The sequence below is a fragment of the Meles meles genome, chromosome 11 (genome assembly GCF_922984935.1).
Source record: "Meles meles chromosome 11, mMelMel3.1 paternal haplotype, whole genome shotgun sequence".
Lineage (NCBI taxonomy): Eukaryota > Metazoa > Chordata > Mammalia > Carnivora > Mustelidae > Meles > Meles meles.
The window spans coordinates 28,052,172-28,124,260 of NC_060076.1; the positions used below are offsets into that span (position 1 = coordinate 28,052,172).

Below are 72,089 nucleotides of genomic sequence, written 5' to 3' on the forward strand. Positions count from 1 at the left end.
ATGAGGGTCAATGCTTCTCCTTTGGTTAAGCTGGAGGGAAACTGAAACTCATCTCTAATTGAGTTGCAAAGGCCCAGGAAGAGCAATGATAGCTCAAAATAAACATTAAGTGCTAATTCAAATATTTGTAGGTAACAGACTGAAATTGAAAGCACACTTGGTTAATTAGCAGGATTTTAAATCCTGACTTTTATCACACCTAATAAATGAGATTTGATGAATTGAAAGTCTGCAATGACAGCTCCTAAAATCATACTTTGAAACAATAGTCAATGTTAACACCAGGGAAGTTAAATTGAGGCTTAGAGTTATTTTTTCCCACATAGCTTTTCTGACAGATTTCTTCCACTAAATTGGCCTCGGTAAAAATGTATTTGCTCATAATTATGGCTTCTTGATTTTATTTGTTCTTTTATTAAATATTTATTAAACACCTTTTATGTACCAGATCATCTAGGTTCTGACCATATGGAACCTCCTAAAAAGTTCTGCTCCAGACCTTTGGGGAATCAGGAGGTGGGGAAGTGTCTATACCAATATTGAAAAAAAAATCCTTAATGATAACATAAACGGAGTTATAGAGAAGAGGAGGGACTGGTGGAGGCTAGAGGAGCAGAAACTGTAAAATACACTGAAAAATTGTTTAATATGTATAACCTTTATCAATGAGAAAAATAATTAACCTGAAAGTTTCATCTGATCATTTCAGGAACCATGTGAAATAGATATTAATCTGCTTTTACAAATGAAGAATCTGAGCGTAAAGGAAGATTAAAGATTTAGGATTTTACTGGCAAGTGGTGGGACCCGCATGAGGTGCCAGGTTTTCTAACACTAGAAATCTGGGTCTCCCACGTAACTAGCCTACATCCCCTACCTAATCCTAGGTAATCAGGTACCCAGGAATGATATTTAGAACACTTTAGGATCCTCATCTTTGTAACTGTGAATGATGGTCCTGCTGAGGGTTGTGTCACTTGATTAATTGCTTGGATGTGTTTGGGTGATGTAATAATTTAGACAGGTCTCCCTCACCCCCTTGCTGCTTTGTCTAACCCTCTGAAAGCTGGCTACTTGTTAAAAAATGACCGCCTTCCAGTCTTTACTTAAAGATGGCTGTGTGTTTGGGCTCCACTGCTAGAATTTTAAAGTACGTTCATTACTTCACTTAGTGACTATTTATAGGGCATAAACCTACTATGTACAAAATGTTATATGGAACTGTGGAAAAGAACAACATTTTTATTAATTTAGTTGCCTAGGACTACCCCAAGTCAACTAAATCAGAATCCCTGGTAGTTGGCCCAGGCTTCAGTAGTCATTAAAACTGCAGAGGCAATTTCTAGGTGCACCTGTAAGTGGTGACTGCTCCCTAGCAGAAAATGGTTACAGCCATAACAATAGCTCATTATTTGTGATTACTTATCCTAGGCCAGGCAACATGCTAAGCTCTTTAATTGGATCATCTCATTTTATCTTCCCTACAACCCAAGAAAGAGAGTGCTCTTGTTACCCATTATCTCCATTTTTTTTCCCATATGAGAGAAATGAGACTTTTTCAGAGGCTTAATAGTGTGTCCAAGGTCAGTGGTGAACCCCAAATTTCTGACTCCAGATTCCACATTCTGACCACTAGAACATATATTGCCTTCCTACAGTAAAGCTAAGCAACTTCTGAGGGCTATTTTCTAAAAGTTAAATTTACAAGATAATTGGGGTTGATCTATATAGTATTTGAGGAGATGATTCTTTGTGCAGTGAAGAAGAGTGACTAAAGATGAAAAAATTAGCTCCAAATAAATGAACATCCCCTGTATTGTCTCCTTTGAAACTAGAAAAGTGTTTTGATATAGACCTATTGATTAAAAAATATGCCTAAGCATCCCTGAGGACAGCCTGGCCCATAGCTATTGGAAGGGAGGGCCCCTGTAGCAGATCCCAAGGCAAATATATAGGAAAGCATCTGGTGCCAGCAGAGGGGGCAGCATCATGTAGAGGCTGGAGTGGATACACTCCGTAGGGTTGCAGAAGATCAGAAAAGTATGACCTTAGTTGCAGAGTCATGCAGATCTCCAGGTTTCATATGCTGAAGAATTATCAGTGCATAAATGTAGTCTGCTTACTTAATGTTTGCCTCACCTGAAGCACTATCCATTATTGTATATACATATCATAGAGCCTGAGCAGGGTTCAAATCTTGGCTCTGAAATGGAGTAATAATACTAATCTTACAGGGTTATTTATGAGAATTATAAGATATACTGTATGATATTGTGATTTATAATGAAAAATGTATGTTTTTGGTCTTCATCCTCATTTCTGCCATAGAGCTTATAAAACACTTGAAATTTTCTAACTGCTGAGAACAATAAAGGTGTGTTTTGTTATGTTAGTGTGGTGACTGTTTAGAACTCACCTAAGGATGGGGGCTGGTTGCCAGGGTAACTGGGCTTGTGATTTGAGGGTGAAACTTTCTATCTTAGCTCCCTGACTTCCTGGGAGGGGAGAAAGGCTGGAGATTGAGTTCAGTTATCAATGGCCAATGATTTAATCAATCATGCCTAAGTAATGAAGCCTCCATGAAAACCCAGGAGGGGGATGGCTGAGCTTTTAAGTTGATGAACATGTGGAGATTTGGGGAGAATTGTGTACTTAGGGCATGAATCAACATACCCTTTATTCATACTTTGTTCAATGCATCTCTTCCATCTGGTGTTGCTGAATTATATCCTTTTGTAATAAACAAGTAATCTAGTAAGTAAAATGTTTGCTGAGTTCCATGAACCACTCTAACAAATCCTTCAAAGGCAAGGAGGGCGTCATGGGAACCTCTGATATGTAGTCAGTCTGTGGGAAATACAGGTAACAAGCTGGATTGGAACTGGCTTCTGAAGTTAGGGGAGAGGGGAAGTCTAACAGGGCTAAGCCCTTCACCCATGGGGTCTGATGCTATCTCCAGGTAGGTAGTATCAGAATTGAGTTGAATTGTAGGATGCTCAGTTGGTGTCCAAGAATAACTTTTTCATGTAGAGGAAACCACCCCCAAGGTGGAATTGGATGCAGAACACTTTTTATATCTGCGTATTTTGTAATATATAAGAATATAACAACATATTCTTAGATATTAGAATTAGGCCTAGGATATCATAAATCTCAATATGCCTTGGTTGCTATTATTTCTATTATTCCATTAAATAAGAAATCAACATAACTAATAACAGAATAATTTCCTATATTTTAGTTAAACCCAGAATTTCTGAGGAGGAAACGTATCACCTGACCATTTTATTTGAAAAATATCAGAAAATTCAGGGAAAATTGTGTAAGTGTAGATACTACAACTAGATATAATTAGTGTGAGGGAGCAGAGCTTAGTGCTTAGAGGATAAGTGTTGGAATCACATGGCCTGCCAATGATTAGCTTTGTGACCTTGAACAATTACTTGATGTCTCTGAACTTCAATTCCACTATCTTCAGATTAGAAATGATAATAGCATTAAATAATTTAAGATTAAATGTGTTAATATTTGTAAAACTCTTAGAACATTGTCTTACCTATAGTAAGTGGGATATAAGAGTGTACTGAATAAAATAAATATGATCTAGATACAAGGTTTTCAATATGCTTCAAGGAAAGCATTAATTCTGATTAATTCTGCATGAGAGATTCAGGGAACTTTTCTTTATTGAACTGGTGTTTTAGGTGCTCTTGTACACTAATACTAGAAGGCTTTTTCCTTATACTCTAATATTTGGTGAGATGGGATGGATGTCTTTGGATGATTCCTGTTGTCTATACCAGATATAAGTCTAAAGAACCTTCCATTTAAATGGTAAGAATCTTGTCTCTATGATAAAGAAAGACTAGTCCAGGGTTAAATACATGATGGAGATCAATATAAGCCAACTAGAAGTCATCTGCCATAATTACTGGAGAGGAGAGTGTCGACCTTCCACTGTCGACCCTGCCTATGACCCTGTCAGGATAGGAAGACTTAGCATTCTTACTCCTTCAATTTTCTGGAAGGAAAGGAGATACCACAAAGATTCAGAATCTCATGGCTCTAGCACAATGGCCCAATGTATATCCTTGAACCTAACTCGTTCTTGGGGATTCAGTGACAATGAGGTATAGAGGGGAACCCGAGAGGTCTTCAGAGGTCAACTTCCCTTTACTTTTGAAACTTTCTTTTATTAATTTTATGACTTCTTTTTTTAAGCTAATAAATTCAGTGGTTTGCTGAAGACATTGTTGAACCACTTAGGAAACGTATAGTGGATTATCAGAAAACATCTCACACCTTAATGCAGCCTCATTACTGATTTTTAACAAATATGTAGTGACCTCATTTGAATGTCTGGGTACCTCTTTTAGGCAACGAGAATGTCATGATGAGGGCAAAACCAATGTGGGTTCTGGTGTCAGGGCGCAGCTGAGTAAATTAGACTTTATACTGGGCTAGGTCAAATCATCAGCGAAGACATGGGAAAAAAAATAATGCTGTAGAAGACCAAAACTGTCTCAGTCTAAAAAGAGATTTCACCACAGAATAAATAATAACGAATTAATGAAAACAAGATTAGCAAGATCATTTACCAAGTGAGAGAGGAAATTCAAATTTTAATACAAATATATAATTTAAGGGAACAAATATAACTTTGTATCAGACATGCTTGACAAAATTGTTTGAACTCTTACATTTGGAAGATGTGTAGTCAGGCATTCATCCTTCTCAGAAAGTCTTATATTGTTGTACTAATTACTGATAAATATAGAAAAAGGTCTCTTAATCAACATTGACAAGAAACAAAGCATGCACAATTTCATCTTTCAAAAAGCCATTTTCCATCTGACTAGCATCTTCATTTATATTCCTGTGGTTACAAGATGGATATATTCTTGTTCCTTCATTTTTTTGTCTTGCTGAGAAGGAAAATTTCAACAGAGCATTTGCATTTTTCAAATACATTATGTCCATAAATATAATTTAACCCACATTTTTATAACTAAAATATGTCAACATAATTAAAACTTCCTAATTTGATTTCCACAGAGCTTATCATCTAGCGGGGACCAGTTAAATTGGCAGACCATCCCTTTAGGCCATCATGAAAATCTTTTTTTTTTTTTAATTTTATTTATTTATTTGACAGAGAGAGATCACAAGTAGGCAGAGAGGCAGGCAGAGAGAGTGAGAGGGAAGCAGGCTCCCCGCGGAGCAGAGAGCCCGATGCGGGGCTCGATCCCAGGACCCTGAGATCATGACCTGAGCCGAAGGCAGCGGCTTAAACCACTGAGCCACCCAGGCGCCCCATGAAAATCTTTTTTGATATTGTCGTCAAAACCCTTAAAATGGGTCAGTACAGAAATTAATTGAGTGACCCCAAGGGCATACTATACATTAGGATAAATTATCCAGGTTCCTATTTTTCCTTCTACCTAGTCATCAGACAAGCTTATGCTAGAATGTGTCCATTAACAGCAGAGCCCAAATAACACAAGACCAGCAATTTTAAGTGCCCCAAATTTTCGGTGAAACCTGTACATTTTAACAGTTTTAACCATTCATGTTATCATATAAACCTCTTTTTACTACAGGGAAATTTAATAGCTGAAATGAAATCTTCTCCCCTTTTTGCAGATAAAGTCCTGGATTATGTCTAAAATAACTTTCCTGCATTTTTTTCTTATTTCACTGAGTTTCAGTCAAAAGAGAGCTCACTTACGTGTCTTTGTAGAGAAGTGGAGGTTACCTCTTCGTGAATAGTGCCCCAGTAAAGGGCTACATCATTCCATTGGACATAATAGAACTTTTTAGCACGGCCATATGGACTTCTAACTAGAAGACTCTCCCATGTTCTTGTAAAGTTCCAGAGGGACCATAAGGCACATAAGATCACAGCACCAGCCCCACACTTTATCTACAAATATTCAGGATCCATGTGACACTGGTAATTCTAAAATCTAACCATATCCCCATAAATAAAAGCATTTTCCAAGTCCCTAAAATACAAAATATGTTACAAGATAAATTCTACAAAATATAGATAACTTCATAGACCTTGGAATAACTGGTAAAAGAACTGAGGAGGAAAAATGAGTTTAAGAGAAAATTTTTTCTTGGTGTATTTAGTTTTTTCAGAATATCTATCAATTTCCTGAGTCTAATGCCTCTGAATTTAACTTTCATAGGTGAGAAACCTCTCACTCAGAGGTAATTGTGACACTCTTGTTTCTTGTAGTCTGAGGGGACAATAAAAAAAAATTAACAAAAAGCACTGCCCTACACACATAAATTAGGAGAAGTTTATTAAAATATCCTTATATTCTAAATATATATAAGGCAGTGGTCAAACATTTCCCTTTATTATTGCCACCTTTTCTCCTTTATGTCCTATTTCATCAGCTGATGTTAATTAGAACCAAGTTCTAGGAATCCCAGTTTTTTTTTAACTTTTTTTGAAGATTTTATTTATTTATTTGACAAAGATCATAAGTAGGCAGAGAGGCAGGCAGAGAGAGAGGAGGAAGCAGGTTCCCTGCTGAGCAGAGAGCCCAATGCGGGGCTGGATCCCAGAACCCTGGGATCATGACCTGAGTCAAAGGCAGAAGCTTTAATCCACTGAGCCACCCAGGTGCCCTGGAATCCCAGTTTTTCAGTGTGGTCTCTGACTGGGACTAGAATTTCCACACTGAGCTGAGAGTCCCAGACTTACAACAAGGACTAGTTATAGTTTATGGCCTTCTAGTTCCTATTCTCCCCAATTCTTCTCTCTCTAAAGTTTTCCATCTCCAAAAGAACTACCGCATTCCTTAGCCATTTGCTGACTTTTCTGTTCCATCCTAACAATAGCTGAAGCACCAGCCTCCAGCTCCTGAATTTCTTACACCTTGGATTCTTCCTACCAGGAAAAAAATGTCTTCCTGAGTTGACATTTGTCCCTGCTGGAGAATAGACTTATGAACTGAAGATGGAATTTGTTTTACTTTCCAAACCTATATTTTTGGGTCCATTGCAGGTATGTGCATATACTTCTCTCTCAAACATATTTTTCCTCGAATTCCCTTACCTCAAGAAAACTTCTCTCCTCCAGTTGCAGCAAAAGTACTCTTTGCATCGTTAACTTATTATCTATAGAATGAAATCTGACTATATTGACTCTAGAAATCCTGTTTTGTTTTTTCTTTTTACACTTTGGTGTATCTCAATAGCCTTTTGAAAAAGCCAGTTGAGATTTTAATACTTCAGTGTTCTTAATTTGATCCATTTCTCCTTGATTGTGTATAAAACTAATGGATGCTGAGTTTGAATGTGTCTCCCTTCCTTTCTTTTACTGTTTCCCACAGCTCATGTTTTAACTTCTAGATCAAAAACTTTTATAACTCTGAAAAACAACCTGAGGGTTTTGAAGGGTCAGGGGTGGGAGGTTGGGGCAACCTGAGGTTTTTGAAGGGTCAGGGGTGGGAGGTTGGGGGAACAGGTGGTGGGTAATGGGGAGGGCACGTTTTGCATGGAGCACTGGGTGTTGTGCAAAAAGAATGAATACTGTTACGCTGAAAAAATAAATAAAATGGAAAAAAAATGAAAAAAAAAACTTTTATAACTGGATTTTCTTATTCCTGAATTGCTGATAGTTTTCTTATAAAATGCAAACAACACTTTTCTGTTGTCAGCCTTCTTACCTGTTGATAGTTGTTACCCCTTATTAGCAATTCTGATACTAAAGTTGCTACATTGTTTCCTTCTTAGCAATTGGATTTTTGATGAATACATTTGATTTTTCTCACCTCAGTGCAAGGAGTTGGAACTCTGGGATCTAGGTTCTTCCTCACCCCGCACTATTATCAAGATCTAGTAATAAAACTTGTCCCTAAGAACTGGGCTGGGATAGAGGCAAAAAAGGACAAAAAGATCCTTATAGAAATATGTCATTTTGAAAGTCAAAAGCTTTGATACAGAAGTCCTGGCAATTTTGAAGTTCTTTTTCCATGATTTTGGAAATGAATATGAACACCTGAGCCACAATAATGAGAATCGTGTGAAGAGTGTGTGTTCGTGAAAACCCATTTTTCCCCTCTTGGGCTTATAATTGGACTAATTTTCCAGCTTCCTCTTCAGCCACTGAAGTCTGACTCTGGGAATAGAAGTGAAAGTGATGTGTGCCATATCCGGGCCTGGCTAGTAAGAGTGTCACTGTGATTCCCATTTGTGTTTGTCTCTCTTCACTGTCTGCCAAGGTCTTAGGGAGCAGTGGGACCACATGACTGGAGGACCTGGGTCCCTGAGAGACTCTGTGGAGGAAAACACTCATCCTCCTCCTTCATCCTATTGGATTTTGCATGAGTGAAAAAGTTTTAATTTATTACCACTGAGATTTTGAAATTGTTTAAGCAGATAGCCTGACCTAAATAATACAATAAAATACAGATTAACATATGAACTTTTTTTTTCTCTTTGTCAAGGATTTATTCAGGATTGGGAGAAATTTTTTGACTCACAACTCAAGTAACAGTTTCCTAAAATCAAAGCCACTCTAAGATAAAGCAAGTTTCCACAATAACCCCCCTCTTTTTTTTTTTAAGAGAGCAAGAGAGTGTGAGTTGAGGGGGTGGTGAATGGAAGAAGCAGAGGGAGAAGAGAGAATCTTAATCATGTTCCACTGTCAGTGGGGAGCCTGACATGGGGCTTGATCTCAGGACTCTGAGATTGGGAACTCAGCCCAAATCAAGAGTCGAACACTTAACTGAGCCACCTAGGTGCCCCTCCACAATTCTTTTTAGTATCTCTTTAAAAAACTACCTAGAGATAGCTCACAATTCTTTTTTCTTGGACTATTTGTCTTTACCCTTTTCCTAGTTTACTGCATATGATTTCTCTCATTTAATTTTTTAATTTTTTTCTGTATTGATGCTGTGTATGTAGGAGTGACTCAAGAAAGATTCAAGATATGAAATTAAGTTTTATAAAATGTTGAGAGCTCAAAAGCTGAAAATACAAATAAAACTCTCCAAGGAAACATCTCAAGAAGCTAATAGTTAAACTCAAAGTTCAAATTTACTTTTGTCTCTTGATAATGTTCAAATCAGCCACTGTCAAATTGGTGGTGGTGGTGGGGGGGGGTGTGGTGATGCCAAAAAAGCATGAATTGGAAAAAGATTACCTAAGTATTGCAATAGCAAAATGATCTTTTTCCTAAACAGGTCTTGTTCAAAAGATCCACTTTCGATCCAGGCCAAAGATGACCTAGTCCCAAGATTAAGAGTAAAAAAAAACACAATAAAACTTGGTTTTTATTTTACATCTCAACATTTTACCCTTTGTTTAATGGATATTCTTATCTGTTCCACCAAAATACGTCAAATGTAAATAGTGTCTTTCAGGATGCCACAGAGAAGTAGTAGGCATGTAAGTTTTTACTGCCTGCCTATTAGCAAAAGTTTATAGAAAGCAATATAGGAATGGATAATAAGACTATATGAAAGAAGACTTTATTTCCTGGGACTTTGTCCTTAAGCCTAAGTTATAGTGAGGGGGAGAGTGTACAGCACCCTGAAGAGCCCTTGGGCTGAAGTTTTCTCTTTTCCAGTAAGCTTTACTCTCTTTACAACATGTATCTCAATGAGGCTGAGCAGGTGGATGCAGGAGGAAACTATTCTCTTACACCCATATGCATAAAGAACTAAAGTGGGACCTGCTATGACTCAGCTCTGAGGTTCAATTATTTCCCTCCTAACTCCAAAATGCCCCCTCTAATACTGTAATCTATTTAAAGAGAGCTTAATACTGGTACCCTTAGAACTACCTCCTTAGGAGTACAATGAAGGAAAAACTAATAGCTTCCAAATTTATGTTTTGAATCAAATAGACATAATGAATAGTGATAGAAATCTTTTATCAAGTGTATTACCCAAGCTTTTGACAAGATAGGCAATTGTTAAGAAAGACAAAATGACTTAAATATTTTGATTTAACTTCCCCCCAAGATAAAAACCATTCTAAGTAATATTTTATTGTCTTTTTTTAGTTTCAATTTTTATGTAAATTCTGGTTCATTAGCATGCTGTGTAATCTTAGCTTTAGGTATAGAATTTAGTGATCTATCACTTACATACAACACCTGGTGCTCATCACAACTAAGGCCTACTTAATGCCCATCACCAGTTTAGTCCAGCCAACACCCCCAGCAACCTGTTTGTTCTCTATAGTTAAGAGTTTTACAGTTTGCCTCTTTTTTCCCCCATGTTCATCTGTTTTGCTTCTTAAATTCCACATATGAGTGAAATCATATATTTGTCTTTCTCTGACTTATGTTGCTTAGCATAATAGTCTCTAGCTCCATCTGCATTGTTGCAAATGGCAAGCTTTCATTCTTTTGATGGTTAAGTAATATTCCATTGTGTGTGTGTGTGTGTGTGTGTGTGTGTGTGTAGACGCACACACACACACATGTAGATACTATATCCTTATCCATTCATCAGTTGATGGACATTTGAACTCTTTACATAATTTGGCTATTGTAAATAGTGCTGCTATAAATATTGGGGTGTTTTATCTCTTTGAATTAGTATTTTGTATTCTTTCAGTAAATACCTAGTAGTGCAATTTCTGGATCATAAGGTAGTTTTATTTTTAACTTTTTGAGGAACCTGCATACTGTTTTCCACAGTGGCTGTACCAGTTTGCATTCCCACCAAAAGTACAATTTTCCGCATCCTCGCCAACATTTGTTGTTTCCTGTGTTAATTTTAGCCATTCTGATAGGTGTGGGGTGGTATCTTATTATAGTTTTGATTTGTATTTTCCATATGATGAGTGATATTAAACATCTGCTTATGTGTCTGTTAGCCATCTAGATGTCTTATTTGGAAAAGTTTCGGGCGCCTGGGTGGCTCAGTGGGTTAAAGCCTCTGCCTTTCACTCAGGTCATGATCCCAGGGTCCTGGGATCGAGCCCCACATCGGGCTCTCTGCTTGGCAGGGAGCCTGCTTCCTCCTCTCTCTCTCTCTGCCTGCCTCTCTCTCTACTTGTGATCTCTATCTGTCAAATAAATAAATAAAATCTTAAAAAAAAAGTGTCTATTCATATCTTCTGTCCATTTCTTAGCTGGGTTATTTTGGCAGGGGGATGTTGAGTTTGATAAGTTCTTTATATTTGTATATTTGTCAGTATTTGGATACTGACCCTTTATGAGATATGTCTTTGCAAATATCTTCTCTCATTCTGTAGATTGCCTTTTAGTTTTGTTGATTGTTTCCTTCACTGTGCAGAATCTTTTTATCCTGATGAAGTCCCAATAGTTCATTTTTGCCTTTGTTTCCCTTGCTTCTGGAGATGAATCTAGTAAGAAGTTGCTACAGCGGATGTTAAAGAGGTTGCTGCTCATGTTTTCCTCTATGAATTTGATAGTTTCCTGTCTCACTTTAGGAGTTTCATCCATTTTTAATTTATTCTCATGTATGATGTAAGAAAGTCTGGTTTCATTCTTTTGTATGTTGCTGTCCAGAGAGAGAGAGAGAGAGAGAGAGAGAGAGACTGCTATTGATTCCCTTTAGTGTATTTTTAATTGCCATTATTGAGTTCTTTATTCTGATGAGTTCTATTTTATATTTTCTGTGTCTTTTCTGAGGGTCTCACTGAGATTTTCCACTCTTTTCTCAAGTCCAGCGAGTTATCTTTGTGACCATTACTTTGAATTCTTTATCAGGCATATTGCTTATCTCTGTTTCATTTAGCTCTTTTGCTGTGGCTTTGTCTAGTTTTTTTCATTTGGGATAGACTGCTCTGTCTCCTTATTTTGTCTGTCTACATTTGTTTCTATGAGTTGGGAAAGTCAGCTCTATCTCCTGATCTCGAAAGTAGTGGCCTTGAAGAAGAGGTCCTGTGGTGCCCTGTTGCACAATGTCTCCTATCCACCAGGATCAGGTGCTCCAGGGGTGTTTCCTATGTGGGCTATGTGCACCCTACTATTGTGGCAATAGTACCTTCAGTCCACTTTGCCTTTTGGGGCAGGATTTAGTCCCTGTGGTTAAGGGACCTATCTGGGGCCACCACAGGCTTGTGGTTGGGTGGTGTCAGCAGTCAGACCAGATGCTTGCTCTTAGTTTGTCTGTTGGACTTAGCTGGACTGCAGTTGCACCAAACTTCAGGACGTCTCTCTCTGTGAACTATAACGTTTGGCTGCTGGAACCACAGGCACACTGATTTATGTGGTTATCTTCTCCTTCCCCAGTGTAAGAGTCACATTGGAATGTGCTGGTCCCTGCCGGGCTTGCTTGTAGAGTGTGTCTGGGCAAGAATGGCTTTGGAAGGACACTTGTCAAATGGGGCGAGTTGGAAGAAGAGGATCTGGAAGGGAACACAGGGGCAAGAGCAGGGTATGCAGCGCTAGCTAGATAGTGAATGGGTATAAGGAATAGGATTATTTCCTCGTGTTAATTTTTGAGGATCAAGCCTTCACACTAGTTAATCCTGACATTAAGAAAAGTAGTAGCAAAAGTTATAATTCTTATTTCACTGAGGTCAGATAAAGATACAGAGAATGTATCAAGGAGAATCCATTCTATTGTCAAATGAGGCTTCACAATTTTCTTCGGTAAATCTGCTAAAAATTTCTGTGGTAAATCTTTTTATTGTTGTTGTTTGTTATCTTTAAAGATTTATTTAGTTTGAGAGAGAGAGAGAGTCAGGGGGAGGGGCAGAGGGAGAGAGAGTCTTAAGCAGACTCCAGGCTGAGCATGGAGCCCAACATGGGGATCAAGCTCATGACCTGGAGATGACAACCAGAACTGAAACCAAGACTCAGACACTTAACTGACTGCAGCGCCCAGGTTCCCCAGTAAGTCTCTTTATTTCATATATATATATATATATTTTTTTTCCATATATATATGGAAGTTTATTATAAGGCATTGGCTCATGTGATTATGGAGATAGGCAAATCCCAAGATCTGCAAAGTGAGTCAACAAGCTGAAGACCCAGAAAAGCCAATGGTTTAGTTCTAGTCCAAATCTGAAGGTCTGAAAACCAAAGAGCAAATGGTATAATTTCTACCCAAAGATTAACAGACTCAAGACCCCGAAATAGTTAATTTTTCAATTTGAGTTTGAAGGTCAGAAAAAAGTTGATGTCCCAGCTTAAAGGCAGTCAGGCAAGAATGCTCTCTTCTCAGTCAGAGGAATGCCAGACTTTTTGTTTTGTTCAGGTCTTCAAGTGATGGGATGAGATTGATCCACATAAGGGAGAGCAATCTACTTTATTCAGTCTTCCAGTTTAAGCACTAATCTCTTCCAAAATACGCCACTGAAACACTTAGAATAATGTTTGACTAAATATATAGGTACTCTTTGGTCCAGTTTAGTTAACACATAAGTTAACCATCACAGCCATGGTATTTAATTTAATTATTTTCTGTGTACTTTAGGTATGCACTCATCCCTGTCTTCAGCAGAGTCAGCATTTTACAAATGTTATAATAAAAAATGAATGTAGGTTTTAAATATGGCATAGAAAACATTCTTTTACTATATTAGCTGGATCATAAAGCCCACAAATATTTTGAAATTAATACTGGCAATAAATACTTTTTTACCATAGAATGTTAGCAGATTTTTTGGCTAGTTTTATAATGCAAATAGATTTCAAGGCACAGACTGTTTTGAGAGTTGATGTATCTTAAATATGATAGAGACTCTATACTGGACTGATTAATCACCTGTGATTGGTGTGCTGTATCCCAGTATCACTTAGCTCGAGGAACACAGAAACAAAGAGTTGAGCATCTAACTACATGACACCAAAATTAAAAACAAGACACTTCATCCTATACCTGTGACTTTTACCTGATTAGATCTTGCCTTTTCTCTTTGAATTTTATTACTACACATTAAAAAGTCTTTCAATTAGTGGAGATGGTATATGTTGATTTGTTCCTTTTAATTATTCTGAATGTAGAATTACTAGAGGGTGATTAGGCCCATACTAAATTTAAATTCAAGGATTACATATGTTTTTAAAATGTTAAGGCAGAGACAAGTAGAACTTATCAGAGATATAGGAAAAACAGTTTTCCTCTTTCCCCTATTACCTGTCCAAACTCTCTCTGTGAAATTAATTCTGTCTTTGTCCCTTGATTAAGTCCCAGGTTGGCCCCATAGGTTTTCTTATCTCTCATTTAGTAAAAAGAACATCCTCCAGGATCAGTTCAATAATGGCATATCCAATCTGGGGAAATAATCAAGACTTTGAACTTCTAGATTATTAACTCACCACACACACACACACACACACACACACACACACACAAATGAATTTTAAATACATAAGTTCTAATTGTTAAGAAAATAAAACAAATGTGGTAAGACAGCCTCCTGAACACCACAGTCATGATCCTATTTCAGCCTAGAATTTTTGCCAAATTGAGATAGTCAGCCAGGGATTACATTTCCCAGCCTTCCTTGCTTCAAGGTAATGCCACGGGAATGAATTCCAATCAATGAAATGTGTGCAAGACTTACACCTCTACTTCCAGTATTAACCCATAAAAGCTGCCAAGCTGTTCTCCCCTATCTTTTTCTCTGTCTGCTGACTGAATGTCCACCCTCAGGGCAACATTAGAAGCCACATGTTGAATCTAATTGTTGAGTATTTGAATGTTCATTGTAATATTATAAAAACTTTTAAATTTTATTTTCTTTCACCTCTCCAACTGGGCCTAATTTGGGAAGATTATCTTCAGTGGGAAAGCAGTCATGCCCAGCTCCTTTTCAATTTCCTTAACTTATTCTTATATCCCTTATCTCCCATATATCTATCCCTCTGTCTCCCATATCTCCCATATATCCCTTATTCCCATGGTTTTTGACATGTCCAAGGTTCATGTGGAGAGGAAGAAGATGAACAAGAGATATAAGAGAACAAAATATTTCTCTCTTGACTAGTGTTGTTCTAAGCTAGTGTTATTCTTAATCTAAGCCATTAAATTATCTAAATACTAGGAGAGTAAGGACTTTTTCTTTTTTGAGGTGCTGTGTGTGGTCTTCAGTGAGCACATCAATATCTGATACCTCCTGTGTATAGTTTCCTCTTAGATGAAATCTCATCTCACCTCCAATTAGTTATGAGAAGCTCTTTCTAAGACAAATAAATGGCAGTGCTCTCTCTAATAATCTATATCTGGTGAACTCTGTCTGTCTGGTGAAATTGCCCTTGGATCTAATGTCAGTAGGAATACACCTACTTCTTAACTGAATCCTCTCTTTCTGATGGTATGGGTTACTTCTGGCAGCCTCTCTATTTCCCAGTTGGGAGGCATACACCAGTTCTCCAAATGGCAGGGGTCGTATCTAAGTCTCCATTAGTGCTCACCTGAAGCTGCTATCACTAGACTTCAGGTGAAGTGTGCACACCCACCAATTCTTTATCATAAAAGTAAGGACTCACAGCACTTAACTGGACGTTAACTCCAATCAAATTAACTCTAATCGAAATTTTTGTCCAAATACAACTTATCTTTGTGTCTTCAACTCCTTTTCCTTTTTAATGCCTTGGCACATGTGAGGGGGAAAATAAACCTATATATTCAACTTGTGTTAGATGTGCAGTGAAATGCTGCCTGCTGAGAGTGGAAACCAAAGCTATCAATGTAAGAAACAAACAGTGCAGTAATTTGGTAATTAATGCTGGGAAAAGTGGCGATACATGCATTTTTAAAAATCTCTTCATAAAGTGAAAATAATTTCCAGGTGATAAAATATGAAAAATTAAATTTTGAAACTTTTAGAAGGAAACATAGAAAATGTCTTCATGACACTAGAGTAGAGAGGGGTTTCTTAAATCACTGAAAAGGATAAATAAATACATTTAAACATACCACTATTAAAAACTTCTATGTATAGTAACCCACAGCACTGGGAGAAGGCATCTACAATGCATGTAATGAGTAAAGGATGGAATGGACACATACATGAATATGTATCTTAGAAATTCAATAAGAAATATAGGACAAAACACTGTTTAAAAAGAAGAAAACAATACTAAATTCGAGTAGAATGTAGAGAAAAGGGAGTTCTCACATATTATTGGTGAGAATATTAATGGAAACCATCTGTTTGGGAAATGAAGTTGGAGATATGCATATTCTATGACTCACCAACTCCCCATTTAGGCATATGTATGTATGTATATATATACATACACATAACTAAAATAGGCCTTATCTTAATTATCCACTGGAAGTAGAATAATAAATTATTATGAACTCACATGATGGAGTCCCACACAATAAAATGAATGAACTTAATATCAATTAATCAAGAAAGGATCATGTCCAAAAACTAAAAAAAAAATGTTTATGAAGAAAAATAATGCCAGACATTTCCTTCTGTTCAATTGATGCATGGCATTTGTCCTGGAGCTTCTCTGCCACATTACCCATATTCTCTCTCTTATTACAGGATTTAGATTTGTTTCAAAGAGTCTGTTTTCAGATTCAACCATACATGGACTGTCCTGAAAATACAGAGATCCTAAAAGTATTTGAATCTCTGAGAATCTCCATCTTTTAATATAATGACTTTAATTTGTTCACCAAAGGCATCTGTCCATTGAGTTTTCTGCTCACATCACAGATTTTCTTTCTAACTTTACTCTGCCGGGGCGCCTGGGTGGCTCAGTGGGTTAAGCCACTGCCTTTGGCTCAGGTCATGATCTCAGGGTCCTGCGATCGAGCCCCGCATCAGGCTCTCTGCTCAACAGGGAGCCTGCTTCCCTCTCTCTCTCTCTGCCTGCCTCTCTGTCTACTTGGGATCTCTCTGTCAAATAAATAAATAAATAATAATAAAAAAAAATCTAACTTTACTCTGCCAAATTATCTCTATTCCTTTCTTTAGGAATGGTGTCATTTCTCCCTCCTTAATTTGAGAGATAGCCTCTGCTTTTCCACCATTTTGTCCTACTGAACATATTTGTTTTTATCAGCAAGTCTCTTATGATTTCTTTATTCCTTAATTTGAGCAGTAACTATTTCCTGGACTCTTTCTTATAATTATCTTAAGCCTCTTCTTTGGGAATTATTTTGAATCCTGTGCCCTGAAGGCTGAAAACAGAATAAACAAGAAACATCAGTTCTGTTGACTGAGTAATTTTTGTTGCTTCTAATAGTTCCCACAGTGGATTATCCCTGTCCTGAAGAGAAACAAGATTCCGTCATCTTTCACAAACATAAATCAGACATGTTGTCTCTCAGCTGGTAAACTAATCTGCATTCAGATGAGAAAAAAATGGGAGTTATTTTATATCATACAATTATTCAGAAGACATGCTTGGAAAAATGCATAATAAGCTATTTCTGGAGATTTTAAACATGCCTTTATAGTCACTGGAAAAATTTGTTCAGATTTTGCATTTCTGAATGTATCACCAAAGAGTAGAAGTTTCTTGATTTCTAAGAACCCGTTTTGCAATTTGAGAAATTTTCTTCCAGATTGCTCTGATTTGAGCTAAAAACTTCCCCTGAGCCTCTAAGAGCAGTTAAACCAGGTGAGAGGAGGCATTATAAACTTGTCCGATGAACTTAATGAAACCAGACAATCCGACTTTAAAAGGAAAAAAAAATACTTTAAAATGCCCTTCTCTTAGAGGATGCTTTCCTCTTGATTTTTGAATGATATATTTTCCCAAATAAAATCTCAATATTCAAAAATATTGAAGAAGTCCAGAGGTCCAAATATTTGGCCTTCATAACTGCTAAACATCCAGAAATTGGGGAACATCTTGACAGCCATTTCAGGATATCCTCTATTACTATTACTATACTCCTAAATCAACATCTGTTCATTTATAAGGATTTTTGTGAAAAAATTTTGTTTTACTGTTGTTTTTTCAGTGAATCCCTTCAATGGATGAGTGACAGTGTTCATATTCATATATCCTTTTTGAGAACATAGGATACCACAATGGTTGTGTCAGTTTCTATCAGGAATCTGGGCAAATAAACATAATGGCATGGGGTGTTAGACAATCACTCTTTTTCTTAGACATCATAACTGTAGGCTGTATAATAGTAATCCTAAAAGCAGATATTCTAACCTGAATCTTTAAGAATACAGAGCTTCCTATGGCATTTGTGTTTTTAAAAAAGCTTTGATAGATAAAAATTATTTTGAATCTATCATGACTATTTAATATTAGCAAATACAATAATTAGCAAAGAATATATTGCCTTTTACTAGTAATTTCCATGGAGTAAAGCATGAGAATATATTATTTACTTACATATATTCTGTCTTGTTCTTTAATTAATTTATTGTGTTTTGAGATGAGAATGTTTAGAAACATCCCAATATGAGAAATGATGCCATATATTGAACAACCATTCTTGTTCAGGACTTGCTAATAGAAGTGACTTCTTGCAACCTACAGCTTCATTAGTTTTTCATTTCATCTCTCCTAGTTAACAGAGTCAACTATCTATTTTACCCCTTAGTTTAGAAACCATCAGTGAATCCTTACAAACTTCAGTATTAAATCTATCTCCCACACTGACATCTGAAGCACTTTGTATCAGTCAGCTTAAGTGGTGTTGTACAACAGAAACAAATGGCCCCCCAAATGTCAATGACTTACAGTAACAAAGATTTGTTTCTTTCTCATGATACATGTCTTTGCATGTTGACTGCAGTTCTCCAAATTACTTTTTGGAGAAATTACTGGAAGCCATCTGAAGGAGCAAATTCAATCTGGGAAGTCAATGAAGAAAAAAATGTATATAGTAGACCATACACAAATTGTTTTTTAGACTTTGGTCTTTGCTCTTTTGCTCTTATTTTATTGGTCAAAAGAAATGACATAGACAAGGATATCGATAGAGTGTGAAATCCTCCTGCAGGAAGGGACACTGAAGGGAGAAGCAAAAATCTGACCTGTCACACTCTTCACAAGCTTATTTTTATGTCTGTCAACTAAAAGTACTATTATCTTTCACAACTTGCCATTTCCTTGTTCTATTTGCACATAGACCTGAACACTTAAATCTGCCAGAATCCCTTGGTTTGAGTTTCTTCCTGGTAATTTCCTACTTATTTTTAGGAACTGTAAGATCTGTAAAGGTCCTGTTAGCTTCAAGAATCTATGTGGCATATTTAGAATTACTTTTACTGGGAAATTTCTTTTATGTGCATAACCCTTTTTCATTATAGTTTTCACTATAGTGTGGCTGTGAATGTCAGTCTGGTGCTCATGCAGTCTGTTTCACAGCTTCCAAAGTTGAAGTCTCCTAGTTTTGAAACAATACCATGTTTGTTTTATTATAAGGTGATGTAGGCCAATTAAACGGAAGACTGAGAGATACCTGACTTTGCTTCCATTTGAAGGCAAGTATATTTATTCGTTGAGTTCCCTAATGTGAGGAACAAACCCAACACTGGGCCTCTTCAAGTAGAAGATTTTCTCACATGTCATGTGGGCTCAGTAACAAAAAATCACTATATAATTTATTTTTTGTATATTAATATAGTATTTGTTACATTAATATAGCATGTTGCTTTGTATATTATTAGGTATATTACTCTTTTTCTTATGTAGTTACTGTTGGGTATTTATTTTGTCTTCCTTAAAGTAACAGCTGCCCCTTATGTCCAGTCTTTGGTTCAACAGTCTTGTTCTTCCATAAGAATAGTCTGATGATCTCCAAACCACCCTTCATTCCATGGAAGAGAGACCATTGTGATTGTAATCATTCAAGTTCTGCTCCTACAGAAGAACTTAGAGGCCAAGAGTTGGAGATATAAAATAGAAATACGAACATTATAAGATCAGAACACTCTTGCTCTTCTCCCATACTTCTGGGAATTTCTCAGACTTTCCATCTCTTGGGGCCTTAACTGGCTCTGGAATTTCATAAACCTGAGCATATCTGAGGTTTATGAGGCTTTCATGGTCTTCTACATTTTACAGAGAGATGAGAACTAGCAGAACTGCCAGCTGCTGGTAAAAGCTAGGACGTTTGTTGAATACATGATGAATGTCTTAAAAGATGAAATTTGAAAGCTGAAAGAAACTCTGGAAATGATCCGGTCTAGAGGATCCTAAACATAGCTGCATATCTGAATCACCTTGGAAGATTTAAAAATTACATATGCCGCAGTCATAACTGCAGAGATGCTGATTTTGCAGATCTGGGGTACAGGGCACAGAAGACTTAGTCATTGAATCCAAGACTCTCTTTACACTCTACCAGTCTCTTCTGTTATCTCCCACAGTATCCTATTCAGAAAGCTATAGAAAACGGGTGCATAATAAATGTGACTGAATGATATCTAGTATAAATTCAGAATACATTTTTTCACTGACAGTATATCCCATGCTTGTCTTGTAAGAAGATAGACAACTAGGATATTATTTTAGTATTTTACATTTAATCAGGTTCTTTAGTTTTGACGAGTATTCTGGTTCCTACCCAGTGGTTCCCACCTAGATTCCAGAGATGGAGAATAACCTGAATACCACCCCAAAACCACCCCCTAAAAATAAAAAATCTGAGAGAAACTCCTATTTAACATACTCAACCAAAAAAAGAATTATAAATACCCTGGGGTGTCTTTCAACACCCCATCCCAATAAAATAATTCAACCTTCTAATTTAATATAATCAATAATTTTGAGCACTTCTGTATGCCAGATATTCTACTAGGTGATGAATTTTATGACCTTAGTTACTCTGATGAAGAGCCTGCAATATCAGAGCAGAAGACTGAACTAGTTATCATCCTATCAGCAAACATGCCCCTCGCTCCAGCTTAAGTACGTGCCCCTAACATGCTCAGGGATCCAATTCCAATGCCTAGATGTTCTTTACTCCCAGTTCCTTTATCTTTTTCAAGGTTGCATTGAACAAATATCTATATTTTCTCTATACTCTGTTTTATCCTCCTTTTCTTTCCCCAGGATCCAGAGTACTTTTTCTCCCTCAATTCTGCTTATGAAATCTAACATGCTTTACCTGGTTTCTGGATTTTTTATCTTTTGAAAGTACTTACATTTAATTCTTGAAGTTACTTAGGAGAGAACACTACTACCTGCTTTTTAAAAGAATCTGAATTAAATCGAAGGTTTCTGCCACACACAATCAAGTAGTCATGTTGCAGATATCACCAACTATCCAAAATTAGTCTAGTTAATTTTTAGGTGCCATACTGACTCATTCCAGGACAAAGTTGTTTTTGTTTCATACTCTTGCCATTGTTTGTGTTTTGCCATCACTGTTGGCCAAGAGGCATCAATAAATAATTGTCATCACCTGATCTTAGGTGAATTTGGTGGGTGCCATTCACACTGTCGTCACATCAACTGAATTATGTTTGTACTTGGTACCACTCATTTTGAATTTAATTGATTTCCACCGTGTCTTCGAAGAGATTGTTACGATTTACCACTGAAATAAAATGTGTATGTGTGTACATTGTCCTGGACACAGAACAATATGATACATTATAACATTCTAAGTGTAAACAAAGATCTAAAAGTATTCTTTCAATGATTATCAAGCAAGTGTTCTAAGTAGAAAGAAAATCATGCTGTAGCTTCATTAGCAGGAGATTTTCTTTTTCTTTTTTAGGGATATATAAAATGATGTGTTTTTTTTTTTAAGATTTTATTTATTTGGCAGAGAGAGATCACAAGTAGAGAGGCAGGCAGAGAGAGAGAGAGGGAAGCAGGCCCCTGCTGAGCAGAGAGCCCGATGCGGGACTCGATCCCAGGACCCCGAGATCATGACCTGAGCCGAAGGCAGCGGCTTAACCCACTGAGCCACCCAGGCGCCCAAAATGATGTGTTTTATGACTCAGTTTTGCTGGAGGTGACATTGCGCCCATCAAAAACCATTCTCTGAGTTTGTCTGATTAACATGGTCATATAACTTCGTTGTACAAAAGGAAAACAGAAGTTATTTAGTTGAGATTTTGGGGAAAAACAAAAAAAGAACTCCTTCAAGTTGGCATACTTAACTGGCAGTTGTCTCCTTTCTCCTCATTGAAATGATACTGGACCTTGAGTATCCTTCTTTTTTTTTTTTAAAAGATTTTGTTTATTTATTTTACAGACTGAGATCACAAGTAGGCAGAGAGGCAGGCAGAGAGAGAGGAGGAAACAGGCTCCCTGCTGAGCAGAGAGCCCAATGTGGGTCTCAATCCCAGGACCCTGGGATCATGACCTGAACTGAAGGCAGAGGCTTTAACCCACTGAGCCACCCAAGTACCCCTTGAGTATCCTTCTTAAGACCATGTGACCCTGAATACATAAGAATGACTGAGAAAGATGGAAGCAGTCTGAGCATGTTTATGACCCTAAGGGGCCAAGAAAACAGTCCTAGACTTCTTACCTGTGAACCCCTGGTGCATTAGAAAAATAAAATCCTTAATTTTTACTATCTTTCAGGTATCTATAACACAGTTGATGACAAATCTTGACTCTATACATAGAATCAAATGCATAACATGAAATTTATAAAATTTTTGATAGCTCCCTAATGAAATTATTTCCAAATGACTCAGTAAGAATGGTTTTTAGGATATTTTACTTTTTTTTTTCCTTTTTTTTCATTTTATTTATTTTTTCAGTGTAACAGTATTCATTCTTTTTGCACAACACCCAGTGCTCCATGCAAAACGTGCCCTCCCCATTACCCACCACCTGTTCCCCCAACCTCCCACCCCTGACCCTTCAAAACCCTCAGGTTGCCCCAACCTCCCACCCCTGACCCTTCAAAACCCTCAGGTTGTTTTTCAGAGTACATAGTCTCTTATGGTTCGCCTCCCCTCCCCAATGTCCATAGCCCGCTCCCCCTCTTCCAATCCCACCTCCCCCCAGCAACCCCCAGTTTGTTTTGTGAGATTAAGAGTCATTTATGGTTTGTCTCCCTCCCAATCCCATCTTGTTTCATTTACTCTTCTCCTATCCCCCTACCCCCCATGTTGCTTCTCCATGTCCTCATATCAGGGAGATCATATGATAGTTGTCTTTCTCCGATTGACTTATTTCACTAAGCATGATACGCTCTAGTTCCATCCACATGACCCAGCAATTGCACTACTGGGTATTTACCCTAAAGATACAAACATAGTGATCCGAAGGGGCACGTGTACCCGAATGTTTATAGCAGCAATGTCTACAATAGCCAGACTATGGAAAGAACCTAGATGTCCATCAACAGATGAATGGATAAAGAAGATGTGGTATATATACACAATGGAATACTATGCAGCCATCAAAAGAAATGAAATCATGCCATTTGCGATGACGTGGATGGATATTTTACTTTTTTAAAATTTATGTACGTAGTATTTCACCATTGTATTATAATAAAAGGATAAGAATCATATGCTCTTCTCATTACATGCATTTGAGCATGTAATGAGAAGAGCATATGTATATGTATTGAGAAGAACATATTTTGTCAAAAACATTTGACAAAATACTGCATCAATTCTTGATAGAAACAATCAACAAAGTAGGGATGGAAGGAACATACCTCAACATCATGAAGGCTGTATATGAAAGACCCATAGCTAATATCCTCAATGAGGAAAAACTGACAACTTTTCCTCTTTAGTCAGGAGCAAGACAGGGATGTCTGCTCTCACTGCTGTTGTTCAACATAGTACTGGAAGTCCTAGCTTCAGCAATCAGACAACAGAAAGAAATAAAAGGCATCCAAATTGGCAAGGAAGAAGTCCATCTTTCACTCTTCACACATGACATGATACTCTATGTAGAAAACTCAAAAGACTACCAAAAAATTAACTAGAACTGATACATAAATTCAGCAAAGTTGTAGGGTATAAAATCAATGTACAGAAATATGTTGTATTCCTATATACTAAAAATGAAGCAGCAGAAAGAGAAATCAAGGAATTGATCCCTCTTAAAATTGCACCAAAGCCTATAAGATATCTAGAAATAAACCTAATGAAGGAGGTAAAACTATGGAACACTTATGAGAGAAACTGAAGAGTAACCAAAGAAATAGAAAAATATTACACACTCAGAGACTGGAAAAACAAATATTGTTTAAATGTCTGTACCAAAGCAATCTATACACTTAGTGCAATCCCTGTCAAAATGCCAACAGCATTTTTCACAGAGCCAGAATAAATCTTAAAATTTGTATGGAACCACAAAAGACCTCGAATAGTCAAAGCAGTCTTGAAAGAGAAAAGCAAAGCTTGGAGACATCACAATTATGGATTTAAAGCTGTATTACAAAGCTGTAATCATCAAGACAGTATGGTAGTGGCATAAAAACAGATACATACATCAGTGGAACAGCATAGAAAACCCTGAAATGAACCTACAACTATGTGGTCAACTAATCTTCAACAAAGCAGGAAAGAATGTCCAATGGAAAAAAGACAGTCTGTTCAACAAATGGTGTTAGGAAAACTAGACAGCCACATGCAGAAGAATGAAACTAGATAATTTTTTTATACCATACACAAAAATAAATTCAAAATGGATGAAAGACCTAAATATGAAACAGGAAGCCATCAAAATCCTAGAGGAGAACACAGGCAGCAACCACTTTGACCTCAGGAAGAGCACTTCTTTTTTTTTAAGATTTTTATTTATTTATTTGACAAACAGAGATTTCAAGTAGGCAGAGAGGCAGGCAGAGAGAGAGGAGGAAGCAGGCTCCCCGCCGAGCAGAGACCCCGATGCAGGGCTTGATCCCAGGACCCTGGGATCATGACCTGAGCTGAAGGCAGAGGCTTTAACCCACTGAGCCACCCAGGCGCCCCAGCAAGAGCACTTCTCACTAGACATGTCACCAGAGGCAAGGGAAACGAAAGCAAAAATGAACTATTGGGACTTCAGCAAGATAAAAAGCTGCTGCACAGTGAAGGGCACAATCAACAAAACTCAAAGATAGCCTAGAGAATGGGAGAAGATATTTGCAAATGACATATCTGATAAAGTGTTAGTATCCAAAACCTATAAAGAACTTATCAAATTCAACCCTCAAAAAACAAATAATCTAGTCAAGAAATGGACAGAAGACATGAATAGACACCTTTCTAAAGAAGACATCTAGATGGCTAACAGGCATATGAAAAGATGTTCAACATCATTCATTAGGGAAATACAAATCAAAACCACAGTGAGTTACCACCTCACACCTGTCAGAATGGCTAAAATTAACAATACAATAAACAGTGGGTTTTGGCAACAATGTGGAGAAAGGGTAACCTTCTTACACTTTTTCTGGGAATGTAAGCTGGTGTAGCCACTCTGGAAAACAGTGTGGAGGTTCCTAAAAAAGTTGAAAATAGAGCTACCCTATGACCCACCAATTGCACTACTGGGTATTTACCCTTAAGATACAAATGTAGTGACCCACAGCGGCACCTGCACCACAATGTTTATAGCAGCAGTGTCCACAATGACCAAACTATGGAAAGAACCCAGATGTCTGTTGACGGATGAATGGGTAAAGAAGATGTGGTATATGTGTGTAATGGAATACTACTCAGCCATCAAAGGGAATGAAATCTTGCCATTTGCAATGATGTGGTTGGAACTGAGGGTATTATGCCATGCTAAGTGAGCCAAGCAGAGAAAGACAGTTATCATGTGACCTCACTCAGATGTGGAATTTAAGAAACAAAACAGAGGATCATAGGGGAAAAGAGGAAAAAATTGATACAAAATCAAAGAGGGAGATAAAGCATAAGAGACTCTTAATCATTGAAAGGGGTTAGGGGTGAAGGGATAGGGTAACTGGGTTATGGACATTAGGAAGGATACATGATGTAATCAGCACTGGATATTATGTAAGACTGATGAATCACTAATCTCTATCTCTGAAACCAATAATACATTATATGTTAAATTAAAAAATTTTTAAAAGTGATATATACATATACAATGGAATATTGCTCAGTCATCAAAAAGAATAAAATCTTGCCACTTGCAATAATGAGGATGGAGCTAGAGTGTATAATGCTAAGCAAAATAAATTCATCAGAGAAAGGCAGATACACTCTGATTTCAATCATATGTGGAATTTAAGAAACAAAGCAGATGATCATAGGGAAGGGAAAAAATGAGAAAGGGAAAGAAGTGTCTCTTATAAGACATGCTTAATGAGGGGCACCTGGGTGGCTCAGTGGGCTAAGCCGCTGCCTTCGGCTCAGATCATGATCTCAGGGTCCTGGGATCGAGTCCCGCATCGGGCTCTCTGCTCAGCAGGAAGCCTGCTTCCCTCTCTCTCTCTCTCTCTGCCTGCCTCTCTACCTGCTTGTGGTCTCTCTCTGTCAAATAAATAAATAAAATCTTTAAAAAAAAAAAAGACATGCTTAATGATAGAGAACAAACAGAGTTGATGAAGGGAGGTGGGTGGGGCATGGGCTCGAAGGGTGATAGGTAATAAGGAGGGCACTTGTGATGAGCACTGGGTGTTATATGTAAATGATGAATCGCTAAATTCTATAACTGAAACCAATTTTATCATATATTAACTGGAAATCAAATCACTTGAAATCAAAAGAAAAAAATATATAGGTGAGTTAATTGAAAATAAAGTAACGCCATCTAAACGCCCTCTCAAAAATCACTAATTAACATTATCCAGTGTAAATATTAAATATAAACATAAGTATTATATTTAAACTTGTATAAAATGGGTCAATATATGTTGTAATCAAAGGGAATTATTTAAGAGTGTTCATTGTACTAAGGGTGTTTGTTCATTGTTCTCCATTTTTCAGCAGACTTAAAAATTTTCAAATTGGTAATTCAAATCTCTAATGTGTGTACATATATGTGTGTACATAACATTGTACATTTTCTAAAATACTTGATTGACAAATATCACAGTTGGAGAAACTTTGGCACTTCTTTCAGTGCTGCTTTGGGGTTCCCACACTGAAAATTAAATATCTTAGTCTGCATTTCACTGAGCCTTTTCCCAGAACTATCTCCACACAGAGACTTAAAGAAACTCATTTATATTTATTCCTTTCCCCCATCTTAGAAATAACATCCCTCAAACATACACCCACTACCCATTTTAAAAACTGAAATGAAAATCCTGACAATGCAGAGGTGAGTTATACTATAGGACTAATTAGAATCCTTTGAATTTCAGTGAAAAAAGAGAAACTGCTATACTGAGACAGAGTTATCAGCCTGCTCTTAAGTATATTTAAATTTGATAAGTGAAGTGGCTTTCAATATGTTGTTTAGGGATCCCATAGTAGAGCATTAATGAGCTAGTCCCTATAGCTGATTACAAGTCAGTTCTAGCAAGGGATGTAATTAAAGTCTCAGATGTTTCGATTTTCACAAATAGAAGTTTGTCCTCCCTTGGTGCCTTTTATCCATGCTCAGAGTTCTTTGCAATTATTAGCTCATTAGTCCTAGTGGATTTTCTAATTTAATTGTAAATTAGTAGACCCTACAGAGTTAAATATAAAACAAACAGAATGTTAATGGACCATTTCATGAATATATATACCAATGGTTCAACCTTTATTATCTCAACGTATACATTAATAATACCACCAGCGACTCCACCTCTCCTCTAAAGCAACACAATTTCATGAATCTCACATATCAGTGGTACACAAAATGTGTTTCAGCCTCAAAACTACTTTTCTTTTAGGTACCTTTTTACATGCCATTTCAAAATTTAGCTTTTTGTAGAATTTCTACATATATTCATCCTGCTACTTTGGTAGATGTATAGCAAAATTGTCTCATACATTATGGGCATAATATGAACATACATAATGTTTTCATCAAATACACTGATTCTGAGATGGCATTTGACTTACCAGGCATCTTACATTAACATTACTTCCATTAACACCTTCAATCCGGGAAGGAAATCATGGGCATTTTCAGTGTTTCTAGGGCCCTGAGAAATACTTGGCCTTGTGCAGAAGTTGAAGGACTGAAAGAGGATAAAGATTTGTCGTACAGATAAATGGAGAAGTGAACCTCGATGCCCCTAAAATTGAGAGAAGATAAAGAACTATATTGTTGAAGGTTGAAATTTTTTCTAACCAGGTTCCGTTCATCCTCTGTCTCCAACTTAACTCCTGAAAATCACCTCTTCCTTCAGTCTGTTCCAATGCTGTCATTCCATTCCATTCCTAGTAGGTCTGCACATGACTCAAACCTGGCCAGTGTATTGCTTTCACTGGATTATGGTGATTGGTCCATCTATTAGTTCCCTGGTGGTACTTACATAGTACCACAAACTGGGTGGCTTAAACAACAGAAAGTTATTATTTTATAGTTCCAAAATCAAAGTGTCAACAGAGTTCGTTCCTTCTGGATGCTGTGACAGAGAGTCTGTTCCATGTCTTCCTGTTAGCTTCTGGTGATTTACAGGCATTCAGTGTCATTTCTTGGGTTTTGCTGCATCACCCCAATCTCAAACTTCATTTTTACATGGTGTTCCCTTTGTACCTCTTTTCTAAATTTTCTCTTTTAAAATTTTTTAAAATTTTTTTATCTTATTTTTTATTTCATTTTCTCTTTTTGTAAGGACACCAGTCATACTGGATTAAAGACTCACACTACTCCGATAAGACCTAACCTTAACTAATGACATCTGCCATGATCTTATTTTCAAATAAGGTAACGTTCACAGGTACTAGATGTTAGGACTTCAACATATGAATTTGGAGAGGCACAGTTCAATCCATAAAAATCCAATATAAATGAATAAGCCATTAAGATTCAATGAGGCTCAATAAAAATTTAGTTGTGAATCTTCAAATATGCTCCCAATTTTTTTTTAAACCACATAAAAGCATGCAGGGACTGATGCTGCTGCAGTCATCCTACAACCACTGGCTGGGAGTGGGGAGTTTTCTGAAACTGAATATAACATTGTGGAAGTAAAGCCAAGAAATGAAGATAGAAATGTCTGTCTCCTTCTTACTGAACACTGAGTAAAACCATAACTGAGGTCAAATACTCCCTCAGTTATTCAGTTATTTGAGATAGAATGTACCCTCCCCTAAGCCTGTCTTAGCATCACTTTCTGCCCATTGCCAAAGAAATGAATTCATAGGGGATATGATTAAACAGTGGACTAGAGATGGGGTATCCATGGGAACTGCAAAAAAAGGGAGGTGGTAGAATGAATAATTCCTTTCTACTTTTGTATTATTTTAGATCAGACTCAATTTGATGAGTTCATCCAAAGGAATATGTAATACCTCAAAAGCATAAGGAATCTAATCATTCTGTTCTATGAAATACTGCATCCCTTCACACAACAGGAATACACAAAGGCACCATTTCCTGTAACAACAAATCTCCCAGCAAAAGATCAAGCTATATGTTTCCATATGCTGGGCCTGAATCTTCTTGGGAATAGACAAGCTAAGGGCAAGAGAAGTAGCAGAGAGCTAACAGGATCAGAGGTCAAATGCAGACATTGTCAGTGACCACAAAAAGGTGGTCTTCAATTAGAGACAGTGTCTAAACAGTGGAATTAGAAATATAGGTTAAGGGGCGCCTGGGTGGCTCAGTTGTTAGGCATCTGCCTTCAGCTCAGGTCACAATCCCAGGGTCCTGGGTTTGTGAGGTTGAGCCCCACATCGGGCTCCCTGCTCAGCAGGACCCTGCTTCTCCCTCTCCCACTCCATCTGTTTGTGTTCCCTCTCTTGCTGTCTCTCTGTCAAATAAATAAAATCTTTTAAAAAAAGAAATATAGATTAAATCAAAAGGAAAACTATTCTTGGGAATGGGATGGTAACTTGACTTTCAGAATGCATACTGGTGATGATGGTATATAAGGCAAAGTAGGCTTATCTCTGAGAAATATTTGGGAGCAGTGATGAAGAGGAGCAAGGTCCGTCTTCCAGAAACATGGCAGATAATAACAAGTCAAGCAAATGTGTTGTGGAGCAAGTTCCGTCTTCCAGAAACATGGCAGATAATAACAAGTCAAGCAAATGTGTTGTGGCAGGTTTTCTACAAGTGTCATTGACCATGAATCTTCAGAATAGTGTTGACATTCCATCACTTTACTTGTATGCCTTAGGGAACCCAAGGAGCCTGGTGTAGGAGCACCAGATAGTATTATTATCTCTAATGGTGTTTGATAGTGAGGTGATACTAGTCAGTGGAGACTTATACCCAAAGGCATCATTGAGATGCTTGGTACCCCCACTCTAATTTCCATATCTTGTTCATTTTCTAAATGTGTACCATAGATTTGGGGATGATCTAGCTTCTCACTGGTCCCAGGTGAAATAGAACACAATCGCTCAGTAGAAACAGAAGTGAAAAGCCTTAGATGGGGATAAGAAATTGACAGTACGGGAGGAAGGGAGCTGCCATTATTGTACAGACTCCCAATGTACAGTCTGTAAGGAGAATAACTTCATGGTATTTTTGGTAATTCGGAGAGCTATGGGAATATTTCAGTACATAAATCAGAGTATTCGGCCTTGGGAAACACACCTCTAAATGGCAGACTCACTGCAAAACAGCAACCTCCAAGATACATGCATGAATATATTGGATGACTTTTGATGCCTTGTCTCTGGTCTTCTTGGACCACCTTTTAATCTAGCTGTCATGTAACAAATATGTAATATTTGTTTCATACAAGTATGTAATCTGAGATTTTCATACAAATATGTAATCCGAGAGCACTTCACTTTTGCCTGTGTCATACCTTCTCTTTTGTGCTCCAAGCCTTTGACATTGTGGTGTGGGATGCTTGTGAGAATCAGAGAGCACTCACACATGGACACATTGGAGTGCCAGAGAATAAACATCTGATGAGGCAATCCTTGACTAAATGGAAATGGGAGCTTGTGCATGAATGCTTTCATTTTCTCTCCTTCCAATGAGCAATTTTGAGGCATATTCTACATTGCTTCTCAGAAGACCCAGCATAATCTAACTCCAGTGCCCACACCAGTGACCAAAATGAGAACATATCCTTATACTAAATTTTCTTCCTTTCATGTCTCACTCTCTGATTTCTATTCCCTGGGATTACTTCCCCCCCAAATTACCTGCACTCAAGCCCTCTCAAGCTCTAATTTCTGAGAGGAACCTAGGCTATCAAAATAACCTTCTGGGTTCTTTTTTTTTATAGCTAAAATCCTATTGTAGTTCAAGGTACTTACTTACCACTTATAAATCTCTACATCTTTTATAGTAGAGGACACTAAAAAGAGCTGCTGATGTGAGTAGCAACAAATCACAAATCAAAGCTGGCACTGAGAACATCAAGCCTTGTGATTTGTGCTTATATTTAAAATTTTACTGTTTATTTTCTCTATAATGTATGTCCTGATCAGAAGCCACACAATTCTGAACTGGTACCATGGTTGCAATAGCTATGAAAGATGAAAGATACTGTGTTTGGATTGCCTAATGGGTGCTCCAGAATTTTGTGTGTCCTTTGTGGGCCAAATATTAAGTCAGAAAAGTCAAAGTCCGAGTGTGATAACTGGCTTAATTTTTAGGTATTTATGTATTTTTATGCATTCAGTTTTTAGAGTATGTGGAAGAATTAATGAGGATACCATTACCTAATGATAGGAGATACTTAATAAAATCTATTCTCAAATTTGGTTATACATCAGAATCACCTGGAGAAAAAAAATTTAATACAGACTTTTGGGGAGCCTGTGTGGCTCAGTCAGTTAAGTGTTCAACTCTTTATCTCAGCCCAGGTCTTGATCTCAGGGTTGTGAGTTCAAGCCACACATTGGACTCCATGCTGGACATGGAGCATACTTAAAACAAAAACAAACAAACAAACACACAAAAAATAGATTCTACAGTTTTATCCCCACAGGTTCTGGCTCTAAGATCTAGGCAGAGATCCTGAGATATATATTCTTGTTTTTGTTTTTAGTGTTGTTGTTTTTTTTTTAGTTTCAAGTTTTTATTTAAATTCCAGTTAGTTAACATATAGTGTAATATTAGTTTCATGAATAGAACTTAGTGGTTCACCACTAATATATAATACCCAGTGCTCATCACAACAGATGCCCTCCTTAATCCCCATCCCCCATTTTGCCCATCCCCTCACCCACTTCTCATTTGATAACCCTCGATTTGTTCTCTATAGTTCGGAGTCTCTTTCTTGGTTTCTTTCTCTCTCTTTCCTCCTTTGCTGCTTTATTTTATTTATTATATTCCACATATGAATGAAATCATGGTATTTGTCTTTCTCTGACTGGCTTATTTCACTTAGCATTATATCCTTTAGGTCTACCCATGTTGCAAATGGCAAGATTTTATTCTTTTTTATGGTTGAATAATATTCATGTGTGTGTATTTGTGTGTGTGTGTGTATGCATCTTTACACATCTTCTTTATCCATTCCTCAGCTGATGGATGGGCACTTGGAGTGCTTACATAATTTACCTATTATAAATAATGCTGCAATAAACATAGAGGCACATATCTCCCTTTGAATTAGTGCTTTTTGTATTCTTTGGGTAAATATCCAGTAGTTTGGTTACTGGATCACAGGGTAGTTCTATTTTTAATTTTTTGAGGAATCTCCATACTGTTTTCCACAGTGGCTACACCAGTTTGCATTCCTACCAAGAGTGCAAGAGGGTTCCTTTTTTCCACATCCTCACCAATATTTGTTTCTTTTTTTTTTTTAAAGATTTTATTTATTTGAGAGAGAGACAGTGAGAGAGAGCATGAGAGGGGAGAAAGTCAGAGGGAGAAGCAGACTCTCCAAGGAGCAGGGAGCCCGATACGGGACTCGATCCCAGGACTCTGGGATCATGACCTGAGCTGAAGGCAGTCGCGAACTGAGCCACCCAGGCGCCCCCCAATATTTGTTTCTTAAGTTTTTTATTTTAGCCATTCTGACAGTTGGGAGTTAATATCTCATTGTGGTTTTGATTTGCATTTCCTTCATGCTGAGTGGCAGTGAGCATCATTCATGTGTTTGTTGGCTGTCTGTATGTCTTCTTAGAAGAATGTCTGCCTATTTGGTGTTTTATTTTATTTTTTTTAAATTAACACATGAACTATTTGTTTCAAGGGCACAGGTCTGTGAATTGTGTAAGACTGATGAGATATATATTCTTAAAAGCTTCCCAAGAGATTCTGATACACAGCCAAATTAGGGAAACAGTGATCTAAATAATTCATGAATTTTAAGAGAATTTGTTACCAAAAACTATAAATTTTCCTACCATAGATTTGGGAGCTTGGGCATTTTTAAAAGCACATTTTCTTATTTTCAGGTGAGAAAGTCTTTATTTCTTAACTTGGAAAGGGAAGTTTAGAATTAAATTTTCAAAATGGTCTAATTTCATATGTTTTGGTATTTCTGAAAAATTACCACTACAGAGTCTATTTTCGTGTGTGGTGTAAGGAAGTGCACTCCAAATGGATGAAGGACCTCAGTGTGAGAAAGGAATCCATCAAAATCCTTGAGGAGAATGCAGGCAGCAACCTCTTTGACCTCAGCTGTAGCAACATCTTCCTAGGAACAACGGCAAAGGCAAGGGAAGCAAGTGCAAAAATGAACTATTGGGATTTCATCAAGATCAAAAGCTTTTGCACAGCAAAGGAAACAGTTAACAAAACCAAAAGACAACTGACAGAATGGGAGAAGATATTTGCAAACGACATATCAGATAAAGGGCTAATATCTAAAATCTATAAGGAACTTTGCAAACTCAACACCCAAAGAACAAACAATCCAATCAAGAAATGGGCAGAGGACATGAACAGACATTTCTGCAAAGAAGACATCCAGATGGCCAACAGACACATGAAAAAGTGCTCCACGTTACTCGGCATCAGGGAAATACAAATCAAAACCACAATGAGATATCACCTCACACCAGTCAGAATGGCTAAAATTAACAAGTCAGGAAATGACAGATGCTGGCGAGGATGCGGAGAAAGGGGAACCGTCCTACACTGTTGGTGGGAATGCAAGCTGGTGCAACCACTCTGGAAAACAGCATGGAGATTCCTCAAAATGTTGAAAATAGAACTACCCTATGACCCAGCAATTGCACTACTGGGTATTTACCCTAAAGATACAGACGTAGTGATCCGAAGGGGCACGTGTACCCAAATGTTTATAGCAGCAATGTCTACAATAGCCAAACTATGGAAAGAACCTAGATGTCCATCAACAGATGAATGGATAAAGAAGAGGTGGTATATATACACAATGGAATACTATGCAGCCATCAAAAGAAATGAAATCTTGCCATTTGCGATGACGTGGATGGAACTAGAGGGTATCATGCTTAGTGAAATAAGTCAATCGGAGAAAGACAACTATCATATGATCTCCCTGATATATATGAGGACGTGGAGATGCAACATGGGGGGTTAGGGGGATAGGAGAAGAATAAATGAAACAAGATGGGATTGGGAGGGAGACAAACCATAAATGACTCTTAATCTCACAAAACAAACTGGGGGTTGCTGGGGGGAGGTGGGATTGGGAGAGGGGGAGGGGGCTATGGACATTGGGGAGGGGAGGCGAACCATAAGAGACTATGGACTCTGAAAAACAACCTGAGGGTTTTGAAGGGTCAGGGGTGGGAGGTTGGGGGAACAGGTGGTGGGTAATAGGGAGGGCACGTTTTGCATGGAGCACTGGGTGTTGTGCAAAAACAATGAATACTGTTATGCTGAAAAAAATAAATAAAATGGGAAAAAATTACCACTACAGATAATTTTTTTACATATTTTCATTTATAGACATCTATAGGCAGACTTAGTTTAAAAGAGATCTCTAGGTGTAGTGGTATATAATAGCAAGTATGTGCAGTTAATTATAAATACTTCATTGACTGATTAACATTAATTAACTGTATAATTAAGTTATACAAAGATAATTAAGTTGATTCTCCTTAAATATACATGTTCCGAGAGTGTTCATTAACTATTTTCAACCATAATACATTTTCTAATAGACTACCAGATGTGGATATGGTATTTTTTCTTCTTTTTAGAAATGGCCTTAATAAATGAGTGTTCCTTTGTGTCCAGGTGGTTCCACAGGTGCTTGAGATTGCTAGAAAAAAAAACAGAGTTTAGGTGCTTAGTTAACAAAAGAGTATGAGACATTCCCTTTGTTTTTGTTTGTTTGTTTTGTTCTTTAATTTTTATTTAAATTCTAGTCACACACAATATTGGTTTCAGGAGGAGAATTCAGTGATTCATCATTTACATATAATACCCAGTGCTCATCACAACTAATGCCCTCTTTATTTTTTTTTAAAGATTTTATTTATTTATTAGAGAGAGAGAGCTAGCACAGGCAGACAGAGTTGCAGGCAGAGGCAGAGGGCAAAGCAGGCTCCCTGCTGAGCAAGGAGCCAGATGTGGGACTCGATCCCAGGATGCTGGGATCATGACCTGAGCCAAAGGCAGCCACTTAACCAACTGAGCCACCCAGGCGTCCCCTAATGCCCTCTTTAATACACAACACCCATCTAACTCATCCTCCATCTCCCTCCCTCCATCAAGCCTCTCTTTGTTCTATTTTTAAGAGTCTCATATGGTTTGATTCCCTCTCTCTTTTTTTTCCTCTTCCAATATGTTCATCCGTTTTGTTTCTTAAATTTCACATATGAGTGAAGTCATATGTTATTTCTCCTTCTCTGGCTTATTTCACTTAGCAAAATACACTTTAGCTTCATCTATGTCATTGCAAATGGCAAGACTTCATTCTTTTTGGTGGCTGAGTAATATAGGTTATATATATATGTGTGTGTGTGTGTGTCTCTGTGTGTGTGTATATATATATATATATATATATATATATATATATATATATATATATATGCCACTTCTTTATCCATTCATCAGTCAATGGATGTTTGGGTTCTTTCCATAGTTTGGCTATTGTTGATAATGCTACTGTAAATAAAGGATGCATCTATGCCTTTAAATATGTATTTTTGTAGCCTTTGGGTAAATGCCTAATAGTACATTTGCTGGGTCATGGGGTAGTTCTATTTTTTTTTTTCATTTTATTTTATTTCATTTCTTTCCAGTGTTCCAGCATTCATTATTCATGCACCACACCCAGTGCTCCATGCAATAGGTGCCCTCCATAATACCCACCACCAGGCTTACCCAACCCCCACCCCCTCCCCTCCAAAACCCTCAGCACCAGTTTGTTTTCCCACCTACTAACAGTGCAAGAGGTCTGCCATTTTTCCACATCCTCACCAACACCCATTGTTTCTTGTGTTGTTAATTTTAGCCATTGTGTCTGGCATAAGGTGATATCTCACCATGGTTTTGAGGTATATTTCCCTGATGAATTATGTTGCACATCTTTTTATGTGTCTGTTAGCCATTTAGATGTCTTCTTTGGAAAGGTGTCTATTCATGTCTTCTGCCATTTCTTAACTAGATTATTTGTTTTTTAAGTGTTGAGTTTGATAAGTTCTTTATAGATTTTGGATACTAATCCTTTGAGTTTTGTTGATTGTTTCCTTCACTGTGCAGCAGCTTTTTATCTCGATGAAGCCCCAATAGTTCATTTTTGTTTCTCTTGCCTCTGGTGACATGTCTAGTAAGAATTTCCTCTGGCTGAGGTCAAAGCGGTTGCTGGCCTGTGTTCCCCTCTAGGATTTTGATGGCTTCCTGTCTCATTTAACAGAAAATCAGTTTTTAGTTGTTGGCATTTGTTTATTTTCATTGTGCTTTTGTGAATGGGGAAAATAAGTAATGGAAATAAATAACAATAAATATTTTAACAAGCAAGATTATAAATATAAATTGGACTCTTGTTATAATTTCTGTTGCATATATTCCTTAGCTAAGGGATTTTCTGACATGACTAACTTAATTTAGATGAGGTTTCTATGAAAATAAAGTTAATTTGTAGAATTCTAAAACATGAATTGTGACTGGAGTTCCTTTACTTCTCTGTGGCAGACATATATAGTTACCATGGAAAATAAAAAGGAAACTACAACCATTGGCAGATTCAATCAAACTGAATGAAAACTCTAAAAAAATTGTAAAGTTACCATCTGAAATTTGCATTCATTAACTCATTCAGTCCACAAGTATTTATTGAGTGGCCCAGTCTCCCAAGTAACTTTCTTAAACAGTAGAAATATCTGGTGTTCATGAATAAAATAGAACAAAATCCTTGCCTGACTTGGGACTTACATTTTGTGTTTTCTGCTTCTGCATTTTATTAGAAAAATCTCTGTGATATCACAAAAGGTAACTGAGAATTACTTATTGTTGCTTGTCTGAATTTAATGTCAAGGCAGAAATGCACCTGAAATATGGTGCAAACTGCAAATTACTGTACCTGTGTTTCACCTTCACCTTCTTTTTTGTTGTGATTCATGGTGACACCAACAACACTTAGAAGTATACTGGACTTATGGAAATTATTCTGTGTCTTGAGATTATAGAATATATGCTGTACCATTGATGTAATTTATGAAACCATCTCATCTGAACTGCCTGTATGAGACATTTTGATATCTCATTTGGCTATATATCTGATATTCAGAAAGTCTCAATAGAGTAAATTTTAAGTGATGTATTTGACTAGTATTAAACTAAGATGAACTAAAATAAGAGTCTTTGAGAAATTAGAGTCAAGTTAGCAGTTTAATAAGAAATTTAATTTTCTGAAAGGCAACTTCATAATGAGTCTGATCTAAGCCCTTGGCTCTCTCCAAAAGCAATGACTCAAGTTCAATGTCTTTTGTCCAGTGTTGTTTTTCCTGTGACTGGTTCGGTCACATCTGAGGATCCTTTATTTGTGTCATTGAACCTCAGAAAAAGACCATGATTCATTAATGGAGTAGGGCCCTCAGAATGAACAGTCTTGATTGTGAAGGGCAGGAACAAAGCATGGTCCAGAATATTCCTGTACTGATAGGGCATGTTGTAGGGTATTCTAATATTGCTATTTTAAAAGAAAGAAAGAAAGGAAGGAAGAAAGAAAGAAAGAAAAGGAAAAATAAAATCCACAGTAAAAGTGCTTTTGAAACAAAGGGTGAATAATGACTGTGCATTCTGGCCTCTATGAAAAGGCAGGATTTTTGACAAGCCTTTTTTTCATCCCCATTTTTTGTTTTCTTTTCCTTCTTTTCTCTTTTACCTTCTCCTCTACTTCCTCCTGTTCATTCTTCATCTTTGTTGTCTTCTTTCTTCTTTGAACTGAAGGAAGAAGAAAGTTTTCTATAATTTATTCTTTGGGTCACTTTGGAATGCTCCTAAATGGGAAACTTGCTTCTCATTTTTCTTTACAAATAGCTTATACCATTGTGTCTAGTACAGCCAGCAAGAGCCAATTAATGATATCTACATTGAAATCAGGGCCATGAAGTACATTATTTTTTTTTTTGGTGCCAATTTTAAATACAGTTTTATTTAAGACATTGCATTTTCCACTTAACAATACAGTGCTTATAAAGTGCAATGTTTATTTCCTTTCCCTGTGCATATATTCCATATTCAAGTATCAAGAATGCCCAGTTTTTGCTGTAACAGCTCAACGTTACAACTGCCATGGAATTTGCTACAAATTTGGGTCCTTTGAATATTGTGTGTGGAACAATGCTCAACCCATTTATTCTCAGGTTGGTTTAGTCAACCTCTTCAATGGTGGGCCCAGAGGAGGCACCACCAGAGGGAGGAGCTCCACCACCAGGGAAGCCTCCAGGCATTCCTCCTGGCATGCCTCCTGCACTCTGGTACAGCTTGGTGATGATGGGGTTGCAGACTTTCTCCAACTCTTTCTGCTGGTGTTCAAATTCTTCCTTCTCTGCAGTCTGGTTCTTATCAAGCTAGTTGATGATTTCATTGCACTTGTCAAGAATTTTCTGTTTGTCTTCATCATTTATCTTGCCCTGAAGTTTTTCATCTTCAACAGTTGCTTTCATGTTGAATGCGTAAGACTCAAGTGAATTCTTGGAAGACACCTTGTCCCGCTGTTTCTCATCTTCAGCTTTGTACTTCTCAGCTTCCTGGACCATGCGCTCAATATCTTCCTTGCTCAAGCAGCCCTTGTCATTAGTGATGGTAATCTTGCTCTCTTTTCCTGTGCTCTTATCCACAGCAGAGACATTGAGGATACCATTAGCATCAATATCAAAAGTGACCTTAATCTGAGGGACACCATGAGGGGCAGGAGGTATGCCTGTGAGTTCAAACTTTCCAAGTAGGTTGTTGTCCTTGGTCATGGCATGCTCACCTTCATACACCTGAATAAGCACACCAGGCTGGTTGTCAGAGTACGTAGTGAAGGTCTGTGTCTGTTTGGTAGGAATGGTAGTATTACGCTTGATGAGAACAGTCATGACTCCTCCAGCAGTTTCAATGCCAAGAGAAAGTGGAGTGACATCCAACAGCAGCAAATCTTGAACATTTTCAGATTTGTCTCCAGAAAGGATGGCTGCCTGGACAGCTGCACCATAAGCAACAGCCTCATCAGGATTGATGCTCTTATTCAGTTCTTTTCCATTGAAGAAATCTTGGAGAAGTTTCTGAATCTTGGGGATACACGTAGAACCACCCACCAGGACAATATCGTGGATCTGAGACTTGTCTAACTTGGCATCCCGAAGGGCTTTCTCTACAGGGTTCAGGGTGCCACGGAACAGGTCAGCATTTAATTCTTCAAACCGGGCACGAGTGATAGAGGTATAGAAGTCGATTCCTTCATACAGAGAATCAATCTCAATACTGGCCTGGGTGCTGGAAGAAAGTGTACGCTTAGCACGTTCACAAGCAGTACGGAGACGACGAACTGCCCTCTTGTTTTCACTGATATCTTTCTTATGTTTGCACTTGAACTCTGCAATAAAATGGTTGACCATTCGGTTCTCAAAGTCTTCTCCACCTAAGTGGGTGTCTCCAGCTGTGGACTTCACCTCAAAGATACCATCTTCAATAGTAAGGATTGACACATCAAAAGTGCCACCTCCTAAGTCAAAGATCAGCACATTCCTTTCAGCTCCAACTTTTTTGTCTAAGCCATAAGCAATAGCAGCAGCAGTTGGCTCATTGATGATTCGAAGTACATTGAGACCAGCAATAGTTCCAGCATCTTTGGTGGCCTGACGCTGAGAATCATTGAAGTACACAGGTACTGTGACAACTGCATTGGTAACCGTCTTCCCAAGATAAGCCTCTGCGATTTCCTTCATTTTCGTCAAAACCATTGAAGACACCTCCTCTGGATAAAAGCTTTTTGTCTCTCCCTTGTATTCTACTTGGACCTTGGGCCTACCAGCATCATTCACCACCATGAAAGGCCAGTGCTTCATATCAGACTGGACAACAGCATCATCAAATCTCCATCCAATCAGGCGTTTGGCATCAAAAACTGTGTTGGTGGGGTTCATCGCGACTTGGTTCTTCACAGCATCACCGATCAATCGTTCGGTGTCCGTGAAGGCGACATAACTTGGGGTGGTACGGTTTCCCTGATCATTGGCAATTATTTCCACTTTCCCGTGCTGGAAGACACCCACGCAGGAGTAGGTGGTGCCAAGATCAATGCCAACTGCAGGTCCCTTAGACATGGTTGCTTCCGTGTGTGCCTGGCAGGGGTGGAGAACAACAAAGCAACCCAAAGATCTAGCCCCGCATTCAATGAGCCATGAAGTACATTATTGTCAGACTTCTCATGCTTTAGTCATTTGTGGAGCTCTATAGACAGTGGTGCTCTGGTCAAGCAAGGCTGATGGGGCTAGAGGTGAGGGTTCTGACTTAAAGTGTTTGTTGATTTCTATACTCTCACTGTGGCTGGTTTCAAGTATCAACATGATATAACTGAATTCAGAGTTAGGAAAAGAGCCACTTTGCATTCTTCATGTTTTATGAATGAATTTTTTCTCAAGCCCCAAAAGAACTACTTGGTGATTGATACAAGACAATTTAAGGGCGCCTGGGTGGCTCAGTGGATTAAGCCGCTGCCTTCCGCTCAGGTCATGATCTCAGGGTCCTGGCATCGAGTCCCGCATCGGGCTCTCTGCTCGGCGGGGAGCCTGCTTCCCTCGCTCTCTCTCTCTCTCTACCTGCCTCTCTGTCTACTTGTGATCTCTGTCTGTCAAATAAATAAAATCTTTAAAAAAAAATGTAAAGAGCATGTGTCACTATAGGAACTAAAAAGGAAATTCTAATATGAAAAACCCTTAGGGAATTTTTCGTAAGGGTTTTAACTGAAATTGGAGGAACATAATCTTCCTACTGAAAGATCAGAGGAGCTACACTTGAATTTCCTGGGATCAAAAAAAAAGATTCCAGGGAATATTACTCCTGGTCTCCAAGATTAGGCACTAATAGAGCTTTCTATTATCCAGTGTTTTTCCATGTGGTATCAGCAGTTACCTGCTATGTCATTTATATAAGAATATGTTACCCTTCTCTTTCTTTGAGTATAGGGCTTATCTAGCTTTGGCTGCCACCTGATTTATTGAGAAATAAATAGGGAAGACTCCAGGTGATATATCAATATCCAGATATTCAGAGTCCAGATCCATCTGGAAATATTTCAATGCTTATGTCAATAAATGTTTCCTAAGATTCTCCAAGGTCTGTGGCTATCTATTTTCTCTACATTGTACAGGACTTAGAGGGCCTGGAGCTTCTAAAATAGGACAGAGGAGTGGAAAGAATCCTCATATTAGTACTTTCACAAAAATTTGGTCAAATTCATCTGTTATCACAAGTTATATTTCCTATTTAAGAAGTTGATATTGATTATTTAATCATAAGCTTTTTTATATGAATCTCCATCCATGAGATATATGTCTTGATGAGGACTGAAAGTAAGTTTTTTTGCTTGAACGTATGCTGCCCCTTATTACTATTTCACCTAGGTGTAACTAATTATATAATAGGACAACAGAAAATAGAATGAAGATCCTCCTGACTATCCAAATATGTCTTGATACCAATAGCCTATTTTAAGTAATTTGAGGCAGATACATAATCTGAGGAAAACAGATCAGTTCTGGGACACCTGGGTGGCTCAGCTGGTTCAGCCACTGCCTTGGGCTCAGGTCATGATCCCTGGGTCCTGGGATTGAGTCCCGCATCTGGCTTCTTGCTCAGCAGGGAGCCTGCTTCTCTCTCTGCCTCTGCCTGCCACTCTGCCTGCTTGTGCTCTCTCTCAATCTGTGACAAATAAATAAATAAATAAAATCTTAAAATAAGTCAGTTCTGTAATGACCTTAGTGTTAGGAATTGGTTCGTTGATGTTTCTAAAACCTACTTAGTGACCTCAGAAATATGTATATTAAAATATCACAAAAATTATAAGAATGCAAATTATATGTAGTCTATGATTCCAGTCCTATTCATAAACTAGAAAATATGCTGTAATGTTACTGTATAGTAGGACTGTGGATAGTTCATATTTTTTTTATTTGTTTATTTTCAGCGTCACAGTGTTCATTGTTTTTGCACCACACCCAGTACTCCATATAGTACGTGCCCTCCGTATTACCCACCACCTGGTTCCTCAACCTCCCACCCCCCCCGCCCATATTTTTTAATTTTAAATTGTATATAATAGTATATTACACAAAATTTTAAAAATTAAAATCACTTGGTTCATAATAAAAAGTCATCAAAAGCAAATCACAATCTTTTAAAATTTTGGTTTTATCTCTATTTGAGAATATAAGCATTTCTTTTTATCCTCATCAACTTTTAAGTCCTAGATCAAGAATTTCAAGCCTGCCTTTAAATTTCTCATAAAGAGGATTTACAGGGTTTTAGAAGTGAACAGATATTACTCCCCATGATTTTTATTCATCCCCCAAATTGAAACCTTCCAAATCCTTTGTGTTCCTGAGTCAGAGTTTCTGACTACTTAATTTTTCAGGAAAAGCAGGGCAAAAGTTGATGATCAAAGGACATTTTTAGAAATCAAATGAGGTCAGAGATCACTGAGCATATCCATACCATCTGGGAGGCCAGAGCCAACAAAAACTGTTAAATTTTGAAAACACAAGTTGTCAAGGGCTTTGAAAGTTCTCTGAAGGTTGCTTATAGCCTTATGCATTTCAGCTTTGATTTTATTCCTGGTTAAATGAAGTTATTGTGTTATTTTTTTTCCATTTTATTTATTTTTTCAGCGTAACAGTATTCATTCTTTTTGCACAACACCCAGTGCTCCATGCAAAACGTGCCCTCCCCATTACCCACCACCTGTTCCCCCAACCTCCCACCCCTGACCCTTCAAAACCCTCAGGTTGCCCCAACCTCCCACCCCTGACCCTTCAAAACCCTCAGGTTGTTTTTCAGAGTCCATAGTCTCTTATGGGAGGCGAGGCGAACCATACTGTGTTATTTTTAATTAAAAATATGTGCACATATTTTTTAGGACACAAACTATGGGAAAAGAGAAAGATGAATAAAATCAGCAATCTATGCCATGAAGGCAAAAATACTAACATTTTGTTGGATTTCCTTTCAGTATTTTTCCATGAATATTTTTGCTCAAAGATAAAATCAAATTATCACAGTGTACAACTTAATTTCCTACTATGCTTCTTAACAACTTAGGAGTTTCTCCATTTTATTTATAGAAATACTAAATAGGTTTAGATTGTTGGGCCAGAAATGAAAAATTACACAATGGAGTGGAAAGCCAATCCTAACAGGGAGTCTAGAGCCATAGGTTTCAGTCCCCACAGTGTCCTTTTTTGGGGGTACATGTGTGGGTACCACTTTCTTTGGATGGCGAGGAGGATGGAATGGGTATGCAAGGATGAGAATCACCTAATAAGGGTCTTAAAATATAGATTCGGATTCTAGCCCCAGATATTCTGATTCAGCCCCCTGAAGTAAGACCTAAGGATCGGTATTTTTTAATGAGGATCCTGAGCGATCAAGCAGGAGATTCTGGGAGCACTCACCGGAAAGCAATACAGTAGATCAATCTTAGTTTTCAGAAATTGTTATGGAGGAGCTGGAAAAGTCCACAGACAGTAAAGGAGGTGTAGGAGAGATACTAAAATTGTCCTCAACTGTTTCTCTTCAATGCAAAAAACCCAGGGTAAGTGGTACCGCAGGCATAGCATAGCTGGCAAAGGGCAACAGCCACGCCCTTCAAGGCCCTCAGTCTTTCCCTGTGGAAAGTCTCTCATAGTTCCCTTGCTTTTCCTCTCTCTTCCCTTCGTTCCTGCTTCCTGTCACCTTTCAAGCCACAAGTTTAGTTAATAGCAGAGTTCAGACTGGAAGCTATAGGTCCTTGACCCCTTTCCCAAGGTCTTCCTACTGCACCGTCTTCCAATCCAGATTTTCTGGGTTCCCAAGCAGTATCTCTTTCAAGAAGCCTTTCCCAGTTCTCCAGTCTTTTCTGTGTTTCTACAGTAACTTCCCCCACCCCTGGATGTTTGCTTCTTTTACCTTAGCACCTAAAATAGTGCCTGCCACATACTAGGTGCTCAAAAATAATTATTAAATAAAGGAATGATTACTATGGGGAAACAGTGAGGCAATTTCTGTAACGGGTAAATGACAAATATAATATAGTTAATTCCCTTACCATCCTTCACTACTGCCTCAAGTTATCTTGTACCTAGCACAGTTGCTGGAACAGAACATACACGCAATAATATTTTATGAATTCACAAATAAATATACAATCTCTTCTTAAGGCATTTATGGTTAAAAGGGCCTAATGTAGTACATCTATGTAGCAGGGGTCTTCCTTTCTTGGTTAAGCTCTATTTTTTTTCAGATGCCAATATTTTGAAGTTTCATCTCTTATTTAGGAAGCATTCATAGTAATTCATCTTTTCTGAAACAGCAGGAGTGTATCATTTCATGCTATTACACATACAGCTTGAGGTAAGATTTCTTTTTAAATTTCCTTCAATCGGTTGGCCTGATTTCCATCAGAGTCTTCATTTTAAGTTGTTATTTTATCCTCTGATCAGAATAACTACTCTGTAAAGGAAAAGAATAAAATGTTCAAAGAAGATAGTTATGTCTATTGACATTGTGTTAAAATGCAAATGCAATGCAAACTGGAAGAAGTCAAACTGCCAAATAATCTGGATCATTTCTGAGTTCAGGAGAAAAATTCAAATTACTCATTTTCTCTATAGCAAACCTCTGAATGCATATTCTTTGCAAGAAAAACAGAAGTGAACTGGAGGATATTCATTCTTCATGCTTGATTACACAGGGAGAACACCCACTGACATTTTCTAACAGATTTTCAAAAACAAACTTTCATTTAAAAACATGTGCCATGCATAATTATTTTGGAACCATTTTGGGTTTCAAAGAAACCCCAACCCCACCTTCTTAGCCGCAAGCTGCCTCCATATACCTTTCATACCTGTCAATAGATCTCCAATATTGACCCTGTTTTGTTCACCTGTTTGGTAGACTAACTGAAAAGTTGTATAGAATGCCTCCAGCTCTTTGCTTTCTGGTAGAAGTCAGATATAAGTTTCCATAATTTTAAGAATTTCCTTGCTAACCCTCATCTCGCTATGTTCCCTGGCCCCCGATTGCCTCTGATTTTATATCTTACATTCTTCCTTTGCCTTACTTCACACTAGCTTCTTTCATTTCCTGGCTGCTCCTTAGCCACTAAGCACACTCCTGACTCAGGGCCACTGGCCTTACCTTTGTCTCTACCTACACAGTTCTCCTTTCCCTTGGAAGCCCGCATGGCCCACTCCCTCGCTTCCTGGGGCCTTTGTTCAGATGTCAGCTAATCAAAGAGGCTACATGCTCTATTTCTTCATTCTTCTTTTTATTTTTCCATCGCATTCATCACCCACTGACACATATATTTGATTGCTTTATGTCTATTACTGTGAATCTGAGTACATAGTAACATGAAAGCAGTGACTTTTTCTGTTTTCTTAATTGCTCCTACCTTAGCACCTAAAATAGTGCCTGGCACATACTAGGTGCTCAAAAATAATTATTAAATAAAGGAATGATTACTATGGGGAAATAGCGAGGCAGTTTCTGTAAAGGGTAAATGACAGAAGTTCTGAGGCTTTAAAATAGCATTTAAAATATAGTTCCTGACCTTTATTCTCTAACACCTTTTCAGACAGCTATTAGAACCAGTGGCATTTATAGACTCAGCTTTCATTTCTGATAGGAATCCCACAATTACTATCTCCTCTTCACACCCTTGACTTTAAAACAGAGCTCCATTCTCCGCAGGAATGCAGATTTGTAAGTGTCAAAAAATGGTGTATAAAAATGGCATCATGAGCACATTGTTTTATAGCCTCATGTTACATAAGATGAATATAAGAGTACAGTTCACTTAAAAAATAACCTTCCTAGTGTAGCTTTGAATGATGAAATCGTTTCCTTGGTAAATGCACAATGATTTGATATTTAAGTTGTGTCCAGTTTTTTAGTTTTCTAAACTACACTGAATTATCTATTCATGTGGAGAAATCTATAAATTTATCCATAGATATTACTGTTGGATAACTTCCTAGATGTGGAATTATGTCAAAACGCATGACTTTATTTTTAAAGCTTTTGAAGCACACTCCCAAATTCCCTTCCAGAAAGATGGTAGCAATTTACCATCAGTGCAAGAAAGTGACTATTTATGGTGTCTGTATTAGTTAGGGTTCTCCAGAGAAACAGAACCAATAGGATATAAAAGGAGATTTATTATAAGGGATTAGCTCACCCAATTATGGAAACTGAGAAGTTCCACGGTCTGCGATCTAACTGCTGGACACCCTGCAAGGCCGATGGTATAATTCAGTCTGAATCTAAGGCTTGAGAACCAATGATGTAAATTCCAGCGCAGGAGAAGGGATGAAATGTCTCAGCACCAACAATGAGGCAGAAAAAAGGGGCAAATTCTTCCTCTTCTGTCTTTTTGTTCTATGTAGGCCCTCACCACATCAGATGATGCCCCTTACAGGGGGCAATCTACTTTATTATATCTACAATTCAAATGCTAATCTCATCCTGAAACACCCTCCCAGCCTTACCCAGAAATAACGTTTAATCAAATAATCTGGGCATCCCCTGATCCAGTCAAGTTGACATTTAAATTTAACTATCATGGGGCATCTGGCTAGCTCAGAGGATCATGCAGCTCTTCATCTTTGGGTTGTGAGTTCGAGCCCCACGTTGGGTGTAGAGATTACTTAAAAAAATTTTTTTAATTTAAACTTAACTATCACAAATTCATTCCTTGTCAGTTTGGCACTCATCTTCTTCTCATTAAACTACACTTGATTTCCAAATAAAAACAATAATGAGGTTATAATTTCACCTAACATGATACAGCTATCCTGCCTTTAACTGAGAACCCACTAACTCTTTCCCCAAAAGAGGACACAAAGTCCTTGGGTGATATTTACTCTTCTTGATACCATGTAATTTAAATACTATAATGTAAAATTAACAATACTTAAATACTATGATATAAAGTCAATAAGTCTATCTTATGTTACATGATAATGGAATAATAGGAAAACAAAGATACTTGATACACACCAAAAATTGTGTTTTTCCTAACAGAATAAGGAGGAATACTCCTGACTCTTGTAGTCGTCTTCTCTGTAGCTGGTGGCTATAGCTGATGTATAGCTACCTTCTTTCACTACCATTCTGTATTCCCTTGTATAACCAGTTCAGCTGGCCATGGTTTTCTTCCTGGTGTGGTGAGACTGAATGTTTGTATCACTCCCACTCACACCCAAATTTGTGTTGGAACCTAATCCCCAGTGTGATGGTAATTAGAGGTGAGCTTTTGGGAGGTGATTAGGTCATGAGGATAGACCTTTCACAAATAAGACAGTTCCTATATAAAAGAGACCCCAGAGCGCTCCCTTGTCCTTTCTCACCTGTGAAGACACAATAAGAAGGCCATGTAAAAATCAGGTCTTCAGGTTAGCAGGTCCTCACCAGTCACCAAATCTGCCAGCAACCTGATCTTGGATATCCTAGCCTCTAGAGTTCTGACAATAAGTGTTTGTGGTTGAAGCCAGCCGGTTTATGGTGTTTTGTTATAGCAGCCTAAACAGACTAGGTTGATGTCCATGAAAACACTAGCTGTTCTTATTCCTTAAAATCTTTGTTCAGTTTGATAGGTGAAAACTTGTTTCTTTGCATTTGTTTTGCTCCTACTGTGATTAAAATTTTTATGACTGTTGACCATTTATAGATCTTTCTATTTTTTTCTTTTTCTTATTGAATCATAGGAAATGTTATATACATTTTGACTATTAAATCTTTGTTATATTTATGCAAAATTTTCTCCCTCTTTTTGACCATTTATGTACCTTTTTTGTGATATTCTCATTCCTCTATTTTTTTATATTTCTCTTACTGACTTTCAGGAAACTTTTATGTATATTATGACTATTATAAAAACATTTTTTCCCTTTTTTATTTTTTATTAAATTGATTCTGGGTGTTTTTTATGCAATCGGGTCTGTCACCTCTTTTTATTGCTTCTGAATTTTGCAACATATTTAGTTGGAAAGTTCTCTCCAAAAAAATTTTTGTGGGTTTTTAAGGAAATATCAAGTACTTTCAGAATGTAGACATTATTCTGGTGCAATGATTAGTCTAACATTTGTTATTTAATCTTTCTCCACAGATATAGATCTTTCACCTATAAGTGTTTCTCAAGTGACTTTATTGTATTCTAAATTATTTATATTTACATAGATCTTTTTCTTGACTTTCTATGGTTTCCATTGTCTCTTTCTTTCTGATTTTTTTTAATATTTTATTTATTTTAACAGAGAGAAATCACAACTAGGCAGAGAGGCAGGCAGAGAGAGAGGAGGAAGCAGGCTCACCGCGGAGCAGAGAGCCCGATGCGGGGCTCGATCCCAGGACCCTGAGATCATGACCTGAGCCGAAGGCAGAGGCCTTAACCCACTGAGCCACCCAGGCGCCCCTGTCTCTTTCTTTCTAAGCTCATATTGTATTACACCAGTTGCTACTACTTTATACAAAGTCTGTTTTAAATTTTATTTTATTTTTTTCAGTGTTCCAAGATTCATTGTTTATGCACCACACCAAGTGCTCCATGTTTTGTTTTAAGGCCACACCCTTCTGTTTCATCTTTTCAACATTTCCTTCACTGGTCTCAAAAATTGTTTCGTTCTAATAATGTGCCAAAAGTCCCATTGGAATTGCCTTGAACCCAATCATCTTTCAAAAAAATGTAACATGCCAATAATATTTTGTTATATAATATATAAAATAAAAGCAGTAGTAATAAAAAGCATGAAGCCCTGTATGGCTCATTGCACTGCCAGGTGGGTAAACTAGGTGCCCAGAAGGCTCCCTGGTGTGCATGCACTTCTGGCACCAGGGCGGCCTGACCCCACCTCAAGGTCCCTCCAAAGAGCATTTCACTGCAACTCTTTAGATTTAGTTGTTGGTAGAAAAAAAGCCAAAATACTCTTACAATTAAATGATAACCTTGAATAATCTAAAAAAGAGTTATTAAAATAAAATTTGTGGGGCACCTTGGTGGCTTAGTCAGTTGAGCGTTTGACTCTTGATTTTGGCTCAGGTCATGATCTCGGGATCATGAGATTGAGGCCTATGCAAGCTCCAGATTCAGTGGGGAGCCTGCTTCAGATTCTCTTCCTCCTCCTCCCCCTCTGCCACTCCCCACACATGTGTTCTTTCTCTAAAAATAAATGAATCTTTTAAAAAATAAATAAAGTTTTCTACAAAAGTTAAGGAGGTCACATTGAAATGAGATAGAATCATGGTCATCTTGGATGCCATAATTAAAGTGTTTACATGCATAAAAAACCCTATCAGTTGCATGCTATAACCCTGCCTAACCCTTTGTGTCTAGCATCGTGATAGTAGCAATTCTTTCTTGGCCTTTTGGGCATGCAGCTAGGCATGTGCAGTTTGTGGACTTGGCCGGCACCGAGAAGCTGCCTATGGACATTTCTGCATAGAAGGACATCCTGAACTACATTGCTGTCAGCCTGTAGGGAACACAAATTGAAATCTGAAAAAGGGACTCTTAGAAAAGTATTTGCTGCCTCATCAGGGCATTGAACTCTGGAACCACAAAGAGGCTCTCAAGCAGCAAACATTTATCTCATTTGCTTCAGTCAGGATGCTTCCCCTCATCTGTGTATCTAGTGACCACGGCATGGTGCACATTTTTGCTGCCCAAGATCCAAAGAAGAAGTAAACAGTCTAATTTGGTGTCACCCATTTTCCTCCAACATGCTTCAGTTCTAAATAGAGTTTTCCCAAATTTCAGGTCCCCTCAGGCTCTCCATGCATTTGTGCTTTTGGAACAGACTCAGATGTCATTTCAGTCTGCCCAGAAGGCAGCTCCTATACACATTCCTATTCAGCTTCAAGGAGGAATGCATCCAGGATGCATTTGTGCAGTTTCTAGGAATGAGCAATGACAAGTTGTGATTCTTCACAAGTGTGTGCCGTCAACACCCACACTGACCACCCCATGGAAGTGCTGGGGGTGCTGAGACCCACCCAGTAAGCCCAGGAGCTTTGTGGTATACTGACAGGAGTAGCTAGTCTTCCCACGGGGCAGAACTAGGTGTTATAAATGAGGAGAGTCGATTATATTCAGGGTTAAAACTAAATTTCTCTGTTATGTGTAAGGAACAAGGTAATGCGTAGACTTTAAAAATTAGTCACTTAATTTAGAACCTACAATAGAAAATATTCAACATCTCTTTCAACAAAGGGATATTTGAGAGAGAATGTCCTCTGGTGATTTCTGTCAATGTTGAGCATCATATCTCAAATAATGCTTCAGTCTGTCATTTCTACTTCCTTTTGTTGCCATCTTTTTCTGTCTTCAACATTTTTAAGATTAGCTACAAAACAGTACTTTGGGAATGAAAGACACATTACATTTTTTTTTTTTAAACATCGAGTAACTACCATAAGTTTTGAGCTCTGGATTGTTAAGTACTGTTTGTGGTATATCTGATTTTCTTAAATTCCTGATAAAGAGATTTTGTGTTTTTGATTTCAGCATTCAAAATCAGCATAGCAGGAATCCTCAGTTTTTCAAAAATAAGACAAAAACACTAAAGAGGCTAAAAAAGCATGAGCAGAATATGATAATTATGAACTTTGTGGTCTTAAGTTTAACCCAGGTGTCCTTAATCATTCCCACAAGCGACATGAACTAGAGTCCAGACTCAATAGCCTAACCACCTTGCAAAGTAAAAAAAAAAAAAAAAAAAAGCCCAAATTCTTCCATTGGGGCATTCCTGAGCATCCCAAAGTATCTATGATACAAAGAAAATCTATTTCCTCCTTTAATTCAAAAGAGGAAGATGAAGAAGACCAATACTCTAGTAGAAAACTGGTAATAAGACATAGAGAGGCAAATCACAGAAAATAGTGGTGCAATAAGCACTATGAAAACATCCCAACTTCACATTTAATGAGGAAAAGTAATTATTAATTATGTGTCATGTTTTACCTGTCAATATAAATTTCTGGTGCAACTGCGTATTAGTAACACCTTCCCAAAAAGCAACTGGACAGTAACTGGCAAAAGCTTTCAAAATATAACTTACACTTGAACCTAATGATTTTTGTCCTAGGATTCTACTCTTAGAAAATCACCAGAGATGTGGAGATGTGAAGAATGATTCATGTACAGGCATGAACGTTGCAGAGTTCTTAAAATATAGAAAATTAGAAACAACTTAAATGCCCAATTGTAAGTTAATCATTGCATAATTTATGGAATCGCCTTCTGGTACAATATTATATAGCTATTAAAATATTGTTTTCAAATAACATTGACTATTATAGGAAAATGCTCATTGCATAATTTAAGTGAATAGAAATAGGTGATAAATATATAATATGTATGTGTGTGCATGGAAAGGAGTGTGAAATATTTACAATAGTTATTTCTGGTTCCTAACTTTATGAATAATTTTTATTTTCTCCTTTATACTTTAATTGTCAGTATTTTAATATAAACCTGTAATCACTTTTAACAGAAAAGCACTAAATTTTATTTTAATACCTAATAACTTTAGGGAAAAATAATCTGCAAAATACAAAACATTTCACTTCCAAAGTATATTGCATTCTCATAAGGTTTTTGTTTCATTTCTAATTCCAAATTTGTGCTTTAAACTTACCTTTGTGAAATAGCAATCTCAGTTTTAGGAAGTGACATTTTAGCACTTGTTATTCTACTGGGAAATTTTACCAGACTAACCCTCAGCTCAAACTAGTAGAGATTGATGGGCACATATGTTGAGTAATGCACACTGATTTTTCACAGGAATGGAAACATTTGTAGAGATGGATAGAGCAATTCTTTTCAGACAACATACACTTTGCTTTTTCAGACATTCACACTAAAATAAGAAAAAGAAACCGTTTTCTTAGCTTGATCTTTCTACTTCTCTATTTGTTTTGGGTTAAAAAGCATGCAGATCTGAACTTGCACGTCTGGGAAGAAATGCTCTGGATGAAGCAAACATAAACAAAATACAAATAAACAGAAAATCCATTAACACAATGTTCAGTTACATGCACAACCCTGAGAAAAGCATTTAACTGCATTATACCTTGGATTTTGTGTTTTAAAAACTTGAGATACTAGTTGTGTTATCACTGTGGTTTTAAATTTTGCATCTCGAAAAGGCTTTGCTTCCTCTTTAGGTCCAGGAGGCTTTGCAATAGTCCTGCCCTCTTTCACCCACATAACACCACAGAGATTTTCTAAACCACCAATCTGATTATGTTTCTCTTCTTAGGGGTCTTCAAGGGCCATTCCTTCAGGATAGTTGTAAAAAGTTAAGCACTGATTTGAAGGATTTTTTTTTTAATATTTTATTGATTTGACAGACAGAAATCACAAGTAGGCAGAGAAGCAGGCAGAGAGAGAGGAGGAAGCAGGCTCCCTGCAGAGCAGAGAGCCCGATGTGGGGCTCGATCCCAGGCCCTGAGCCCATGACCTGAGCCGAAGGCAGAGGTTTAACCCACTGAGCCACCCAGGCGCCCCTGATTTGAAGGATCTTTAATCCGCCTCCTCTGCCTCAACGTCTGTCCTTCCTTGCTATTCTAACCCCTACTACTCCTCAGTCTATGTTCTGGCTGTCAAGATTTTGCAAACAGGCTGGGCTATTTCCAGATTGTGTGTCTTTGTTGGCTGTTCCTTCTGCATCAAATGCATTTCCCCAGCTTCTTTGCCTAGCAAGAAAAAGTTCATCCTATAAGATGTATCACAGGTATAATTGTCTTGGTGAAATTTTGCCTGCTTGCCCCAGGGTAAATTTGTCTTTCCTTCCTCTTCACTCCCATCCCATCCTTAAGTCTGTTTTAGACCATTTATTGTGCTATTTTATATATATATATATATATATATATATATATATATATATATGGTTGTTAACTTATGGCTGTGACACAGAAGACTGTGGGCTCTGTGAGGATGGGGATGGTGTGAGTTTCCCATTGCTCCAAATACTCAAGTCTAATGCTAGAACCAAAGGGTGAGGCAGACTGTAGTACCCAACCTTCAATGGATGGTTTATCAAGGTGACTATGGGTGACCCTTTCAGTTCTCAGCATATGGGAGTCCCCTGCCCAGCTTGCCTTTCTGCCTGGGGAAGGGAGAGGAGAAAGTTGTTCCTGGGGGCTGGGGACGGGGTGAAATCCCTGGTAGCAGTGCATCTTTTCCAACTTTGATCAGCAACTTTAATAAATACATCTCTTTCTTTCTGTTTCTTGAGATTCCAGGGCTCTGATAAATGAAAAGTAGCTCTCCTTACTATAAAACATTTGGGGAAACTGCTGAGCTAATAATAACTAGTGTTATTAAACATTTACTCTGTGCCAGGCATTCTTTGAAGGGCTTTCTGTATATTAATGCACTTTATCCTCATGGTAACTCCATGAGGTAGGTATCATTAGTGTAGATGAGAAAAATGCAGACATAGTTCATAAAATTTGTTTGATTATACACTGCAAGTAAGCGGCAGACCTGAGATTCCAACCCAGGCAATAGGATCCAGGCTTCTACAGCCGTGATCAAGGGTACCTTGTCTTCAGAACTATTGCTGCCTTCTCAAACTGTTATCCTCTAAACAGTTGTGGAGCTCAAGGTCAACACTAATTGAACTAAAGTTGTTTTCTTTCAAAGTCTTTCATTCCTATTTACACACTGCAGCCATTTTACCTAACAATGCACAAATCTGATCCTGTGCTCCTCACCAAAGCAGCCCTCCGATATCACCCCATGGCCTTGGAGATCATGTCCCAACACCTGAGCATAAAATGAAAAGCCTAGCATGAGATGGGCTTACTATTTCAGTGTCAGATGTGGGCTTGGTAAAAGCTAGAAACGAAGTAGGTAATTAGGCCATAAGGAAACCCTGAGTGCAGCTGCAGGATCTAAGGCTCACTGGAACATCTACGCTCTAAATGCCCCAGAACTTCTCCAGATACGTTCTTCCATGCATCGCACAAGTTGTTCCCTGCATGAGCTTTCCCCCCTTCCTGAGAAATTCTTATCTATCCTAAAATGTTGAGCTAGGCCAGACTACAAAAGAACCCACTTGGAGCCTTCAGCAGGAATGTTGCTGGCAGCTGGAGTGCTTTGGTCCTAAAGGGGCCCTAAAGTGTTTTGCATGGTCTCTCCCTATATCCATTCAGCCTACTACCCTTTATGACCTGTAACTGTACCACAGTTGTTAATTTCTGGGTTTTATTTCTTATTGTGTCATGAAGGCTTCTACCATTCTGGCCATTGCCTACCACAAGGGTGTAATTGAAATATCACTGTGTCTCTAAACATTCCTGTATCTTGCCTTTCTCCATCTTTCTCCTATGTCTTTCTCCTATTCTTTCTCTTTCTGTGTTTCTGTGTTATTTTGTTTATACCTCTTCTGGTACTAACTCTTCTTGTGTAATGATTCATATTCACATGTCTGTTTCCCCTTACTAGACTATTAACACCTTAAAGGTAGGGTACCCGTTTGTTCCTATTTGTGTCCATCTCAGTATCCGGCAGATAGTAGGTGATAATAAATGTTTAATGAATGAACTAATAAACGTAGCTTAAAGCAGCAGATCTCTGCCTCTTTTGTCAACTGGTGGAACAGACGGAACAGCCAACTGTATGAACAAAAGCCATCAAGCATGTCCAACAAAAGTGACTGAGTGTGTATCGAGAGGCAGTAAAGTAAACAATATCTCAAGGGTCACAGCTGTTTCACTCTGCCTTTCAGCCAAGAAATGCCATGATTTACTTTCTGCTCTTGCCAAGGATGAAGAAATAAAGTCATAAACAAAAAGTGAAGGAGTGAGGAATTACTCAGTTTGGATGGACAGGTCAATCTGCTTGCCCACCTGTGGCCAAGCAAGCATGATCAAAGAATAATATACTTTCTCCTTCTGTCCCATTTCAATCTCTATTCTTTAACAGAAATGAAGGGATCTTCAGTGAGAAATGTAGTTTCAAACCTGATATCACTATTGAAGTTGGCTTTATAGACAGATGATTTTGGGTATCCCCAACATTGTAGGGACCGTTTCAAAATTTCTGGCCCCAATATGCTCTTCTTGCTTCAGGTTGCTAAATTCTAAGAGTTCTCCTGTGTAGTACCTATTCCACAGGGGTATTAGGGGGATTTAACAGATCAGGAATTGACAAACGTAGAAATTCCTAGGATAGCACACATGGTATGTGCCTAATAAGTGATTTATTTTAATTTATTTTCCTGTAATAGTTTAAGTTCAGTAACAAATTATGTATATGGAGGGTTTGGAGGAACAAGGTCAATATGGCAGTTTATATGTATTTTACTTTGGAAATTTTACATTTATTAAAGTAGCATAGATACATAGTAAAAGTTCAAACAGTATAAAGCAATACTTAATGTCCTCCTCTCCCCAAACCTGTGCTTAGCATGGTTATTCTAAACAATATGCTGAAATCTGTGTTTTTTTTTTTCAATGTGTCAGTTGCCTATGAAAGATTAGGAACTTTTATATGATTTATATTAATGTGATTACTTAATTCTATTGATTTCATTTTTAGCTCTACATCATGTAGATTATTCCTTAATACCTACCATTTAAATAATTAAATTATATATTTGAAGAACCTCATATCCAATGGTTTACAGGTAAACTGACTCATGGTGGGAGGAGCTGATCTGTAGCATTGGTTTATTTTTGTGGCAAATTTCAAGCTACCAACCTGACTGTACATTCCCTTTTATAACTGTAATCATATTCAATGTTTTTCCTATGGTTTGAATTTTTTAAAAAATCAGTAAGCTGCATTTACAAAATTATGGTTATGCAAATGTTATTCAATATAGAATGTTATGATTTCTCATAGAGAAAAAAATGTAATCCTGATGGGAAATAAAGTAGATAATCAAACTACAGTATTCAAATTCCAATTTTGTTTTAGGAATAATTAAATCTGTCATTCTGAAGGAGAACATGTTTCTTACAAAATTCTGAAAAGAAAATACAAGGTACAGGAACAACAGATAATAGGAAATATGTGCTTTTACATAATTTTGATTATAGAAGCATGCTGTTTTGTAAAACACTTGGGAGGACATCCAGAACTCTTAGTATAATTAAGGGTTACCACCAAAATGAGCACAGGGACAGAAAATTATTTCCTAGTCATATTAAAATGATACCACAAAGGAAGCAACCAGAAATATGGGCCAGATTCCTAGCAGGAATTTGAGTGGTATGAAACAAAGGAGAGACAGGTTTGTGGTTTTGTTTAAACAGGTAAATTCATGACTTCTTGCCTGAGAAATATTGGCAACTGCAGACTTGTTGCTTCTCCAAGAACATGTAAATGCAAAATTGCCTGTCTTCTTTGACTCATTTTCTCTACTGGTTTCCATCATTTTTTAGAATAATGGGAGTTTCTGTGATGATTAAAATGGTTTATTTCTTCACTATTCAATTTTATTCATTCATGCATTCGTTCAACAGTAGTCACTAGCCACATGTGGCTCCTAAGGACTTGAAATATGGCTACTACAACTAGGAAAGAAATATTTCTTTATGTAACTTTAATTCCATTTACATTTAAAAGCCACATGTGGCTCGTTGACTATGTATTGGCAATGCAATTCTTAAAAAAGCTGCAGATAAAGGAAAGACAGAGATGCCTCCACTGGGGGTCTATAGTTTGGCTTGGGAATGAAACAATCTGCTCAGCTACTGCTTAGGAAGTCCTCCTTGCCCTGGAGTTCTGGGTCACACGGTCAGGAGGAAATGAGAGGCAGCAGTTTGATGACATTAAATCTGTGCTACTGGAGGCCGAATATTCTAAGCATGAAAATCAAATACGGTCTCTTCCATTTCATTCTCTTTATTGCTCAAAATCATGATATATTTGGTTTTGGTTCATATTTGGGCTATGATGTTCTTGCATATATCTCTTTATCTCTGGATATCATAAATCTTTTGTTTTATCTGGTGAGCAGAAAAACCATATGCCTTCAAACTATTAAGAACTTCCTTTTGCTTTTTTAAAAATGCTATATGGTTTTGTTTGTTTGTTTTAATGCTCTATGTTTAATGGGCTCCACTTACCATGAAGACACTATTCTCAGGACCCTGTGAATTCCTACTCTTGCTTTAGACCTCTTGCTTTCTTTACCTGCTCAACAGCTGGAATTTTCTGTTTTCTTGTCATATTCTTGAGTTCATTTATTCATACATTCAATAAATATTTGTTGAATAACTAAATGCCAGATATTCTCTCACAAACACTAGGAAATCAGTGGTGAACATAATCAATTCTCTGAAATCATGAAGTTTATATTTCAGTAAGGGGAGCCACCAGGTAAAGAAAGAAAATAATATGTCAGGAAGTGAAAAGAAAGCAGAGTAAGGGGGATGGAGAATGCTGTGAATGGGAAAGATATGTAACTATTTTAGAGGTTGGTTATGAAAGTCTTTAAAATGGCATTTAGAACAGAAGCCAAAAAGGGAGCAGGAGAAAGCCATGTGAATATTTGGTAAAGAACATATCAAGCAGAGGGAACAACAAATGCAAAGGTTCCCAGGTGAGACTACTCAGGGTGATGAGTTGAGCTCTCTGTCCATGGACAGGGTTTATCAACCTGTGTGAATGGAAGAATACAGGCAGGACACCTTAAAGAAGGTTTTAACTCCAGGGCAGGAACACCTTTGTAAGAGATTTTAGTTTAACGTTGACAGAATGCCAGAATGCCTTTGTTTGAGAAGGAAAATCATGACTGCAGCCTGATTCGGGGTGTGTGTGTGTGTGTGTGTGTTAAAGGTGTGTGGCTATCTAGCAATAGTTCTCTAATTACTTGGTCTTTTCCATCATGACCCAGTTGAGTTCTGGGTTCACAGTTTCCTCTTCAACTACAGGTTTTCTTTGCATTCTAGACTGCTTTCTCTGTTCTGATTTATCAAACAAAAGAATTCATACTGCTTTTCATTATTATAAAAAAGTACCTCAATATTTGTGATTGCTGATGTCTCCATTCTCAGATTGGGGGTATATATAGATTATTCTCTACTAACATTTCAATAGGATTTTGGAAGGAAGGTAAATTTATGTGGTTCCTTGAACTTGAAATCAGAATTCTTATGGGCTGATGTGGCTCTAACCCGAGGCAAAGCAGACTTTGTGGAATAGTCCTGAGTGGGCCATCAGAGGAGGAAAATATTAGAGATCAGCCTTTACTCCTATGTTCTGAAAGCCCTGCTGTGTGAAGATGATAGTAACTGGGCTGTTATGATTTTATTATACATGGTATGCTAAAATTTGATGTCATAAGACTGTAAATTAGGGGCCTCACAGACTGAGTGACTTATAGAGGGTCCATAGGAAGGCAAGATAATAGATAAGGTTGGGGATACAGGTTTCAGTAACAATGGTTGGGGGGTTATCAACATCAAAATGAAGTGGATATTTCCCTCAAAATATAAAGACATCTGAAATGAGAGAGCATATTCTAAAGAATCTTGGGTGTATAGTTGAACAAGATTATGTTTTAGAGTCTTTTGTTCATTTTTCCTTAAAATGGGGATCTTGAGGAGGACTAGCCTAGTTAAAAGTGAGGACTCCAGAGCCAGATTTTGGAGGTTTGAACTCTATCAGTTAAATTGACAGTGTGTTAAATAAGCAGTAACCTGAAGACCTAAAAGACTGGAAGCCAAATATGTGTGGATTATCATTTTGTGGCAGACCCACCACTGGTCCCTGGGGCCAGAGAGACAGGAAATGTGTTTTCTGTGGATAGGGAGCTTATAGCTGGATAAGGAGATGGAAGTGATTACTGATATCTAAGTTTTCTAGCACAAATTCCAGAATAAAGATATGATGTCAAAAATCATATAAATAAAAGTTTACCAGTAGAATATGAACTATCTTATATGTATATTAAACTGTACTTTCAAGTCACATATCCGAAGCTATGTAGCTTACAAAAGTGCTAGCACATAGTAGGAGTCTAAATGGAGCTGGATTGAAATGCTGGAGACCATTAACAGAATTGCTAACAAATTTGATAACATATAGTGAAAATATCCTTAACACTAAAAGAAAGGAGGTAATGTAGAGAATTCCCTCTTACTTTACAAATAAAGAAACCATGACCTGGACATTTATCTGGGAAAGACCTGGAATTTAAGGCCAGATGCAAACTTTTAGTCAGAAGTTCTTTTCCATTGTAGCTGTGGATAAAAATCTCGGATAAGGTTCCCACAGCATACACAAAGGCATAGATGTAAATTTTATTACATCGCAGTACCCATCATAATAGGAGGTTATACTTGCCTTCTTTCATCTTAACCAATTATCCATTCATTCAAGAATATGAAGAGAGACATCCATTCCAAACCCTGTACTAAATGCGGAAGATACAGCTCTTGCCCTCATGGAGTTCATGGCCTCGTAGGGAATGTGGTTAAAAACAGTATAATAATAATACATAATTATAGCATATTAAATATAATGATTATAAGAACATTTTAACAGTTTTATATGCACACATAACTATATATAACAATTAAATAACAAATATAATGGCCAGATAACTATAAAAAAAGAAATGATTACTCTATATGTAAAAGCAGTAACAGGAGCATGGAAAACAGAACAGAGGGTAATTGTGCAGTCAGCAAAGGCTATAAAGAGGTTGCTTGATTGTGGTGCTGAAGAATGAGTAGGAGTCTTCCGGGGGACCTGGGAGGTAGATGATCCAAGTGAATGTGCCTCCCTTCAAATGTTTGAGTAACCTTATTTCAGCATGAAGAGATTCAGGTGCCCAATTTTGACACATCCTGGACTCCATTTGCTGTTCTACTCCACAGAGACCCTTGCTCTTGACTTGTGCACCTGAACAGCTTCCTTAGCTCTACCTTTGCATTTTTACTGGCTGCAAAGTGTTGAGGGAGGTGGATTTACTTCTCTGCATCATTGCAATTTTTATCTATTTACATTTTTTTCTGCTCAGTAAGAATGGGTGGTGGTGGACAGAAAGCCGATTAAACTTTACTAAGAATATGCTGTGGAGAATTGACCTTATTATTTTTCTGTTAAAAAGTAGAAGAAACTTACCAGATGCCCAGCCTTTGGGAATGGCTTACAAATAAATTTTCCAATGCAAACATCTCCACTCTCCTTTTTCAGGAGAGAAATCTAAATGGAAGACACGATCTCAATTGCAAGCTCACTTGAAACTATAAAATTTGCTTGTTGCAAAAAACTTAGACTGTTCAAAACTGGAGAGAGATTATCTTGGAAGACAGAGAAGGGAGAATTTCATTTTAAAATGAGTATTGATTTCCTTTATTATTAGAACAAAACATGCACATTGTGGACAATATGGAAAATTATAAGGAGGAAAGCAAAATTACCTACCAATCCCATCTTCCTGGGTTAGTTACATAGATAACATTGTGGAATATTTCCTTAATGTCTTTCTCTAATTGTATGACATTATATTTGGAAGAGAAAATAAACCACTTGACATACTGCAGCTTTTTAGTAGAATCCAATTCTAATAGTTAAAAGCTTTGTTATACTTTCTATTTCATATGCTCAAATTATCTGCCCTTCTTTGGATTTTCTGAGCAGTAAGCAGAAACTACTTTTTCTTTCTTTCCAATGCACTTCTGTCACTATTTTCTAAGCTCCTTTTCCCCTCCTTTTCTCCGTCTTAAGCCTGTGATCCTCATGTTATTCTGCATCTTTCAGGCTTCTGTCTTTATCTTCCATGACACCTTAGTTGGGTTGAAACTCTCTCCTAACAGAAGGTTTTTTCATAAAATAATATTAACAGTAAGATAGAGAATTGATATTTTAACTTGACCCAGTTGGTCTCTTCTAAAATATTAGAACAATTAATAAGAACAAGGACATATGGGTTGTTAGATCACTGTATTACACAGAGATATATAGTACCAATTATTAAAATCTGGGATAATCTTACACTTTTTTAGTTCAAAGGACAGGTGAATATTTAGCTCTACCTCAGTGGGATACCATCTTAAGAAGGGATCAAAGTAGAAAAAGAAAAATGGCAAGGACTTACAAATACAGATATATATAAAACAGAATTCCAAGAAAGCTCCTAATGCTTCAAATAAAGAGTACTCATTAAATTACTGAATAAAGGTGTGGGAGTCAAGATGGCGAGGAAGTAGGAGGATGCGCCGTTTCAACCTGTACCCTAAAGTGGGCTGATTACCTACCAAAGAACTTCCATCACCCATGAAATCAGCCTGAGATCAGAATTATACACATCTGGATCTCTACAGGAGCAGAAGATGCCAGTGGGCAGGTAAAGTGGAGTGGGAACGTGGGACTGATATCCGAAGATAAACAAAAGGGGGAGGGAGCCACCAGAGGCGACCGACTGGAAAGTAATACCCCAATACGAGAGTGCCCTGTGTCTGGGGACCAGCATTAGCTTGGAGTCTGGTTGAAAGCACTCAAAAAAAAAAAAGAGCAAAGGGTCGCAGGGGAAATTGTGGGAATCGGGGCGGTCTGGGACAGGGGCTTAAGTCCCTGGACCCAGGACAGCCTCCCCTGGTGCTGAGCCAGGAGAGTGCGGCGGAGAAACCAGGTCTTGGTCCCTGAGCCGCCAGCGCGCCTGAGCTGCCAGCGCGCCTGAGAACGTGTGGGGTCTGGCTCTCGTGAGGGGCTGGGAGCCTTGCCAGACAGCATTCCTGAAACGTGTGCATCCCACACCCTCCCCTGGGAGAGGTGCTCACAGGCGTTAGCCAGGAGCTCTGGCACCCAGAAAAACCAGGCATTCCCAGCCTGGGCCAGCGAGAAAATCTCAGTGTGCGATCGCTGCTTGGAACCTCTCTGGCGGTCTGGAGCTGCCCAGATGGCCGTCGCTGCCATGGCTTTGGGTACAAGGAGGAGCTCCTGCATCCCCAGGGACCATGACTTGAACCTACTCTACCAGCAGCTCTGCAGAGCATTCTGAGGCTTCTCTCTGAGAGGGAGGTCTGGGTGCAGTTTGCTCTCCTCTAAACCTCCAAAAACCATCAAAAGCTGTCAAGGCGAGAGAAAACAGATGAATAAACATAAAAACCTCCAGAGAACAAAAGCCTGAAAAAAACGGTTTCCTCAGAGCCTACCCCCTTGAGGGGGGCAGGAGGACCTAACTCAGGGAACATCATTGACTGAAAACCCACGTGGAAGGCCCCTCCCCCAGAAAACCAACCAGTAAGGAAGAAAAAAAAAGAAGAAGAAGAAGAAGAGGACAAGAGAACCACCACCACTACTTCATAAATACAACTTTTATTTTTAACTCTTTACCAGTATTCTGGTTCATTTTTTTATACATATAGATAATTTTTTAACCCATTTACCATCACAGTGAGATGTCCAGTACATCAAATTCCTTAATAACCTTCTAACCTGAACTTTTTCATACATACACCCATGTTTTTCTTTTACTTTTCTATTTTCTAAATTTTTTTTTAGTTTTAATTTAGTTTAGTCTAGTTTATTCTTTTTAAATTTTTATTTTCTAATATATATATAGAGTTTAATGTCAAGGTAATCCCCTTTCCCCAATCAATGCTACCCCTATAAGCAAACCAATTTTTAATCCCCCCTTATCTTAGGAAAGTTGAGTCCCTTAACAAACACATCAAGATACATCCAGGAAGAATCAAAATAAACTTCCCCGCCCACATTGAGAATTTATAACCACTCTCCCATCTTTTCCTTCCCACAATGTTTCTGTGTATTTGTGTTTGTCCTGATAGTTTATAAATCTTATACTTGGGGTTCTTTTTGACGAGGTTCTTCCTTTTTTTTTTTTTTTTTGCTTATATATATATTTTTTTTTTCTCTTGTCATATACTTTTATCAGTCTTTTTGTTTGTCTGTTTTTGTTTGTATACTTCATAAATCTTACCTTGGGGCCCATTTGGGCCGAGCCTTCTCTTTTATCTTCCTTTTTTTCCTCTCTCTCCCTCTCTCTCTTTTTTTTCTCTCTCTCTATTTTTTTTCTTTTCTTTTTTCTCTCATTTGGGTGGGGAATCCTGATTGCACAGAAGCATTCCATGGTGCACCTTGACTGCACCACAACTGATACATCCAGCTGCATCCGTTCAGTCATCTCTCACCAAAATGACTAGGGGGAGGAATGCCCAATAGAAGAAAAATACAGAGAATGGACCTTCTGCAACAGAGCTAATGGCTATCGACATAGACAATATGTCAGAAAAGAAACTCAGGCTAACAATTATCCAGGCAATAGCTAGGTTGGAGAAAGCCATGGATGACAAAACAGAATTGATTAGGGCAGAGCTGAAAGCCACCAGGGATGATGTTCACAATGTTAGGACAGAACTGAAAGCCACCAGGGATGATGTTCAAAATGCTCTCAATGAGTTCCAATCTAATCTAAATTCTCTAAAAGCTAGGGTAACTGAGGCAGAAGATAGAATTCGTGATCTGGAGGACAAACAGATAGAGAGAAGGATCAGGAGGAAGCCTGGAACAAACAGCTCAGAAGCCATGAAAACAGAATCAGGGAAATAAATGATGCCATGAAATGTTCCAACTCAGAATTATTGGAATCCCGGAAGGGGAGGACAAAGAAAGAAGTCTAGAAGATATAGTGGAACAAGTTGTCTATGAAAATTTTCCCAATCTCACGAATGGAAACAACATTCATGTACTAGAGGCAGAGCGGTTTCCCCCCAAGATTTAGATTCTCAAAAGTCCTCGCAACACCTGATAGTTAAAATGAAGAATTACAATTCTAGACAGACCCTCTTAAAAGCAGCTAGGACAAAGAAGCTCCTTACATACAGAGGAAAGCCCATTAGAATAATGTTAGACCTGTCCACAGAGACCTGGCAAGCCAGGAAGGGCTGGCAAAATATGTTCAGAGTACTAAATGAGAAGAACATGCAGCCAAGAATACTTTATCCAGCAAGACTGACTTTCAAAATGGATGGAGAGATAAAGAGATTCCAAGACTGGCAAGGCTTAAAAGACTATGCAACCACCAAGCCGACACTGCAGGAAATATTAACGGGGGTCCTATAAAAGAAAAAAATCCTAAGAATATCATTGAACAGAAATATTGAGACAATCTACAGACAGAAAGACTTCAAAGGCAACACAATGTCAATAAAAACATATCTATCAATAATCACTCTCAATGTGAACGGCCTAAATGGGCCCATAAAATGACACAGAGTTGCAGATTGGATAAAACGACAGGACCCATCCATATGTTGTCTACAAGACACCCATTTTGAACCTAAGGATACACCCAGACTGAAAGTGAAGGGATGGAGAAGCATCTTTCATGCCAATGGGCCTCAAAAGAAGGCCGAGGTAGCAATTCTCATATCAGATAAATCAGATTTTACACTAAAGACTGTAGTGAGAGATACAGAAGGACACTAGATAATTCTTTTTTTTTAAGATTTTTTATTTATTTATTTGACAGAGAGAGAGAGATCACAAGTAGGCAGAGAGGCAGGCAGAGAGAGAGGAGGAAGCAGGCTCCCTGCAGAGCAGAGAGCCCGATGCAGGGCTCGATCCCAGGACCCCGACATCATGACCTGAGCCGAAAGCAGCGGCTTAATCCACTGAGCCACCCAGGCGCCCCGGACACTAGATAATTCTTAAAGGGACTATCCACCAAGACAATCTAACAATTGTAAATATCTATACCCCCAATATGGGAGCAGCCAATTACATAAGAAAACTATTAATCAAGATAAAGAGTCATATTGATATGAATACATTAATAGTAAGAAATCTGAACATGCCTCTCTCAGTAATAGACAGATCATTGAAGCAGAAAATTAATAAAGAAATAAGAGCATTGAATGAAACATTAGACCAGATGAACTTCAAAGACATATACGGAATATTCCCCCCTAAAAGAACAGAATACTCATTCTTCTCAAGTGCACATGGAACCTTCTCCAGAATAGACCACATACTGGGTCACAAAGCAGGACTCAACCGATACCAAAAGACTGACATTATTCCCTGCATAATCTCAGATCACTATGCTTTGAAACTGGAGCTCAGTCACAAGGAAAAGTTCGGAAGGAACTCAAACACCTGGAAGCTAAAGACCACCTTGCTTAAGAATGCTTGGATCAACCAGGAGATCAAAGAAGAACTTAAACAATTCATGGAAACCAATGAGAATAAAGACACTTTGGTCCAAAACCTAGGGGATACAGCAAAGGCGGTTCTAAGGGGGAAATACATAGCCATCCAAGCCTCCCTCAAAAAAAATTGAAAAATCCAGAATACACCAGCTGTCTCTACACCTTAAAGAACTGGAGAATCAACAACAAATCAAACCAATTCCACATGCAAGAAGGGAAATAATCAAGATTAGAGCAGAGATCAATGAGGTAGAAACCAGAGATACAGTAGAACATATCAATGAAACTAGAAGCTGGTTTTTTGAAAGAATCAATAAGATCGATAAACCATTGGCCACACTAATCCAAAAGAAAAGAGAGAAAGCCCAAATTAATAAAATTATGAATGAAAGGGAGAGATCACAACTAACACCAAGGAAATAGAAACAATCATCAGAAATTATTACCAACAGTTATATGCCAATAAGCTAAGCAACCTAGATGAAACGTATGTATTCCTGGAAAACTATAAACTCCCAAAATTGAACCAGGAAGAAATTGACAACCTGAACAGACCGATATCTAGTAACGAGATTGAAGCAGTGATCAAAAACCTCCCAAAAAACAAGAGCCCAGGACCTGACAGATTCCCTGGGGAATTCTACCAAACTTTCAAAGAAGAAATAACACCAATTCTCCTGAAGCTGTTTCAAAAAATTGAAGCAGAAGGAAAACCTCCAGACTCTTTTTATGAAGCCAGCATTACCCTGATCCCCAAACCAGGCAAAGACCCTACCAAAAAGGAGAATTTCAGACCAATATCACTGATGAATATGGATGCTAAGATTCTCAACAAGATCCTAGCAAACAGGATCCAGCAGCACATTCAAAAGATTATCCACCATGACCAGGTGGGATTCATCCCTGGGTTACAAGGTTGGTTCAACATTCGCAAATCAATCAGTGTGATAGAAGAAATCAATAAGAGAAGAGAGAAGAACCACATGGTCCTCTCAATTGATGCAGAAAAAGCATTTGACAAAATCCAGCATCCATTCCTGATGAAAACACTTCAAAGCATAGGGATAGAGGGAACACTCCTGAACTTCATAAAGTCTATCTATGAAAGACCCACAGCAAATATCATCCTCAATGGGAAAAAGCTTGCAGACTTCCCTTTGAGATCAGGAACATGACAAGGATGCCCACTCTCACCACTCTTGTTCCACATAGTATTAGAAGTCCTAGCAACGGCAATCAGACAACAAAGAGAAATAAAATGTATCCAAATTGGCAATGAAGAAGTCAAACTCTCTCTCTTCGCAGATGACATGATTCTTTATATGGAAAACCCCAAAGACTCCACCCCCAAACTACTAGAACTCATACAGCAATTCAGTAATGTGGCAGGATACAAAGTCAATGTGCAGAAATCAGTGGCTTCTTATACACTAACAATGAAAATACAGAAAGGGAAACTAGAGAATCGATTCCATTTACTATAGCACCAAGAACCATAAGATACCTGGGAATAAACCTAACCAAAGAGGTAAAGGATCTGTACTCGAGGAACTACAGAACACTCATGAAAGAAAATGAAGAAGACACAAAAAGATGGAAGACTGTTCCATGCTCTTGGATTGGAAGAATAAACATTGTTAAAATGTCTATACTGCCTAGAGCAATCTATACTTTTAATGCCATTCTGATGAAAATTCCACCGGTATTTTTCAAAGAGCTGGAGCAAATAATCCTAAAATTTGTATGGAGTCAGAAGAGACCCCGAATTGCTAAGGAAATGTTGAAAAACAAAAACAAAACTGGTGGCATCACATTACCCGATTTCAAGCTTTACTACAAAGCTGTGATCACCAAGGCAGCGTGGTACTGGCATGAAAACAGACACATAGACCAGAGGAACACAGACACAGAGCCCAGATATGGACCCTCAACAATATGGTCAAATAATCTTCGACAAAACAGGAAAAAATATTCAATGGAAAAAAGACAGTCTCTTCAATAAATGGTGCTGGGAAAACTGGGCAGTGATATGTAGAAGAATGAAACTCGACCATTCTCTTACACCATACACAAAGATAAACTCAAAATGGATAAAAGACCTCAACGTGGGACAGGAATCCATCAAAATCCTAGGGGAGAACATAGGTAGTAACCTCTTCGATATCAGCCACAGCAACTTCTTTCAAGATATGTCTCCAAAGGCAAAGGAAACAAAAGCAAAAATGAACTTTTGAGACTTCATCAAGATCAAAATCTTCTGCACAGCAAAGGAAACAGTCAACAAAACAAAGAGGCAACCCACAGAATGGGAGGAGATATTTGCAAATGACAGTACAGACAAAATGTTGATATCCAGGATCTATAAAGAACTCCTCAAACTCAACACACACAAAACAGATAATCATATCAAAAAATGGGCAGAAGATATGAACAGACACCTCTCCAATGAAGACATACAAATGGCTATCAGACACATGAAAAAATGTTCATCATCACTAGCCATCAGGGAGATTCAAATTAAAACCACATTGAGATATCACCTTACACCCATTAGAATGGCCAAAATTAGCAAGGCAGGAAACAACATGTGTTGGAGAAGATGTGGAGAAAGGGGAACCCTCTTGCACTGTTGGTGGAAATGCAAGTTGGTGCAGCCACTTTGGAGAACAGTGTGGAGATTCCTCAAGAAATTAAAAATAGAGCTTTCCTATGACCTGCAATTGCACTACTGGGTATTTACCCCAAAGATACACATGTAGTGAAAAGAAGGGCCATCTCTACCCCAATGTTTATAGCAGCAATGGCCACGGTTGCCAAACTGTGGAAAGAACCAAGATGCCCTTCAACGGACGAATGGATAAGGAAGATGTGGTCCATATACACTATGGAGTATTATGCTTCCATCAGAAAGGATGAATACCCAACTTTTGTAGCAACATGGATGGGACTGGAAAAGGTTATGCTGGGTGAAATAAGTCAAGCAGAAAGAGTCAAGTATCATATGGTTTCACTTATTTGTGGAGCATAACAAAGATCATGAAGGAAATGGGGAGATGGAGAGGAGAAGGGAGTTGAGGAATTTGTAAAGGGAGATGAACCATGAGAGACTATGGACTCTGAAAAACAACCTGAGGGTTTTGAAGGGGCGGGGGGTGGGAGGTTGGGGGAACCAGGTGTTGGGTAATAGGGAGGGCACATATTGCATGGAGCACTGGGTGTGGTGCAAAAACAATGAATACTGTTATGCTGAAAATTAATTAATTAATTAATTTTTTAAATTACTGAATAAAATATTGTTCATGCTCTTGTGATTAGGGTTAACCTTAAGTTTCACATGTCTCAGAGCATTTATCTTTAATGAAACCATAATGGTGAGATTGTTATTAACTAGACATTACCACATTCTTTTTTTCAGAGTTTGGCAAATCAGAGTCTGGGCCATACTTCTAAACAGTGATTAACAAATATTGAACAAATGATGAACAAATGAATGAATACTGGATTGGTCTTGGAAGTGTTTGATCAATTGTAAGATTGAGTCTCTAGGGGGCAGAATTAATACCTGGCATTGAAGTTTACTACAGGTATCAGCAATAAGACAATCCTCATTGTTATTTAAAATCATGGGAACAAAAGTCAGGGTAGTACTAAATGATAAACTAAAATTGAATGACCACAATGTGGGAGGCAGCAATAGAGCCAACTTCTAGGGAAAAATAAGACAGTAAGATCCACTATGTCGAGGACATCAAGTGGACCTACTGTGTGCTAGCCAAGCACAATGCCAAGCACAGAAGAGTGAGTGGGTGGGCATGGACATGAGTGTATGGGTATATGGGTATGTGCTCAGAAATATCAGACACAAGGCAGCAACGGAGAATTCTCTATACCTAATGAGTAATTGTTAAAGCAGTTTTCCTAGGTTTAGTTAGACATATAACAGACTTCACCCTGGCCCACATATTTTCTCACAGAGGCTGACAGAGTTAATTCTTATCACTTGGGGAATGTTGATAGACTTCACCCCAAAGAAGAATTAGTGCATGGTGTATTTCTTAAAATTAAACCTTGTAAAAGATGAAGATTGAAGAAGGAAATGGTGCAAGAAGTATTTATGGGTGTTTTTTTTTTGTCTTTTTTTATTTTCTCTTACCTCTATAGCATTGAGCAATAGGTCCAAGAGGTAATTAAATTGGTATTACTATCACTTTATTAATTGGTCTTTGCAAAAATCTATGTAGTCATATTGCATCCCAGTTCTTAGTTGGGAAAATTGGTGTTCATTGAGTTAATTCAATGCTTTTCAAACTTTATGTGCATGCAAGAATCAGAAAAGCTTGTAAAATGCGGATTCTCATTCAGCAGGCCCATGGTGGGGCCTCAGTAGCTCTCAGGTGATGCTTTGTAGCCAGTCCAGCTATTTTTTCAAGTAACAAATAACTAAGAGACTCACTCAAGTTCACAAAGCTGAAAATGGTACAAAGCTAAAAATGGTAGGACCAAGATTTGAACTAAGTTCTTCTAACTATAAACTTAAGACCAGAAAGCATGGAGTTAGTTTCTCCAAAGATAAGAAAACAAAGATTAGTAAGAATCTATCACCTTCTTGACAGTGGTTCACACCGTTTGGGTAGGAGAAAAAATCCTAATTACTCTGATAGGAATCAAGAGACTATAATAGGAAACCTACTCTTCTCTCCTTGAGATATTTTCCAGTGAAATTTCTGGACTTCACTTGCTATTATCAATAAACCTACTCTCACTTGCCAAAGTCATCAATGATCTCCCTGCTTTTAAGAACACTGGATTATTTTTTTTAACTTGACAACTCAGGAGTATTTGATACTGAGGATCATTCCTCTGTTTCCTCCATTGATGTCCATTTTGTGCTTCATTTATGTTCTACCCCTCTGGCTGCTGCTTCCCAGTCTCCCACGTGTGTTCCTTCTCTTCTCCTTCTTCACACATTTTTCCTGAACACTGTTTCTTGGGCCAAGCCCTATTTCATTGCCCTCTTTCCCTAAAGGATCAGTGTTTAACTCTTCCATGGAATTCGAATTTCACCTGCAGGTTATAACCTCTAGATTGTATCATCAGCTTAGATCTTTATACTCCAGATGTCACGTATGAGTACTTATTAAATATCTCCACTTCTATAATCCAATTTAAGACACCTGAGATTCAAAAACTAAACAAAATTAACTCATCCTTTTACCTTAAATTAGTTTTTTCTTTGGGTCATATCTTTGGTAAATCCATCCACCTGGTTGCCCCAATAAAAAACCCGGTCATCCTCTTCACTTCCCTCTTTTACTTCCCATATTTTATCTGTCTAATCCCACAGATGGATCTCAAAATAACTTTCATCTCTCCACCTTCACAGCCTCTTCTTATTTCATATTCATGATATCTCTTTCTCCTTGATCACCAACAAACCCTTTAACCTCCTGCCTTGTTTCCTCCTAATCCATTTTCCACACCACTTCTAGAATAACTATTCTTAAGTACAAATGTTATTGTGTCACCCTGTTGTTTAAAGTATTCCCCTTTGCTTTCAGTATAGTTGGTAAATTCCTTAAGTAACACAAAAGATACAATATGCCTCTTTCTACTTTTCCTACATCATTGCCCATCATTGATCTTCTCTCCTGATGAACAAGACCATGAACATCTTGGCCTACTTTTAGTTTCCCTATATGACGTGATTTACCATATATCTTTGCCTTTCTGCTATCATTCTTTTCAGAGCCCCCAGAACACTCAAGAGACCTTTTCAAGCTAATTCAGTGTTTCCTCTAAGATAACACCTTTTCACGGAAGCTTTCCAAGTTCTTTCAGGCTGAGTATCCTCTTATATGTCCTAACATATAGTGTTTATATCTTAGAACTGGATACACTGTATTATTTATTTGAGTCCTTTTAGTGTATGAACAGTTTGAGGACACCAAGTATGTCTTGACTTCTGAATAACCAGCACTATGGACAGAACCTGGAAGCTCAATTAACATTTGCTGATGAGCAATGTTAGGAAAGAGCCACTTTCTTGGTGAATTAGTCAGAGATTTCCTTTCAAAGTCCCTGCCATTTTACAGGAACCATACATTCTAAACCCATAGATTATGGGCTTAATTTCTATAAGCAGTATGAAACTAGACACATCCTATTAAAAACATTCAATAGTAAAAGACCCTCCCCCTAGCAAATATAATTTTATCATTTACCAAGTGGTCTAATTATCACACTGACAAGGAGATTAGACTGGGTCACCTGCACTCTGCTTTTACCCAGTAGCACACTCTTGGCAAAGGGAGCGAATGGATCTCAACCTAGTTGCTTTAATTCCTTTCTCCCTAACTTTATATCAGGATGGAGTGATTTTGTACTCATGACAGAAAGATAAAATAAGTGCCTTGATTGGAGACATAAGTAGAGGTGGTGTTCCTGTGGGTTGGGGCTTATTCTTATTTTCCAGAAT

General features: G+C 37.9%; 1 protein-coding gene and 1 pseudogene across 1 annotated transcript; one reads left to right on the forward strand and one right to left on the reverse strand.

Moving 5' to 3' along the window:
- Positions 1–38,538: 38,538 nt before the first annotated feature.
- Positions 38,539–40,616, reverse strand: LOC123953550 (heat shock cognate 71 kDa protein-like). The gene has a single exon (XM_046023915.1). The coding sequence runs from the start codon at positions 40,543–40,545 to the stop codon at positions 38,806–38,808; it is 1,740 nt and encodes a 579-aa protein (XP_045879871.1). The 5' UTR covers positions 40,546–40,616; the 3' UTR covers positions 38,539–38,805.
- Positions 40,617–43,934: 3,318 nt separating this feature from the next.
- On the forward strand, positions 43,935–50,398 carry LOC123952558 (annotated as a pseudogene).
- The last annotated feature ends 21,691 nt before the right edge of the window (positions 50,399–72,089 follow it).

Excerpts from the sequence above, each read along its gene's own strand:
- LOC123953550 (XM_046023915.1), bottom strand. The coding sequence starts at position 40,545 with ATGTCTAAGGGACCTGCAGTTGGCATTGATCTTGGCACCACCTACTCC.